The 72,089-nt window shown below is 45.6% G+C and overlaps 1 long non-coding RNA gene across 1 annotated transcript; it reads right to left on the bottom strand.

Moving 5' to 3' along the window:
* Positions 1-32,168: 32,168 nt before the first annotated feature.
* On the bottom strand, positions 32,169-63,451 carry LOC140483492 (uncharacterized). The gene is made up of 3 exons (XR_011961980.1): positions 63,327-63,451; positions 38,192-38,319; positions 32,169-32,771 (listed from the first exon to the last, which is right to left on the bottom strand). It is a non-coding gene; the product is annotated as an uncharacterized lncRNA (long non-coding RNA).
* Positions 63,452-72,089: the final 8,638 nt, after the last annotated feature.

Here is a 72,089-nt window from a genome sequence, read left to right as displayed (position 1 = left end):
TGATAACCTTGAACTGCACTTTCTTGCCTTTTGCCATAATGCTTGATGTCTTTGCTGTTTGAAGATCTACCGATCTCAGCCTCATTACACCTAATGACACTTCCTCAACAGCCTTCTGCTCCAAGAAAGTCCACTGATACGGAACTGTCTGAGAGAATAAATGCTTCTTCGTTCTATTTTAAATGTGAGATCCGCATTCTAATAAAAAGTTAAAAATCGCACAACACCAGGTCATAGTCCAACAAGTTTAATGGAAGCAATAGCGTTTGGAGAGCTGCTCCTTCATCAGGTGGCTGTGGAGTACACAGTGGTAAGGTACAGAATGTATAGCGAACGGTTACAGTGTAATGTCACTGAAATTATACATTGGAAAAATACCTTGATTGCTTGTTAAGTCTTCCATTTGTTAGAATGACTATGTTAGGTTCATTTCTTTCTTATGTAAATCGAAAAACTTTATTTTGACAGTTACATTCTCAGATGGGCTTTACCAATTAGTGTCAGCACAGATAATATGTTGAAGGTGCTAGTCCCTGTGTGCTGCGTCTATGCCATAATGTTTAGACTGACGCTCATCTAAACAAAAACCAACACCCTGCAGGCAAGAATGCCTTAAGACATGGTACATTGGTGAAGCTGAGCAGAGGCTACAACAACGGAATGGGCGCTGCACATCAATCAACAGACAGGTGTCACCTTCCCAGTTGGAGAGCACTTCAGTGATCCAGGACATTCGAACTCGGATCTTCGGGTGACAACCCTCCAAGGCGGTCTTCGGAACAGGCAGCAGCTAAAAGTGCCCCCGCAGACTGGTACCCATGGTCATTGGGTTCATGTCACAGTACAGGTGATCCTATTGCCCTATCTACAAACAGAGACCCTCCTACACGAGTGCGCACGCGTGCGCGCGCGCGCGCACACACACACACACACACACACACACACACGTCTGTGGGGTGAATTTGTACTTGCAGAGTTACATTGAACGTTGCTCAAAAACTGCATGACTCCATGTAAGTCTCTGGTAACTCATTTTTATAAATTAGAATCAGTCTAAATATTATGGAACAGACAGCAGCACAGGGGGGCAGACACCAGTTGTTAAACATCACCTGAGAATGAAACTTTAAAATAAAAAAGCTTTGCACTTTACATATGAAAGAAGTGAAGCTCACATGGTCATTCTCACAGATCGGAGACTTAGCAAACAATCAAGGTATTTTTCAATGCACAATTTCAGTGACGACACTATCCGAGTGAATCTCTCCTGCAACTCTCCCAGTGCGACTCATCCCTGGACAATTCTAGCAATGAGCCGAATGAACATATTTCTATTCTGTAACAGCATCGGGGGTGGCTCTGCAGCATTTATTGCCTTCCGGTTTGGAGTCACGTGGACGCCAGACCAGATAAGGACGTTAGTTTCCTTCCCTCAAGGACGTCAGTGAAACACATGGGTTTTTCATACAACGTATTCTTAATTCTAGGCATTTATTGCATTCACAAACTATCATCGTCGTGGCGTGGTGAGAATCCAACCCTTCTCCCCAGAATATTACCTGGCTTTGATGTGTTAACAATCCAGCGATAATACCACTAGGCTATCGCAGAAAGCCCTCCCGGGGGATCTTTTCCAATAGAGTCTCTTTTCCCCAATTATTCCTTATGCCCTTTTATTGAGCCTCACACTCCAATAATCTCTTGTCCATGTCAGTAAAAGCTGCTAAAAGTGAATTGATGTCACAGCCAAGCTATCCCAACGGATCGAATGATTTGAAGGTGCCAATGAAGAGATTGGGGCAACAGTGAATGCAACGGCACAGACTGGATGGGATCAACGTGAAAGTGTATGTTAGATTGTGCAATGCCTCAGTCAAATGGGACGCGAGACGGAAAAGTGAGTTAGGGAGAGTGCGAGGGAGAGACATCTTCGAGAACTTTTGGGTTAAAATCCTGATACATGAAACGCAGAAATATCAGAGAACAAAATTCGATGGAAAACCGATCATCACCTCGGAGAATATTATCTTGTAAAAACGATTAATTTCTGACCGTGTTTCACCAAAAGTAAAACTTTGAGAGAACTGCCTGCCATGATGTGGATTCTAGCCGAGGTCGCTGCAATCGCAACATAAAATTCGAACTACTAAACGGTTACAGCATTCCACATAGCACGCTTGCAAACTGCAACCTGTATGGTAGCAGAGGAAATGTCAGGAAGAATGTACAATATCAGGACATAGCGACAGGCATGTGGGAAAGCAGAATGAACCGAATCTTTAACTTTAGCGTCCCCAGAGACTGTGGAGATTCCATGAATGAGCGTACAGGAGAATGGGATTAATGAAACTCTCCAAACTCTTGGGAGGTTGCAGAATATTGTTGAAACGTATGCTTCAATATCATTATATTTGAACATCGGCTACTTCATCACTTTCCCCACACAAGGCAGGACCAATTGCTGCATGCAATCACACATAATCCTAGTTCCAGAACCGGAATCAGAGAAACTGTATGAAGCATGCACGAAGGTCCAATTGGAAACTGGGATGGAATGACAGGAGAGAGGCGCATGTATTTCCGAGGTTGGGACAGCTCCTGCTCAAAAGCGGGGCGGAAGGGAATACTTGCCCCCATTTATAATATTGTGACCATAAACAGCACATGTTGCTGAGACAGCCGATTAGCGCATCCAAAGAGTGTGGAGACTTTAACTTTGGGGTGGCAAGGTTCGAAATTTCAATTTCCCATTTGGATCATTGGTTTTGACATTGGCATCTGCTTTTGTTCGCATCAGCTCAGAATCAGCTTCTTGTTCCCAATAAATACTGCAACCAGGAGAAGGTGGTGTTGTGGTTATATAATAAACTACTCATCCCTGGGGACTCACACACGGAACTGGTAATGTTAAAGTTTGATGAATAAAACCTGGAATGGAAGCCTGACCTCAGGAACAGAGAACATGACTTTAATTTCTTGCAATCCCATTCATGCATGTCACTTATGCAGGGGATGCTACCATCTTTACCCAATCCTGCCTACTTGTGTCTCCAGGACCTGAACCAAATAGCTGACCCTTAATCCGAGAATGACGACCGTGTGGGACACTATCCATCTGAAGCACATCCTATCAGACCCACACGCCATACCTATTCCGTCCCTTCATTTCCCATGGCTGATCCCAGTAACCTACACACCTTCAGACTGTGGGAGGAAACTCACACAAGCAAAGAGAGAATGTGCAAACTGAACACAGTCACACGAGACAGGGATCGAATCCATATCTTTTGTGCAGCGAGGCAGCAGCGAATCAGGAAGAACAACAAATGCTGTCCTGACCAGCGACATCCACACCCTGTGGATATATCAGGAAGAATAAAAACACATTCACAACATGGACAACGGTACTTGCGTCTGCGTGGACATGATTTGAACCAATCGTTCATCCTGCGTAGATACAAAGACAACGATATCACAGAGAAACCAGCGCAATGCTGGATTCAATTACCTGCTGAAGTGGAAACTCAACTACTCAGTCAAACTGGGGACAGACTATTCAACAGTCCCGTGTGTGGGAAGGGCTCAATGAGCAGAAGAACCTCCACAGTAACCAACAAGATTACATATCCCAGAAGGAGATCAATTAAACTGTCAATGCTGCTGTTAATCCCAACCAGCTGCCAGTTTCATAGCGTCAAAGTCATAGACTCACACAGCATGAAAACAAGCCTTTCTGTCCTACCAGCTCATACTGAACATAATGCCAAACTAGACGAGTCGCATGTGATGGCTCTTGCAACTGCTGAGGGTTAACAATGCCCTTGTGATATTATTACTGCATTGTTAATATGAATGCCCAGATATAATTCTGTGGACACGGGTTCAAACCCTGGCAAGGCAGATGCTGGAATTTTATTTAAATAAATTCCTGGAGTCTAATGATGATGTTGAATCAGTTGTTATAGATCTGATTCACTAATGCCTGATAGGGAAGGAAACTCAAAGTTTGTGCCTCGGGTGCTCGTTGTTGTGGTTTTGTTCGCCGACCTGGGAATTTGTCTTGCAAACGTTTCGTCCCCTGTCTAGGTGACATCCTCAGTGCTTGGGAGCCTCCTGTGAAGCGCTTCTGTGCTGTTTCCTCCGGCATTTGTAGTGGCCTGTCTCAGCTGCTTCCGGTTGTCAGTTCGAGCTGTCCGCTGTAGTGGCCGGTATATTGGGTCCAGGTCGATGTGTTTGTTGATAGAGTCTGTGGATGAGTGCCATGCCTCTACGAATTCCCTGGCTGTTCTCTGTTTGGCTTGCCCTATAATGGTAGTGTTGTCCCAGTCGAATTCATGTTGCTTGTCGTCTGTGTCTGGTTGGTATGTGACTCCAGATCCATAATATCGTGGTTGATTCTGATCTTCCCTCTGGGCAATAAATTATGTACTAGGCATGAATGAATAGCTTTTGTTAATCCCACTGATACTTTCCAATTCATATATCGATCCAAATATCCTGTAAATATTGCAAATGTACTTTCATTCATCACTGCCTCAGGAAGTGAATTGCACACATAAATCATCCTCTGTTAAAAAAAGCCTCTCATGTCTAATTTTAAATCCGTCTTTTCACTTTAAACATTTGACCTCTCGTATTGAAGTCCCCCCTCCTTGGAGAAAAGACAGTGACAGTTAACTCGAGCCGAACTCTCAATAATTTTTACATTTCTATCACGTCGCCTTTCAACCTCCAGTGCTAGAGAGAAAATATTCTCAGCCTATCCAGCCTTTCGTTATAACACAAACCTTCCCCACTAGCCATTAGCAGGTATACCTGTTCTAAACCTACTCCAGCTGAATAATTTCCTTGCTTTTACTGGGCGGCAAGAACTGGACACAGTATTCCAAAGACGCATCACCCAATGTCCTATTCAACTTCAACATAACGTACCAACCCCTACGCTCAAAGGACTGCGCAACGAAGGCGAGATGACATTTTTTAACCATTCTGTCTATATATGAAGCAAACTAAAATTAATTATGTACTTGCATTCCTGGCCTGTGTGTTCCATAGCACGATGCGACGCCCGATCATTAATTGTATAAGCCCGACTCTTATTTGATGTAGCAAAATGCAATACCTTCCATTTATCCAGATTGAACTTCATGTGACATTTTTCAGCCCAAAGACGCAATGGATTAAGATCCTTCTGGAATCTTAGATCACCTTCTTTACAGTCTCCAATTCTGCTGACCTCTGCAATCTTATGAACCATGGCTTCTATGAGTTCGATTGTTTTCTCGTATAGGTCAATGATTTATACTTATTTGTCGTGGCCATCATTTAGCAGTTTACAAATCAGGTAACAATTAGTCATGTCGTTAACCATGAGGAAGAAAGCCATAGACTGCAGGGAGATTGGAAACAATTGTCAAGAAAATGTGCTGAAAGGAATTCAATCCAGTGAAGTGGGTGATAATGAATTTGAGGACGTACAATGAGAAAAGTGTGAATACAGAGTGGTTTAAAGTAATAAAAGAGAAATTGGAGTAGATATTCACGAATGTTTGAAGGTGATTGGACAAGGGATTGTAGGGGGTAGTGTAATTTTTAAACGGTTAGCTGCCTTTTAGTCTTTTCTACCTCATAGTAAACACAAGCAGACACTCGAAACTGTTGCCGGACCTCCCCAACGTTTATATGAATGAAACAGTTGTAACAGCTTTCCTCGATAGTTGAGAGACCGCCCTTAACCACAGTTGTACAACATCATCCATATAAGGGAAGAACGGGAAGCTCAAACACTGATTGGCCAAGTGAATAACAAAATAATCGCAGGCACCAGAACCCAAATAAGGAAAACAGTGGGGAATCCTAGCACTCGTTGGTCAAGGCAGCAGTAGTAGACCCAGCCCACATATACATGTATATAATGCGTGGAGATTACTATGCTTGTGTGTGTGTACCTTTGGGAACAGCACCCGACTTTGCAAAGTTGAATGAAAAAGTTTTGGACAGACTCCTCCATGTCTTTGTTCCTGGGAAGGGAAATAAAAAGTGCCGTAGATGGGGCTGGATAGCCACTCATCTCGCACAATTGGGGACTCCTCTGGGATGAAATAATTATTGCCGGGGGGGGGGTGCAGTCTCTTCGGCTCACGGATCAAGCCTGATTACAACAAAGACGCGTCTAGTATATATTTATACTTCTCACTGATCAGCTTGGTCCGTCGGCCGTCGGCCAAGAGAGGATGTGACCCGGCTCATTTAAAAATAATTTTGAATCCTGGAAAAGGAACACACGGACGAGTGCTGGGACGACCGGTTAGTGACTATACACGGGGGTACACACATTTAAAAAGGCCAGACAACTCCGTGCACGGATCAAGGTAAGAGATTCTTTTGTTCTTCCTTGTTGGCCGCGTGGTTTTGACGGTCATCTGTGAAAACGCTTTGGGCGTTTAAGACCAGGACTGAAGATAGACCACGGGAAATTGTGGTTTTGACGGTCATCTGTGAAAACGCTTTGGGCGTTTAAGACCAGGACCGAAGATAAACCATGGGAAATCAGACTTCTAAGGAAATGTTAGGGAAGACTGCAAATGGGAAAGAAATACCCCCCCGATACTCCATTAGGTCGGATGTTAAGTCTATGGACGGACAGTAGTAGAACGAAGGACTTAAAGAAAGAGACCATGATAAAATATTGTTGTTTTATATGGACCAAAGAACCTATCCGCGCCCCCTCGGTAGTTTGGCCCGAGTATGGGTCTGATGAAGACTGGGTGTGTCAAATCCTAAATGTATATGTTAACAGAAAACAACCGTTTGACCCAGAGGAGAGCAAATATGCCGCCGCCTGGTTGGCGGGCGACGGCGAGAATCCCACGCGTCTCTATCCTCTGATTCCCCAAACAGACCCGAGGAAGCCCCAGAAGTCTTGGGACATCCTCACCGACGGTTTGTCACCGTCTTCCCCGCCCCCATATATACCACCCGCGCACGACCAGGCGTCCAGCGCGGACCTCCCTCCTGCGACGGATAATTCCGAGTCCCAGCAGGCTACGACCAGTGAGGAAGGGACTGCTGGGGGGTGTACAGGAGGGGGCACAGAACTCACCCCAGGCACTAGGAAATCAGTCCGACTCGAGATGCGGAGAGGTCGAGAAGAGGGATTGAGAGCTGGGAGGAGTGATAATATTGAACAGCTGAACCCCTTACGAGAGGTGCCGTTTGGGAACGAACGGACCGGGTTCGTAGTACAACCTTTAAATTCTGGGGATATCCGGCAACTCCGTAATGAACTACCCCGTCTACTGGACGACCCCGTCAGTGTGGGAATACAACTGGACCAATTTCTGGGGCCCAGTATATACACATGGGCTGAAGTGCAGGCCATGATGAGAATACTATTTAATTACGATGAAATTGTTATGATCCGGAATAGTGCAATGGCCATTTGGGATAGGGAGCATCAGGACGGCCCTCAGCGTGGAGAGCAGAAGTACCCCTTAGAGGACCCCCGGTGGGATCATAACGACGCGGGGGGAAGGGCCAATATGACAGACCTCAGAAGCCTTATAATCAGGGGAATCCAAACCTGCGTGCCCAAACAGCGGAATTTAGCAAAAGCATTTGAAGTTGGACAGAAAAAGGATGAATCCCCGAGTGAGTTTTTAGACCGTTTGCGGGAGTCCATGCGAAAGTATTCAGGTTTAGACCCCGATGGGGAAATAGGCAAGAGCATGCTTAAGGTGCACTTTGTGACTAAGTCATGGCCTGACATTCAGAAGAAATTACAGAAAGTGGAGGATTGGGCTGAAAAGGATGTTGCAGAATTATTACGGGAAGCACAGAAGGTGTACGTTCAGAGGGATGTAATAAGGGAGAAACATAAGACAAAAATGATGGTGGCAGCCGTACGGGAAGCTTGTAAGTCCACCGGAATGGGGGAGGGAGATTCTGGGGTGGAAAGAGGAACGTCGAAGAAAAGTTGGAGAGGGAGAGAAGCGAGACGGGGCAGAAGTGAGAGAGGAGGATCTTATGGAATTGAGCGCCCTCAGAAGGCTGGATGTTACCATTGCGGGAAACTGGGACACTTCAAAAGGGATTGTCCCGAGCTTAAAAGGGAAAGAGAAGGGATGTATGAAATGGAGTGTGAACAAATGGATTAGGGAAGTCAGGGGAGGATCGGAACACGGGCCTACCAAGAACCCCTGGTAAATTTACGGGTGGGCCCATTTAGACAAGATGTTACCTTCTTAGTTGACACAGGCGCTGGCAGGTCCTCAATTCCCCTCCATCCGAGGGGGGTTGGCTTCCAAGCTAAAACATTAAACATTTCAGGAGTTAAGGGTGGGGTTTTTAGTGCGAGAATATTCGAACAACAACCCTTGCGGCTGGAGGAGGAGGAACTCCAGGTTGAACTCCTTCACCTCCCCCATCTTCCCTATGGGTTGTTGGGACGGGATTTGATAGTCCGTTTCGGATTGCGAATAGAAGTGGGAGAAGAGGAAGAATTAGCCGTTACCATGTCATACCTTAGTGAGTCCCGATTGACAGAGATAGACCCTAGGGTTTGGGTCGCCAAAGGGAACCGGGGGGGACTCGCAATTCGACCTGTGGAGGTAAAATTAAAGCCCCAGAGCCCCGACGTCAGAGTGCGCCAATACCCCATCTCTTGGGAAGGGAGGCAGGGCCTGAAGACAGTTATGGAAGACCTAATAAAAGATGGATTGGTAGAGCCCTGTATGTCACGATACAATTCCCCAATCCTGCCGGTCCGGAAGTCGGATGGGAGCTACCGAATGGTCCAAGACCTAAGGGAGGTAAATAAAATTGTCCAAGTACGGCACCCTGTGGTACCGAACCCATACACTATTCTGGGGCGAATTCCCCCGGACCACGGCTGGTTTAGTGTTATAGACTTAAAGGATGCCTTCTGGGCGTGTCCCCTGGACAAGGACAGTAGGGATCTTTTTGCTTTTGAATGGGAGGATCCTGATACTGGCAGAAAACAACAGTACAGGTGGACCGTACTCCCCCAAGGATTCACTGAGTCCCGGACTCTGTTCGGGCAGATTCTGGAACAATTATTGGAGGGACTAACCTTGTCCCCGTCCCTTAAGCTTATACAATATGTGGACGATCTCCTTTTATCCGGACCGGCGGAGGAGGACGTCCTACTTGGGACTAATGCCCTGTTAAATTACCTAGCTGAGCAGGGTTTAAGAGTGAGTCAGAAGAAGCTCCAATATGTTGAGAAAGAGGTTAAGTACCTGGGACACTTGATAAGCCAGGGACAGAAACGAATAAGTCCGGAAAGATTGCGGGCAATTATCGAACTAGGCCTCCCAACGACCAAGAGGGAGTTGCGGAAGTTCTTGGGACTCTTAGGCTATTGTCGGTTATGGATAGACGACTATGCCCCCCTTACTAAAGACTTGTACCTAAAACTCATTGAGGAGGCACCCAACAGAATAAAATGGGAGGAGGAGGAGAAAAAGTTAATTGAAACCCTAAAAGGAAAATTGATGGCCGCACCTGTTTTAAGCTTGCCGGATTTTAGTAAGACATTTCGCCTCTTTGTGAACTCCAGAAAGGGAACCGCTCTTGGAGTATTGACCCAGGACTGGGGGGGTAAAAGGAAGCCCGTGGCTTTCCTGTCAAAAATTCTGGATCCAGTCTCCCGAGGGTGGCCGGAGTGTGTCCAAGCGGTGGCAGCCACGGCAAAGCTGGTAGAGGAAAGCAGGAAGTTGACTTTCGGGGCCCCCTTGACAGTCACTACTCCCCACCAGGTTCGAACTATCCTGAATCAGAAGGCCGGGAGGTGGCTGACTGACTCGAGAATTCTGAAATATGAAGCCATATTGTTAGACCGAGAAGACCTCCGAATAGAAGTCGGGGGCTGCCAGAACCCGGCGGACTTCCTTTGGAAAGGGGAGGGCGAGGAGGAACTGGAACACTGCTGTTCAGACATAATAGAGTACCAGAGTAATGTGAGGGAAGATCTGAGGGATACCCCCTTACATGCAGGAAGGCGGTGGTACATTGATGGGTCCTCTCGAGTGATAGATGGGAAGAGACACAACGGTTATGCAGTCAGTAGTGAGACTGGTTGGGAATTAGTGGAAAGTGGACGGCTACCGAATGCCTGGTCCGCACAAACGTGCGAATTGTACGCCTTGCACCGAGCTCTGAGGAATTTAAAGGGAATAGCCGGGACAATCTACACTGACTCTAAGTATGCCTTTGGGGTAGTACACACCTTTGGGAAGATCTGGAAAGAAAGGGGAATGATAAATAGTAGAGGAAAGGAGTTGGTCCATGAGGAACTAGTAGCCATGATCTTGGAGGATTTGTTGCTGCCACAAGAGATTGCTGTAGTACATGTGAAAGGACACCAGAAAGACGATAAAATAGAGACCCTGGGGAATCAATTGGCAGATGAACAGGCAAAATTGGCTGGGATGGGGAAGGAAGCAATAAACTGCCTGGTAAGGATTCCACAGATATCCGAAATTACCGAAGTGCCCACGTTTACTGACAAAGAAGAAACTCTTCTCGCGTCTCTGGGGGGTACAAAGGATAGGGAAGGCAAGTGGACCTTACCCGATGGCCGCCAGCTACTAAATCGACCGTTGACGCGGGACATTATTGCCCGTTTACACCAAGGGGGTCACTGGGGCGCCCAGGCACTGTGTGGTGCCTTCCTGCGCCGATATGCTCACCCTGGTCTGTACACGGTAGCCAAGCAGGTCACAGGAGATTGTATAACATGTCGAAAGATTAACAAAAGGGGGCTGCGGCAGCATGCAAGACAAGGGGGTAGGAGTCCGGTCTATAGGCCGTTTGAGTATGTTCAGGTAGATTACACTGAGCTCCCCCCCATAGGTCGCCTGAAGTATCTATTAGTAGTGGTAGATCACCTGACAGGATGGGTGGAAGCTTTCCCCACTACCACGGCAACGGGCAACTCAGGTTAGCAAGATTCTACTCGAGCAAATCATCCCACGATTTGGGCTACCCCGCGCTATTGACTCTGACCAGGGGAGCCACTTCACCTCGACCGTCCTCCAGAATGTAGTGCAAGCAATGGGGATTGACTGGGATTTGCACACCCCCTGGCATCCCTCCTCCTCGGGCAAGGTCGAAAGAATGAACCAGACCATCAAAAAGCAGCTAACCAAGCTCACTAGTGAAATCGGCCTGCCTTGGACCAAATGCCTACCCCTTGCCCTGTTGCAAATTCGCACCCAGCCAAGGCGGGATTTGGGCGTCTCCCCTTTCGAAATGTTATTTGGCCTCCCGTTCCATGGGCCGAAGGGGGAACCTCCTGTATTTGAGTCTCGGGATATGTTTGTGCAAAAATATGTGGTGGCTCTGGGGTCTGCTCTATCTCGTTTACGCCAACAGGGACTTTTGGCACAGACGCCGCCCCTCGAGTTTGCGGTGCACACCGTCAAGCCGGGTCAGTGGGTCCTGATTAAAAGCTGGAAGCAACGTACCCTCGAACCAACTTGGGACGGTCCCTTCCTGGTACTTTTGACGACCGAAACGGCTGTCCGTACGGCCGAAAAGGGCTGGACACATTACACTCGAGTCAAGGGACCAGTGCCACAACCGACGGAGGACGAGCGAACCTCTCTGACAAAGGCATCTAAGGAACAGAGACTCTGAGAACGAACTAATCGGACTTTGGCGAGTCTAAAGGAACTGTGCCCTCAGGCTACGGGTGTCGCGACAAAATGCGGTCAATCGTATTGTTAACTTGCTATGCCATTGTCCTTGGGCTGGGTCTTTGTGTGCGTGTTACCCAATTTGGCCTCCGGATGAAACAAATAGAGGACCGTCAGTGGTTCACCATCTCCGTGCTTGCCAACCAATCAACAGAGACATTTAGCTTAGACCTTTGTGAGTTGGTGCCCTGTAGGACTAAAAGTCAACTGAATCAAACTAAGCAGAATCTAGAGAGAGAAAGGGGATTCCAGGGTCAGACGTTAGTATTACAATTGTATGGTAGGGAAGGCCTAAGTAGGCTTCCAGCCCCCGGGGTCCAGGCTATGGTGTCAGTTGTCCGTGATCCCATCACCCCTGGACGAGATTGTGGGCATAATCGGTGCAATCCGCTTTATCTGACCATAAAGAACTTGGGAAAGAACGAGGCGAGACTTAATAGAACAATACTGGGTATTAGAGTTGGGGGCCAGGCAGGATGGGGGGGGAATGCAGCTGTGCTGCACGTATATCACGGTCATTGAAGCTGAGTCTGGGGGCTCATCCACCACTGGTAAGCAGGAAAAGATTAGAATAATTGAGACAACGGATTTGGAAAAGACCTTTGAAATAGAATCGGTATACGGGGAGGCGAATGCCTGGATGGAATGGGTCAAATATACTGTGAGGAGCATGAAAAAGAGTGATTGCTACGCATGCACGAGTGCCCGCCTTAAACCTCAGGTGGTCCCATTCCCGTTGGGATGGGAGAAACACCCACGAGCCATGGACTGCATGATAAGGCTGTATCAGGACCGAGAGGCCTGGAACGACCCCACTTGTCGACCCTTGAGTTTGAAGTTTCCCCCCGTCAGGTCTGAGGGGGCGCCCCGCCCGCCATCATTCTCAGGGGTAACGGGTACGCACCAGGCCTGCGTCTCTCGGACGGGACTACAGTGGGACGACGATGTGGGGACATTTGACAAGTGCAGCGGATCAATCCGGCTGGTCAATGAAACTACCGGGGGCGGGAATTACTCCCACATTCATGTGCCTAGGGCAGATCTCTGGTGGTACTGTGGTGGGAGGGTTCTGCGACCGACCCTGCCCCAAAAATGGACGGGCACTTGTGCGATCGTTCAATTGGCCATCCCATTCACCCTGGCATTCGAAAAACAAGAGCAACCCCGTTCTCGTGGAAGAACTGAGAGAGCTTTGGAGACCTCTTTCGATGATAACATATATTTAGATGCCATAGGGGTCCCCAGGGGTGTTCCTGACGAATACAAGGTGAGGAACCAGATAGCGGCGGGTTTTGAGTCGTCACTGTTCTGGTGGGTGACCATCAATAAGAATGTGGATTGGATTAATTATATTTACTACAATCAGCAGAGGTTCATTAATTATACCCGGGATGCAGTGAAAGGAATAGCAGAACAACTGGACGCCACTAGTAGGATGGCGTGGGAAAATAGGTTGGCCTTAGACATGATGTTGGCAGAGAAGGGGGGTGTTTGTGTCATGATAGGCACTCAGTGCTGCACTTTCATCCCCAAACAACACAGCCCCTGATGGGTCCATCACCCGCGCCCTGGATGGACTCACCACATTGGCGGACGAACTGGCCGAAAACTCGGGCATCGACTCTGGCCTCACGGACTGGTTGGAAGCTTGGTTCGGTAAATGGACGGGGGTGGTCGTTCCCTTTCTTGTCTCATGTATAGTGGTGGCAGGGGTACTCACTGCCCTTGGGTGTTGCGTTATTCCCTGTGTCTGGGGATTAACTCAACGACTGATCGAAACCGCCCTTACTAAGAAGGATGTTCCCTATGGGCAGGTTGAACGAATAAATCTCGAGATGGAACAACGTGAATCCCTCTTGGGCGGGGGTAGTATTAGAGAAGGGCAGTTTGATGAACAAGCTCGGGAGTTATTAAATGCCCTGGAGAAGAAACTTACGGTTGAAAAATTACAGGCCGTAAGAAAAGACACGGGGGATTTGTACGGGGTAGTGTAATTTTTAAACGGTTAGCTGCCTTTTCGTCTTTTCTACCTCATAGTAAACACAAGCATGTAGGGGGTAGACGGTTAGCTGCCTTTTAGTCTTTTCTACCTCATAGTAAACACAAGCAGACACTCGAAACTGTTGCCGGACCTCCCCCACGTTTATATGAATGAAACAGTTGTAACAGCTTTCCTCGATAGTTGAGAGGCCGCCCTTAACCACAGTTGTACAACATCATCCATATAAGGGAAGAACGGGAAGCTCAAACACTGATTGGCCAAGTGAATGATAAAATAATCGCAGGCACCAGAACCCAAATAAGGAAAACAGTGGGGAATCCGAGCACTCGTTGGTCAAGGCAGCAGTAGTAGACCCAGCCCACATATACATGTATATAATGTGTGGAGATTACTATGCTTGTGTGTGTGTACCTTTGGGAACAGCACCCGACTTTGCAAAGTTGAATGAAAAAGTTTTGGACGGACTCCTCCGTGTCTTTGTTCCTGGGAAGGGAAATAAAAAGTGCCGTGGATGGGGCTGGACAGCCACTTATCTCGCACAAATACAATGCAGACTTCTTGCTATGAGGGTGCTATTTCTCCGAAGCATAATAAATTACTTCCCAGATATTCACTTTGATAAAAAAACAAATTTTCATGTGTTTTGCTGCCAGTTATTTATCATAGAATTCCCCACTCCACTCCATCCCTTCAATATTTACCCTTTAATATTTTCTTGTGCACTGTCTTCCTGATCTCTCACACCTCAATCCCTCACATACCCCATACTCTCCATCCTCATTTGTTAATCGCTGATAAACCTGAGCCTCATCTCTATCATTTATTCCAACTTCCATCTCACAATGTGAACTGATATTATTCCTTCCCTCAGCATGGTCATTAGACTGGCCATGCCTGATGTGCTATTCATCTCGACCTTCTACTCAGTTTCTAACCCGCTGCTTTGATACCAAACTCCTGGTTTATTAGTTTAAATCCATTCGACATGCACTAGCAAAGCTCCCCAAAAGGATGTTGTTGCTCCTCCAGTTAAGATGCATTCTGTCTTTTTTGTACAAGTCCCACCTGTCCTGGAAGAATTCCCAATAATCCAAAATTATGAAACCATCAACCCTGAACTAGCTTTTTAACAACATGTTAAACTATAACGCCGTCCTAATCCTTACCTCTTTTCCATATGGCACAGGGAGTAATTCAGAAATTACAGAGGATTGTTCTGTCTCTCTCTCTCTCTCTCTCTCTCACGCACTCACACACACACAATCAGACAGACTCCATATTACTTTGCAGAAGAATACCAATAACTTTATAAATAATCAGAATGATAACTGGAATGAAGGATTTAGTTAAAGAAAGGACGAGAGAAATTGCATTTTTCTGGATGTCAGTTTGAGTCGGCGAGTTCATTTTCCGATGGTTCATCACTATCCTCGTGAACATTATCAGTGAGACTCCGGTGAAATGTTAGTTTTATGTCCCACTTGCTATTTAAGTGTTTAGGTTTCTTTGAGTCAGTGATGTAATTTCCAGTATTGGTGATTTCATACCTGGTCCTTTTCCTTAGAGAGTGTTAGATGGAATCAAAATCGATGTGTTTGTTTATAGAGTTCCGGTTGGATTTCCATGCTTCTCGGAATTCTCGTGCGTGTCTTTCTTTGCCTGGTCCTAGATGGATGTGCAGACCCAGTCAAAATGATATACTTCCTCATCCGTATGTAAGGACCTAGTGAGAGTGGGTCATGTCTTTTTTCTGGCTAGTTGTTGTTCATGCATCGAGGTGGCTCGTTTTCTGCCTGTTTTTCCGACGTAGTGTTTGTTACAGTACTTGCAAGGCTTATTCTTCCTGGAGCAGAACAGACAAAGATGTGAACTTATAACGTTTGAAGAAAGTTGCAGAGTAAAACAGGAAAACTCTGTTTCCGTTAGTTGGCATGACAGCATCAAGGAGTTCTAATTTCAAAATGGTCAGCAAAAGAGCTGGGACTGAGATACATCAATACTTCTTTATTGAGAGAGTTGCTAGGATTTGCATTAGACTGCCTGGGAGAGTTGTAGATGACGATTCAATAAAGAATTAGATATATATTTGTAAATTATAAATTTAATTGGCTACAGAGATAGGGCTGGCAAATGGAAGGTGCTTGGGAAACATTACTGGAGCTGTTGCACACACAGTGGCCAATGGCCTCCTCCTGTTCTTTAAAGGCTTGTACTCTAACATGTGTCTGATGCAAATAAAAGTCAGTATCGGATTATTTCCCGTTTTAAGTGCTCGTAAATATCTGATTATTTGGTTCAGGATAAACATTTAAAATGCAAATATTGCAAGGTCAGTCTCATTATGTAGTCTATTTATTTCTCAGAACATGAATATTTTAAATGTTATGTTCTGATAACGAAAACAAATATCTCATTGCTTTGGCACAAATCTCTTTGAAAAGGTCTGACTTTTCCCTCACGCCAAAATATGTCCTTTTTCTTTTCACTGTCCACATTTCATATTCAGTAGCATTCTTTCTAAAAATCGGAAGTTTTCAAATTATTGTTCGCTAAAATTTGATAATGTAATCATTCACAGTACATGTTGAATTATTGCTATTTCTAAATTGCTGGCTATTAGCTGAAGCTCGTACATTTCACTGAGAAATTTAACTGATTGATTATATATAAATGTATATGAATGCTAATTCTATTTGATTGTCCAATCGTTTACTCTCTCTGAATATGTAATCATTCAGAAGCCGACCATTTTCAAAATGTTGGAGTGGCAATGCATTGTTTTGAATCCTGACATTGAATATATAATTCTGATCACAACAGTTAGGTACCATGTTCTTTATTCGATATAAAATAAAATGTGCATTCTTTATTTTTGCGTTACAAAAAATTGATAGGAGTTTATCCTTTACTCCCATAAATATAGAATCGACCTAATTGTTTTCAGAGATTATAGTTCAGTTGAATAATCATACTTCATATCTCATTTTTGCCCAATTCACGAAACATAGCTAACAGTTGATTATTGTTCGGGTCAGTAAACTCAACACCTTGCAATGAGCTACGCTAAAAATGGCTTCCAAAAGATTTGGAATCATTTACAGTGTTACTGGAATTGACAGTTGCCTGTGATGCTGAGTGACACACTGACCTGCTCCTAAATCTGTGCAAAGAGTTTCTAACCTGGGTCAGGGCAGGTTAGTCAAACACTTCTTCACAACAAATAATTCGGAATCCACCCTCGGAAAGGTGGGAGCTCGCTAACAGACTATTACTGGTCTCAGTGTAGCTACAAATAATGTCCAAATTAGATATCAATGGCTGACCAGCAACCAAGTTTTAAAAAACCATCTTCAGTCAGAGCCTGGCCCAGTGGGCAGATGTGTCGCCATGCAGTGTCAGAATCACACCGCACAACTTCCTGATGGGGCTGACACCTGGCCTACCTCCCAGACTCCATACATCTGCACCCTGGACCGGATGCTGGGAAAAGACGTTAAACATTTGACAGTCTGATGCACTATCATGAGTCTCACAAAGAAACCTCTGAAACCATACCCAATAAATGTCACCTTCATTATCACCAGTATTAAAATGAAATTTTACATCTCTGTGGATGGCCAGATATGAATACATGGTTCACGAAACAGAATATATCTGAAGAAAACAGCAGCAAATGGCAGGCCAAGAAGCACGTTAATAACTGAACTTGGCGGATTCTGTTTGGTGTGTGGTGACATACACATATTGTACTGACACTCAGATGACTGTAACAATGCACAACGTAAATGTAAGTTTTGACCTAACACCTCGTCAAAGCTTCCTGATCTCAAACACATCACTCCCTCACACACTCAAGAATTGATGAGAACCTACAAGCTTTTTGAAACAGGAATCATCGTACAGGCCCTTCAGCCCTTGACGTCCTGCCGACATTTTATCCTGTTCTAAGATCAGACTAACCTACATACCTTTCATTATACGATCATTCATGTGCCTATCCACACACCCACACTCTCTGTGTAAAGAACCTACCTCGGACATCTCCCATAAATATTCCTCCAATTACCTTAAAACCGTGTTCCTTCATCATAGCCATTTCCGTCCTGGGTGAAAGTTTCTGGCTATCCACTCTATCTCTGCCTCTATTCATCTTGTCCACCTCTATCAAGTCAAGTTCCATTCTTTTTCGTTCCAATGAAAAAATACCTAGTTCCCTGATTTTTCTTTACAAGACCTGCCCTCCAGTCCAAGCAGCGTCCTGATAAATTTCCTCAGTACACCCACCAATGCTTCCACATCTTTCATATAATGAGGCGACCAGTACAGAACACAGCATTCTAAGTGTGATCTCACCAGGGTTCCATAGAGCTGCAGCATAACCTCACGACTTAATCTCAACCCACATGCTAATGAAAACATCATCCGGCTTCTTAAGAACCTTATCCACTTGGGTGACAACTTTGTGGGAGCTATGACATGGATCATCAGATCCCACTGTTACTCCACAACGTATGAATACTACAAACTGAATCGCTTTACAATTTTCCAGGTTGAACTCCAACTGTTTCTTATCAGCCCAGTTCAGCATCCTGTCAATGTCCTGTGCAAACTACAATAGCCCTCCACACTACCCACAATTACACCATGCTTTGTTAAATTGAGAAAAATTACTAATCCACCTACCCTCTTCTGCATCGAAGTCATTTATAAATATCACAAACACCAGAGGTCCCAGAACCGATCCCAATGGAACACCAATGAACACCGAGCTCCAGACTAAATACTTGCCATTTACCATCCCCCTCTGTCTTTTATGGGCCAGTCAATTCTGCATCCAGAAAGACCGGTTTCCCTGTATCCGATGCGTCCTTACATTCTGAGTGAACCTACCATGGGGAAATTTACCAAACGCCTGGTTAAAAACCATGTACTCCACATCCACTACTCTTGCTTCTTCAATGTGTTTGATCCAATCCTCAAAGAATTCAGTAAGGTTTGTGAGGCATGACCTGCCCCTCACAAAGCCATGCTGACTATTTCTAACCAAACTATGATTTGCAAGTAATCATAAATTCTGTCTCTCAGAATTCTCTCCAAAACTTGGCCCAATGCTGATGTAAACTTACTGGTCTGTAATTCTCAGGATTATCCCTATCCCATTTCCTGAACAAGGGAGTAACACTTGCCTCCCTCCAATCATCTGGCACTACTCCACTGGAGAGTGAGGACGCAAAGATCATCTCCAAATGTACAGTAATCTCTTTGCTCTCTTCCTGTAGTAAGCCAGGGTGGATCCCGTCTCCCCTAGGAGATTTATCTATCCCTATGTTTGTATTTCAATCAGTCTGTCCTTCACCTCACCATGTCTACTCACTGTCCAACTATCTGATTGACTGCTTTCCATTTCAGGGCTCTATACAGTGCTGCTTTCCTGAACACATATGGTTCCCTATAACCTGTTAATCATGGAATGGAAAACATGGGAAGGCACCAATGCCTTCCCGATGAAAGGCTGATGCCCAAAGCTTTGACTTTCCTGCTCCTCAAATGTCGCCTGACTGGCTGTGCTTTTCCAGCGCCACACATTTCGACTCTGATCTCCAGCATCTGCAGTCCTCACTTTCTCCATTACAAAGGGCTGTCCCCTCTGCACACTGAGCAGGCAATTAATCAGCAGAAACCCGTTGTATTTAGAGCTGACTGGTCAGTTCTGGAAAATTGCATTTGATGAATACATTTACTGAAAATGAAATTACAACAAATATTCATTCAGTCCCAGACTTACAGTTTTGGTTCATGAATTAGGCAGCTTGATAACGAGCAGTCAATGACTGAAGAACGCTGTGGTACAGCGTATTCCAGGTAATATATTCCAGGCTTGATGTGCTTTCCCTTAATGTTGGGTATATTATCGGACAGACAGATGTGATAAGGGAACGAGCTGACACGTGGAATTGTGACATTTTTGCCATTACAGAGATGTGTTTGAAGGAGGTCAGGGCTGACAACTCAATATTGTGCGGTACAAGAACTATAGGCAGCACAGGAGAGGGGTAAAGGAGGAGGTGGTGATGCATTATTAGTTATGGAGTCAGTTGCTGCAGTAAGAAGGGAATTAAATCGGAAAGAGAAGCTTAAAGCAGGTACACATTGAGCAGGTCAATGGAGGCAACTACCATATGTGTAGGGCTAAACTTAAAACGGCAGTAGAAGCGTAAATATGAGGCGTGATAAAACATTAGCGGGTAGTATGAGCGGGTTGAGAGAGATAGGGAGTAGTATATGATTTGGGAGGGTCTTAGAGATATAGGGAGGGGTGTCGGGTTTGAAGTGGATTAGTGAGATCGGGAGGCGTGCAGGGTTTGAGAGAATTATGGAGTAGTATAGGGTTTGGAGGAGGTTCGAGAGAGAGAGAAGGGTTACAGATTGGAGGGGGTTAGACGGACAGTGAAATGTATAGGTTTGGAATGGGTTAGAGAGATAGGGAGGTAATACAGGGTTTCAGAGAGATAAGGAGCAGCATAGGGCTTGGAGCAGGTTAGAGAGATAGGGAAGGGTGTAGGGATTGGAGGGGATTAGACAGATAGGGACAGGGTTTGGTGAGGTTGAGATAAGTAGGGAGAGATATAGGGTTTGGAGAGGTCAGAAAGATAGTGAGGGGAGCAGGGTTTAGAATGGGTTAAGGAGATAGAGTGTGGTGCTGGGTTTAGAGTAGGTTAAAGAGATAGGGAAAGGAGTAGTGTTTGGAGGAGTTTAGAGAGCTAGGGAGGGGTGCAGTATTTGGAGAGGGTTAAGGAGATAGGGAGGGGTGTCGGTTTTGCAGGAAGTTAGAGATATATAAAAGGGGTACAGTGCATGGAGGGTGTTATAGAGATAGTGAAGGCGGTAGGGGCTGGAGGATGTTACATAGATGGGATGGGTGGAAGGTTTGGAGGAGAGTAAAGAGATAGAGAGGAGTGTAGGGTTTGGGGAAGGAGAGAGAGATAGCGAAGGGGGTAGTTTCGGAGGAAGTTTGAAGTTCATTGTGTCAGATCAAACACTGACACCGAAACCTCCTGCTGACTCCCCTCCCTCAGCCTCACGGTGTCAGATCAAACACTGACACGGAAACCTCCTGCTGACACCCCTCCTCAGCTGGTGGATCAGTGTCCCTCTACATTGAACAACACTTGGAGGAAGCACTGAGAGAGTGACAGAGCTGGAGAATGTCAACTGGGTGGGCCATTTGAAACCCACCACCAAGAGGAGCTCAGCAGCAGCATTACTGATCGAGGTGGTCAGGTCCAAAAGGACATAACTGCTTCACTGCATCTGCACCAGGTTGGGGGGAACGACTGATAGGGAGAAACATCCTTGACCTCACCATCACCAACCTACTGGCTGCAGACACATTGTTCGATAACCGTATTGGGAATGGTGAACTACCACACACAGTATTTCTGGAGACAAAGTTCCACTTTTACATCGTGAAGACCCCCTGTGTATACGTGACATCATCACTGTGCTAAACAGGGCAGATTTCCAATAGATTTTGGAATTTTGGCCTGTGTGAGGCGGTTCCAGTCATTACCAATAGCATCAGAATTGTACTCCTGTATAATTTTCACTATCACTGCCTGGCATATACTCCACTTTATCCTGGCCGTCAAGCCAGGGATACACCCTTGATAAATTGAGAAAACAGGAAGGCCTGACTATAGTAGCATCAAATACACCTCAGAATGAGATGAAGTTACTAAATTGGGCCACTTACTCACCACATGGTATAAATAGCAAATGAGACACAGATGTAACCAGTGAATAAGACCTAATCTCTATCTGGGTGAGTGGTGGTGGACAATCGCACAATTCATTGGAGGAGAAGAATCCACCAATACCACCTTCCTGAATGATGGAAGGGCTTAGCACAATAATAGAAATCTAAGGCTGAAACATTCACAGCAATGTTCAGACAGAAATATCGATGGGATGATCTATTTTAGTCTCCTCCAGATGGCAGTCTTCAGCTAATCCGACTCACTTTGTGTGGTATCTACAAACAGCTGGAGGGATTGGAAAATGCAAAGGCTGTGGGCCATGATAACATTCCATTCAGGCTGTTCCTGCTGGGATACAGCACTGGGACCTACCTGACAATGTTGGAATCTATCCGGGTGTGTTCTGTACACACACAGACAAAACATTAGACAATCAGTGACTACCCCATTGCTCTAATCCCTGTCACGAATAAAGGGATGGCAGATGTCATCTACAGTGGGGTCAAGCAGCACTTCCTCAGTACTAAAATGCTCGGTTAGTACTAAAGCTCAGTTTGGGCTCATTGAAGCCTTGGTTTAATGATATACAACAAGAGAACACACAGCTGAATTCGAGAGGTGAGGTGACAGTGACTGAACTTTTAACATGATCATAACTACATTTGACCAAATGTCGTATCCAGGATTAACGGCAAACCTGGAGCAAATAGGAATCGTCTGCATTGGCATAAGTTATACCTCGTACAAAGGAAGGTGGCTGGGGTTGGTGGGGAGCAGCCATCTAAGTTTCCCCGCAGTTCCCCAGGGGCGAGGTTTCTGGGTAAGCCTGTAGATGACAAATGTAAAGGTAGGGCACCAGACTCCTACAGGATGATAGAGACAACTGGCGGTAGTTGAACTGGACAGTTATCATACCTCAAGTAAGGGAGAGATTGAGTAGGACAGTCCTTTAGTCACCCCAGGAATTGAACCCACACTGTTGGCATTAATCTGCATTACAAACCAGCCATCCAACTGATTAAGCTAACCAAATCCTAACACAGCCTTCTGTGGTAGATATTGAAATATTATTCCATTCAGCTATGTTGTTGGACACCTCTGGAGCAGGTGGAACAAGAAGCAAGCTTCCTAGCTCAGAGAGAGGGACAGCATCAGTGAGCTGTAAGAGTGCTCTCTGCCCTAGGCCCTCTAATTTTCAGCTGCTTCATAAATGACTGTAAAATCACAAGTGAGGATGTTTGCCAATGATTGGACAGTATTCAACACCATTCATGATTTACTCAGATACTGAAGCAGTCCTTGTCCAAATGTAACAGAACCTGTAAATATGCAGGTTTGTGCTTAACAGTGACAATCCCATTTCCATTACACATGTGCCAGACAACGATTACTGATATCAATGGAAAATTGAGACACACCCTCTAACGTTCATTTCCACCACCATCACTGAACACACACCAAACAATATCGCGGGGATTATTGTTAACCTGAACTGGACTGACCATATGATTTCATTACCCATTCCTGTGAAAGGGTTATGCTAAAACATTGCCTTCTCCTGTACTTCAGATGCTGCCTGACTTGTTTTACTTTTCCAGCGCCACTTTTTGACGCATATAAATTCTTTAGCTACAAGAATATGTCATGGGCTCGAAATTCCTCAGGAATAACTCACCTCAAAATTTCCGAAAGCCTGCCCCCTATTGCTCAGACACATGTTGAATGTGTGTGTGATTAAATACTTCCATTTGCCTCTGTGAGTGCAGCTTCACCCCTCTTCCACTGACGCTCAGCAGCAGCAATCCCTGCCATCTACACGGTGCCCTGCAGAAATTTACCAAGGCTCCTTACAACGTACCTCTGAAACCCGACCATCGAGAAGGTCAAGGGAAGCAGATACACGGGACCTCCACCGTGTTCGCTTCTGTCCCAAGCCATCTACCATCCTGATTGGGAAGTATATTGCCGTTCCTTCAGTGTCACTGTTTCAAGTTCCCTATCGATCAATAAATGCCGTCCCAATCACATTTCATGAATAAATTAACATAACAGTATTGTCGAGACCTGTTCAATGCAGGACATGGTTTTGAATTTTGTGAGCTCAGGCTGCTTGGTCCAGGCAGTACATTGCTTTTTGTGAACAGCTGAAGGGATATTAATACAATATTAATACAAAGGATAATAATTGTGTATTTTCAAAGTCCTTGTACTTAATAACAATACGGTCTTGGGTGTGGCAATGAGACTCATCATTTCAATGCTACTTACTGTGAGTTTTCATCATATTGTTATTATAACAGTGTACTGAATAAATGGGTGAATTTTGTGCTTATAGAACAATCTAAAAGTTGGTATTATGAAAGGATATCGGAACTTCAGTAAAGAGACTTTACTTAATGGCTGTTAATGGTTAAAACAATGCTGCAAACATTTACACAGAGATTTCCAGCTTAAGTCACACACAAGGACATTGGGCTGGGATCACGCTGGCCATCAATGGAACTGTACAATTCTGTTTGGATACTGACATTGTGGGGCTAACATACACTGGATATGGTTTATGAGGGATTCAATGTAAGATGCCATGTGCTGCAGGAGCCCATCACCTTTATAACACCTTCATTCAGGATCAGGTCCAAGGTGCAGAATTATCGAGATTGGGTGGCACACAGAAAAGATATACTTGCAAGACATGACTGTTTACAGGTCGTTGTTATAAATATTGAACTGCATCTGGACCAGCACCATGTGCGAGTCCATTGAACAGTCTGCCCCACACACATCTCCCTGTTGTTCAGGTATGTCTCTAACCAGTCTATTGTGAGGGATTGTGTGAGTAACTGCCCAGCTCCAGTTTGGGAGCTCTCTGGACAGATTTTGGAGATGGCCAGTGTTTTGGAGGTCGTGGTGAGGCCCAATAACACTGTGTCTGAATTCAGGCTTTTCCTCAAAGTCATTTTCAACAGCTTTGCTGCCTGCAAGATGGTGTGTTCACTGATCTGAACATGAATCGGCTGTTTACTACAGTCACTGAATCGTGTAATAGTTAGGCATGCGCTCTGGTAATTCAATTATCATTCACTTCAACAGTTCTCAACTGAAAAATAATGATGTTTGGTTTATTTTAAAATATGCAAGAAATAAAGTGATATTAGCTCTTCATTAAAGAAAATGTGAAAGTGACCTGTTATATATTTCCCATGAACCAATCAAGCAACTGCCAGATATTGTCTGTAAAGCAGGATTCTGTGAACAGGACTATGTCCCAGGCAACATCACCACCCTCGCTGGTAGGTTCTGTCCCACTGACAGGACACAGCCAGGCAGAGGGGGACAGCTCCTTGGTATATCGTCAATATAGGGTGGCATGGTGGCTCAGTGGTTAGCACTGCTGCCTTATAGCACCAGGGTCCCAGCTTTGATTCCAGCCTCAGGCAACTGCCTGTGTGGAGTTTGCACATTCTCCCTGTGTCTGCGTGGGTTTCCTCCCACAGTCCAAAGATGTGCAGCTCTGGTGAATTGGTCATGGTAAACTGCCCAAAGTGTTCATGCATTAGTCAGAGAGGCGTGTGTTGCTCTTCGGAGGGTCAGTGTGGACTGGTTGGGCCGAAGGGCCAGTTCCCATACTGTATGGAATCCAATCTAATGATAGTGCTCAGCATTGATGCTGGATCCTGTGGCTGCTAGACTGCTCTGTGGCAGGTTATGGTGGAATCAATAAAAGGAAAACATATCATTGACCACATCATCACCGATCTGCCTGCTGCAGATACGCCTCTCCATTTCAAATATCAGTCAGAATGGTCACTCCACAATGGGGAGCAAGGGCTACCTTCACATTTTGCAGACCCTCCTCACCATGATACTGAATGGGACAGACTGTAAACAGATTGAATAATTAATGATGATGCAGCCATGAGGTGCAGAGGGCCATCGGCAGCAGCAGAATCATACTCTGTACAGCTCATTCACTCTTCAACCTCACAGCCAGACAGACCTCCCTCTGTACAGTAACCATCACGGCCTAACATACTTCCCACTGTACAGTAACCATCACGGCCCATCATATGTCCCACTCTACGGGAACCATCAAGAGTGGCATGGTGGCTCACAGCGCCAAGGTCCTGGGTTCAATTCCGGCCTCGGGCGACTGTCTGTGTGGAGTTTGCGCATTCCCCCCCCGTGTCTGCATGGGTTTCCTCCCGCAGGCCAGGTGAATTGGCCATGCTAACTTTTTAAGTGTTTTAGTCAGAGGGAATTGGGTGTGTGTGGGTTACTCTTCACAGGGTTGATGTGGACTGGTTAGGCCAAAGGGCCTGTTTCCACACTGTAGGGAATCTAATCTACTCTGCAAGGTTCAAGTCAGGGATGTGATGGAATAATCAATTGTCTGAATGAGTGCAGCTCCAACAGTACTCTAGTATGGACTTACTAGCAACAAGCAACGCAGTTGCGTGGGGAGGGTAATGTCTCACAAACTTAATTGAATGTTTTGAGGAAGTGACAAAATTGATTTGTGAGGGTGTGGGGCTGAATGTTGGTCAATTAGACCTTAGCAAGTCCTTTGATATGTTTCCTTATGGCAGGCTCATGCAGAAGATGAAGTGAAATGGCATCAGCGGTCAGTTAGTAAGATGGATAGAGAACTGCTTGGTCATAGAAGACAGAGTAGTGGTGGAACAGTGTTTTTGTGACTGGAGATCTGTAAATAGATTGGCGGAGTTGCAGATTGTGTGGATGATTGCCAGATAATACAGCAGGATATAGGTCAGCTGCAGACTTGGACAGAGAAAACACTGATGTAACTTTATCTGGACAGTTGCGACGTGATACATTTTAGAAGGTCGAATGCAGGAGAGAAGTATAAAGTGGATGGAAAAACTACTGATTGCATCAATTTCCAAAGGATCTTGGTGTACAGCTCCACAGTTCCCTGAAAGTGGTAACACGGGTGGAGAGGGTGATCAAGAAGACTGATGGCAAACTTGCAGACAGGCATCGGAGCATGCAGTATGAAAATTAGCAGGTCATACTGCAGCTGTAGAGAAACTTAGTTCGAGTTACATTTAGAATTATGTGCTCAGTACTAGTTGCCACACGATGCTGAAGTGTTGGTGAGGGTATGGAAAAGTTTTACCAGCATATTGTCTGGTTTGGAGGGTATTACCCAGAAGGAAAAATTGAACACACATGGTTTATTTGTACCTGGGCATCATTGGCTATGGGGCTCCCTGATAGATATTTACAAAATTATCAGAGGCATAGATAGAAGGACAGGTAGAGGCTTCCCTCCACCACCCCCCAACACCACCCCCCCCAACACACCCCCCACCCAGAGTACAAATATCAATTACCGTAGGTTTTAGGTAAAAGGGAGAAAGTTCAGGCGATATGATAGGTAATTTTTTTTTTTTGCTGTTCCAGACAGAATGTGAAAGTGCCTGGAATGCACTGATAGAGGAGAAGAAGCCAATATAGCAAGGTTTAAGAGGGATCTTGGCACAAATATGGGTAAAAAGGGAATAGAATGACATAGAAGGTATTGGAGCAAAACCTTTTGTTTTAACTTTAGAAGGTCATCCTGTGTCAATGCGGGCTTGCTGGGCTGAAGTGCCTGTTCCTGTGCTGGACTGTTCTTTAAGACAAGATTTGAGCACGGGAGTGGCGAAATGCTCATTGAATGATTACTGATTATCAACAGCCACATTATTGTGGATCCCTCCCCTCATCATCTTGCAGCTTCAGATCGTTTCCCAATGTGGGAAAACTGAATATTGAGAATTTGACATGAATGTCAGAGCTGGTACCTGGTTTTTTTTAGATTAGATTAGTTACAGTGTGGAAACAGGCCCTTCAGGCCAACAAGTCCGCACCGCCCCGCCGAAGCATAACCCACCCATACACCTACATCTACATCTACCCCTTACCTAACACTATGGACAATTTTAGCATAGCCAATTCACCTAACCTGCACATTTTTGGACTGTGGGAGGAAACCGGAGCACCCGGAGGAAACCCACGCAGACACGGGGAGAACGTGCAAACTCCACACAGTCAGTCGCCTGAGGCGGGAATTGAACCCGGGTCGCTGGCACTATGAGGCAGCAGTGCCACCGTGCTGCCCACAAAGCCACCTTGACCCTCGCTCCTGCAGACTTCTGTCTTGGACACCAACGTCTCCGGGGACACTGCACTGACAGAAGCTGCATGTCCTCCACACCCACCAATGCTATCATCTGACACATGCCAACTTCACCATGCCATGCCAGCACATCTCCAACCCACTGACAGTACACTTCTGTACTTCAATGCTGCAGCTCAGGCTGCACTGACAACTCTCATTGCAATGCTGCTACAAGGGCACTGTGCTCAGAGACACACACCCAGCTCATGGGCTGTCCCTTTGGGCTGCTCACTTCGTGTTTGTACGCACGCAATCCTGCTGCAGGGACACTGTGCTCAGGGACACCCACTCCGCTCATGGGCTGCCCAATCCATGTTTGTACACATTCACTTTGAACTGACGTGAATGCTCACCGAATTATTGCCTTGCCATACACTGCCTTTAGCAGCCTTTCTCCTCAGCTACATCTACCAGGTTCACCCATCTGCTGTGTTGTCTTGATGTTTAGCAGAGACACAAACCCAGGAAGCTTGATATCATTGTCCACAGTAAGTCATGGTGCCCAGCAAAGTGAGTCAGGGGGAGTCTCAGATCTCAGATTCCAGTCTGGGAGCTTGGACGTGGTCAGTCACGGTGCCCAGCACAGTGGGTCAGGAGGAGTCTCAGATCTCAGATCCCAGTGCAGGAGCTTGGACGTGGTCAGTCACGGTGCCCAGCACAGTGAGTCAGGGGGAGTCTCAGATCCCAGTGCAGGAGCTTGGACACGGTCAGTCACGGTGCCCAGCACAGTGAGTCAGGGGGAGTCTCAGATCCCAGTCCGGGAGCTTGGACACGGTCATTCACGGTGCCCAGCACAGTGAGTCAGGGGGAGTCTCAGATCCCAGTGCAGGAGCTTGGACACGGTCAGTCACGGTGCCTAGGACAGTGAGTCAGGGGGAGTCTCAGATCCCAGTGCAGGATCTTGGACAAGGTCAGTCAGCCTCTCGTGGTTGTTAGGGTCAGGATCCTTCCCCTATGAGGGGGTGAGGAGATGAATGTTAGGCTGCCCCATATCCCTCATCGCTCTTTGTGCCCTAGTGTGTGATGGTTCCTTCTGGAATGTAAGAATTACCAAGTAGGATTAGGGAAATGTAAGTGGTTGGTACAGCTGTTAGTGCTAGCACAGCTGGGGGGAAGGTGTCGAGGTGTTCTGAGTGAGGGAGGGGGCAGCACAGACACCAGGCAGAGTTGGGCAGAGGGGCAGAGAAGAGATTACAGAGAGACTGAGAGAAGGTGCTGCATTCACTGACGGTGGAAGAAAATGAGCCTTGGTGGGAGGTGGGTGCAGTAACAGAGAGAGAGTGAGGGTGAAGTCACAAATTTCAGATGGTGGCACTTATCCTGGTGGAGTGGAGAAGGTCACTGACCTCCTTCCTATACTGCTAGGTATTCACCCAGAAGTCTGGTACCTCACTGACCTAGGGGTCAGCCTCGGACAAAGCTGGAAGGGTCTGGTGTCATAGCTTCCCCTGCCAGCCCTTTAGGAAGATAATGTCCCTCTCCTGTACCATGCCATTCACCAGAAACTCAGGGGCTTGGCCACAAAGTCGGGCCCCAGTTTTACCCCTTTGCCATGTCCAGGACAGTTTCAGATTCACAATCCAAGAGTAAAATGACTTTTTAAAGATGGCTCTGGGAAACAGGGAGGCCGGTGCATTCTGGGATATCCAGGCAGAGGGCAGTTGTTGTGACAAAGGGTAAAAATCATCGCGTTAGTGTCAGATGAGAGGAAGACCACGCGAGCAGGGAGAGTCATTAATGAGGCAGATTGGGGCTGGTATCATGAGAAAATGCAATTCATCTTGCGGAGAGAAACCCTCCATAAAACCTGATTAAAATGAGACTTGACCAAATCATAAGATGGGTTGGGCCTTTGTCTGTCTGGATCAAAATAGGGATGAAATATTGGGAGCAACAAACTTGGAGCGGACAAATATACAGGAGACTCAAATCCTTAGAAAGAGGCAACACAATGTTCCAGACTGTTAAAAGGAGCCGGGGAAAATCCCCAGCCTTATAGTTACCTACATTATCCAATCCTCACTGGATGCAGGGATGGTGCCGGAGGCCTGGAGAATGGCTAACACGGCAGCTTTGTTTAATGTAGAGCAAGGGACTGACTGAATAGGTCGCGGCTGGAATTCTGAGACAGTGGATAAACGATCACTGAGGAAGTCCCAGGGACTCCAGGACAGTCGGTCTGGATTTGTTCAAGGAATATCATGTGTAATTAATCTGACTGTGTCGGTTTGAGGCACTAACCCATAACTGCATGTGACTTCCTTGGATTTGACGAGAGATCCCATGGCAGACTGTTTAAAAACAGAAACTACAGGATCCAGGGGAATGGAGCAAATAACCCAGAGAAGTGCAAGGCAAAGCATTTGGGGACATCAACAAGAGAGAGGAATACACAATAAATGAGAGTATGGTCAGTGTGAGCAGGTAAATGAAGTAGGCTGGACACATCAATAATCTCATTAATGGAGCAAATGGCATCATTTCCTCTGTCAGCCAAAGGGCAGAATTTCAGAGCAGGAAGCTTATGCAGGAATTGTATAAATAATGAGTCACAGCTTGGGAAATGTGTGCATTTCTGGTCACCCCATCACATGGGAGGATGGAATTGTACTGGAAAGGGAATAGAGGAGATCCGTTACCCTGTGACAGTGGAAGTGCAGTTATGGGGAAAGATTGGAATGGAGGATCCTGAGAGGAGATTTGATTGGGGTGCACATAATGTCAGGAGTCTGGATAGAAAGGGAGAGAATACCTTGTTCCTGTTGGAGAGCTCAGTTACCTGTGGCGAATAATTAATGTATGTGGTTGAAATAGTAGAGACGTGATGAGGAAAGTTGTGATTTCACCCAGAGTATGGTCGGGATCTGGGAGTCACACATGGAAGCGGAGTAAAGGCAGAAATTCTCAAACCATTTTAAAAAGGTGTTGGGATCTGCACCTGAAGTCCTACACTGTCTGGGGAGACAGAACTTGGGCTTTAAAAAATAACGTTACATCTTGTCCAACGCAGACAGTGGACAGAGGTATTTCCTCTATACTGTGCTATTTTCTGAAGTTTGCAAAGGTGACCAATATCTGATAGGATTAATACGCAGGGATGAGGGGTTAGAGCAGAGAGGAGCAGTGTGTAAATTGATGAGCATCACAATAATACTGATCCCATCCTTTATACACATTGCTACTTCACTGTGTTGGCCTGTTTATCCTTCCTGTAGAAATGGGGAAAAGATTTGATTATCCAGGTCTGTCGTGGTCACACTACAGCCCCATCTCCATCTGACCTGGTTCACACTATTTAAAGCTACCATTTCACTGGCCTTGTTGAAAAGTTCCCAGCTTCATTCTTGCCCTATTGAAGGCTGCTGTCAGTCAACTAATGTTTCTCACTCTCAATTATTGCATTTCATTCGCTACCAATATCCTGAACTTTACAATAAAATGATTGCTGCGCCCCAAAACCACTCCCTACTGACACTGGATCCACTTGCCCCACCTCTTTCCCAAGGACCAGATCCAATAGTACATGCTCTCTTGGGTTGGATACATACTCCTGCAGTGAGCTCTCCTCCATGTAATCCAGGAACACTTGACCCCCGTGACCCTTCACCACCAGTATCCCTGTCTGTATCTGGAAACATTAATTTTCTCAGTATAACTAATCTGTAGTATTGTTATCGCTCTCAAATGACCCTGTGTATTTATTGTCTCCATCATTTCTTTGGTCCTGGCAGACAGACTGTACCTCACAGTTTAATTGCATACTTTTTGTTCTGTAGCTCCAGCCAAATTCTGTCCTTGGACGGATGCTCTTTCTCTTGGACGCCTTAACTAATGCTAATCTAAACCAATACTTCTACCTTCGTTCTTTCACTTCCCTTCAATCATTTTGGAATCCTTTATATTCAGCAATATTTAACACACAGTCCTGCCATTCCTTGAGCCAGCTCTTGGTGATCAGTACATCAGATTTCCACACACTAATCTACATCTGGAACTCCCTACATTCCGAATATTCATGTCCATGCAGAGTACCTCAGATTAAGGCTTCCTTTCTTACTCCATCTTCCACTGATAAACTTGTTGTTGTAAATTAGTACCAACTGAGGCTCCCATTATTTTGAGAATCCTGGTAGTCTCCTCTACTATTCCTTTTTGGATCCTAAGCACACATCAAGTTATTTTCAATCCCTCCCACACAGACCACAATGAATTCAGTCCCAGCTCTGTCACGTTAGCCCATCCAGCTTGTCCAGTTGCTGCCTTCCACAGAACCAGTCCCAATGTCCCAGGAAGCTGAAGCCCTTCCTGCTGCACCATCGTTCCAGTCACACTCTCATCTACCTAAACCAGAAACACAACAACGAGCACCCGAGCTACAAATCTTCTCCCAAACTTTGAATTTATTATTGGCTCACAATTTCACTTCTCCTTCTTATTTCTGTGCTCAATCCTTATTTCAGAAGTTTAAAAAAATGTTAACTTACAGCAATTAACTGACAGTTGCTAATACCGGTGTATTTATCAGCCAATGAACTTGCAGATTTTTCTGTGATGGCTCTTGCACTTCTTTCAAACTCAGTGCAGGCAGGTCCCAGCAGCAGAAAGTTATCTCTGTGACTCCCAGGTATGTGTAATCCTCCAGCTCCCACTCCACCCTGCTCCCTCACAGGGTCACCATCTCTGTGACTCCCAGGTATGTGTAATCTTCCATCTCCCACTCCACTCTTCTCCCTCACAGGGTCAGCGTCTCTGTGACTCCCAGGCACGATTAGGCCTTGATCCTCAGTGTTGATTTATATCCTCCCACTTTGCTGCCTCTCTAACTCCCAGGTGTGAGTTAGCCTCATGCTCCTGCTCCAAGTTGTTCTATCACATGGTCACTCCCTCTGTGATTCGGTGCTGATTTCGAGGCTCCTGCTCTGCTGTTTCTCCAACTCCAAGTCCCAGTTGGCCTCGATCCTCATTACGGATGTATATTCTCCCGGTTTGAGCTGCTCTCTCTCAGGTTCCATCCATTTGTGACTCCCAGGTAATGGTAGGCCTCAAGCCTCAGCTGAGGTTTATAACACCCCATTCCGAACTGCTCTCTTATAGGATTGCTGTTGTGCCTGGAAGACAGTGGAAAAGAGGAGGATTAGACAGAGCAGAGGGTGTTACAGTACTGAGCGAGCTGTATGGGATGGAACATGTTATCTGGGGAGCTAGGCAGACCTGTAGCAACTAAAGAAGTTTGCTGAAAGATACAGTGAGAGTTTCAGACATTGAAGAAGGCAAAGGAAATAGAGAGATGGTGGCTTGTTCATGACGGTGCTTTGTAGAGCCGAAAAGGCTTTTTTTGAGCTGCTGACAGAAATGTGTAGACTTCAACAAATGCAAAATGACAGCCAGCAAGTGGTGTAAGGTACTGGAGACTGTTGAATGTTACAGAGTTAGAAGACTTGCAGCAACTGGGCGGAATATAATCTTTTGGAGCAATTGTGATGTTCAAGGACCCTCAGGACGGTGGCACGGTGGCACAATGGTTAGCACTGCTGCCTCACAGCACCAAAGACCCGGGTTCAATTTCCACCTCCAGTGACTGACTGTGTGGAGTTTGCACATTCTCCCCGTCTCTGCGTGGGTTTCCTCCGGGTGCTCCGGTTTCCTCCCACAGTCCAAAGATGTGCAGGTCAGGTGAATTGGCTGTGCTAAATTGCCCGTAGTGTTAGGTAAGGGGTAAATGTAGGGATATGGTGTGGGTTGCGCTTCGGTGGCGCGGTGTGGACTTGTTGGGCCTAAAGGCCTGTTTCCACACTGTAAGTAATCTAAAAAGGACATGAGGAGGTGCAGAGAATGGGAGCATTCCAAATATGGGATTATAGGAGCTGGAAGTTCTTAGATGGATAAGGAGGATGAAAAGTGCCAATTTAGCACACACAACCATTGTAATTATAGAGATTTAGGAAGGGAACCTGTGCTGTCATTGAATACAGTTATGTGGAGAGTTACAGAAGCTTAAGGGTTTACAAATTTAAAAGGGGATAGAGTTGAGGTGATCAGAAGTTTAAACAAGAATAAAGAAATTTTAGAGATGTCAGGCACAGATGGGAATGGATGAGGTGAGATATTGTGAGGAACTACAAGAGTTATAAGTGGGATGGATGTCAGATATAAAAGGGAGAGCTGCATTGTCTGTGTGCAATTACAGACGTGTGGAATGTTGTAGCGCCTGCTGGAGGGGACACAGATAATAACAGTTCCAACTGCTGATGCAGTGACTCAGGAAGGCAGCTCCCCACCACCTTCTCAGGGACAACTCCAAATCAACAACAAATGCTGGCTCAGCCAACAAATCTCATCTTCATGAATGAATGAATAAAATATCTACAAGTAGCACTGAGATCCATCAGGAAGTATCTTTCAACAGCACTTCACAAACCTGGAACCACTATTCCCTGGAAGGACAGGAGCTCCGGGTGCACGGGAACACCAACATTTCCAAGGTGCCCTCCAGGCCACGCTCCATCCTCCCAGCACTGTGTCTGTCCCTACACCCAAAGGACTGCAATGGGTCAGGAAGGCAGCTCCCCACCACCTTCTCCAGGGAATTACAGATGGGAAGGTAATGGGGAAACTCTGCTGTTTACACCCAGACAGAAAATTAAATCCAGCAGTGTGTGTGAAATGACATTTCCGTTTCAGAACAACATGCTGAACATGGATAGAGGATTTGTCTGATTGGCACAAGGCAGAGAGTGTGAATAAAGGGGTCTTTTTCACGATGGGAACTGGTGATGGGGGAGCTCCACGGGGTCAGTGTTGGGACTACATTCAACACGTTATTCATTAAGAGTCTGGACAGAGGATGTGAAGGGGTACGAGAAATGGGTTTCCAAGAAAGATCTCAGGGATGAAATTTGTGTCATATGAGGAGCAGGTGAAGTCTCTGGGTCTGCACTTGATGAAGTTTCAGAGGCGACGGCAGAATCTCATTCAAACTTACAGAATATTGAGGGGCCTGGATGGAGTGGACGTGGGCAAGATGTTTCCACGAGCAGGAGAGACCAGAGGCCAAGGACACAGCTTCAGAGTGAAGGGACCACCCTTTAGAACAGAGATGTGGAGGAATTTATTCAGCCAGAGGGTGATGGATCTGTGGAACTCACTGCCTCATAGGGCTGTGGATGCTAAGTGATTCAGTGTATCTTACTCAGAGATAAGCAGGTTCTGGATGAATAAAGAGATCAAGGGTTACAGGGAGTGAGAGAATAGGGTTGAGAAACAATTCATACGCAATTGAATAGTGGAATAGACCTCATGGATTGAATGGTCTAATTCTACCCCTATACATGATGGTCTTATGGATTGCGCTTATTACATAGGTTTCTAAGTGTGCAGTTAGTATTTCTGGCATATCGTTTAACATACATCCCAGCACTTTCGTGATTATTACTGTCAGCTCTTGGTTTCAGATCAACTGCAGAAAGGTTCACCAGGCTGGTCTTCAAAATGGAGGGATATTGATGAGAAGAGGTGGAGAAGGTTGAACTTGCAGTCGTTAAAATTTAGAAGAATGACGCAAATTTATTGATAAACCAAAGATTCTTGTGTTCTTACAGATTCGATACTGAGACATTGTTTCACTGTGCAAGGGTCTGTAACCGGAGATGAAGGGGAATACAGTTACCAGACAAGCTAAGAGAGAAAAGCTGGGCTGTAGAGACTGGAGGATATTACGGAGTTCAGTGGTTTGAGATCACTGTTGGTGGTTAGAGATCAGGTGGTTGTCGGGCTGAAAGATGTCAAGTGGAGTTACAGGATTATCAGTTCTGAAGGATTTACAGAGATCGGGAGGAATATAGGGACTAGAGATTACACAGTAGTAGTTGGAGCTACAAAAAAGTTTTAGAGAAAGGGAGGGTTATAGGCACTGGAGAATAGACAGATGGGGTGGTATTTGGAGCTACAGGAGTTTATAGAGAAAAGGAAGGACTGGAGGGACTGGAGATTACACGGATTGGGGTGGTATTTGGAGCTGCAGGAGTTTATAGAGACTGGGAGGATTGTTGGTGCTGGGAATTACACTGACATGGACAAGAGTGGAGGGGAGGGTTGAAGGGGCTGGATCAGTTCAAACAGCCAGGGAGAAGTGTAGGGATTGGAGGAGCCAGAGATACTGAGGGTTGTAGAACTGCAGGAGTTCAGACAGTTACTGAGGACTGTGAAAGCAGGTCTGCAGCATTCCCATCAGTTACACAGAGATGTGGAATGCTGTTCTGGAGGGGGTTACAAAAATCGAGAGGGTTGCAGATACTGGAAGATATTACAAAGAGAGTGAGCTGTAGTATTTGAGGAGGTTACAGCGACAGGGTGCATTGAGGAGTTGATGGCTGCTACAGGTGTTAAACATGCTGCAAGGGATCAATAACCTTACATTGATCAGGGGGATTGGAAACTCTGGAGATAAAGAATGAGAATTACAGTAACTGAAGAATATCACAGAGATGGGGAGTAACATATGAGTTAGCGGAGTTATAACATGAGATGGGCTGTATTCAATGGAGTCAGGGAAGATACAGGGAGATCTGAAGGGACTTGAGGTGATCAAAAGGACAGTGAGGCTTCTCACTGTCGGATTGGGTCAGTTTACGCAGGCATGGGGTATTTTATGGAATTGTGCTACTTACAGAGATTAAAAGAGTTGTATAGGATTGAGGAAAGAACAGAGATATGGAAGGCTGCAGTTAATGAAGACTTTTGTTGATGTCAGATGCTGAAGTTCTGGAAAGTATACGGACTGGTAAGCTGTACAATCTGTCAGAGTTTACAGAGACAGGAACAGCAATAGATCCTGGAGACACAAACACAGATAGGGAGTATTGCAGACACTGGAGGAGCTTTCTGCTTTAGGGATGGTTGTAGGGGAGTGTAACGTTTACACAGATAGGGGTGTAAGAGCTGGAGAAGGTTATGGAGATGATTAGATTGATGGGGAGACCGGAGGAGCTTACATTGACAGGGCGGGTGATAGTGATGGGAGGATGTTACATAGATAGTAAGTCTTGTAGAAACTGATCAGGAGAGTCACAAGCATTGGAGCTGGTTCCACAGATCGGGGGTTTTACAGTGTCCTGGGAGGATTACGCAGATAGGGAGGTTTGTAGGATGTTCACATTTTCAGAGTGTTTCAGGAATGGAAAAGGTTGCACAGTAAAGGAGGGATGTTGGAGTGTGGGAGTTCACAGAGACCCGGAGGTTTGAAGGGGTTAGGGCTGATTATGGATAGATGGATACATTTAGGGACAGTAATATGGAATGCAGAGGGAGAGTTTGGATTAGATTCCCTGCAGCATGAGAACAGGTACTTCGGCCCAACAAGCCCACACCAACTCTCCAAAGAGTAATCCACCCAGACCCACTTCTCTCCGACAATGCACCTAACACTATGAACAATTTAGCATGGCCAATTCACCTGACCTGCACATCTTTGGACTGTGGGAGGAAACTGGAACATCTGGAGGAAACCCACGCAGACACAGGGAAAAGGTGCAAACTCCACACAGACAGACAGTCACCTAACGCTGGAATCAAACCTGGGTCCCTGGCAGTGTGAGGCACCATCGCTCACCACTGAGCCACCATGCTGCCCAAATTGCAGAATTACACAAAGAGAGAGTGTTTGAGGTGCTGGGAGGACTGTAGAGAGTGGACGAGCAAACAGTGATGTGGAGTGCTGCTGTGGCTTGAACAGGGTCTGGAGGTGTTCATATCGGTAAGGAGGTCGGTAGGGTTGGGAGAAGGTTACTGTGGTCGTGTGGTACTATAGGCCAGGAGGCAGGAGTGTGATCGGACCTGCAGAAGGTTACAGTGATATCATGTTTTCTTGGCGCTTGAGGAAAGTACACAGATGGGTATTTTGCTCCAGGCTGGAGGATTTTACAGAGACGGCGTTACTGTAAGTATTGTGCAAAACTACAGAAATGGGAATTATTGTACTGAGTGCAGGATGAGATCATTGAGATTGGGCATGTTATTGACATTGGAGCAATTTACATACAGGGAGAGTCGTCAGCAATGGAGGAGGTTTCAAATATACAGCGGGAATTTGGGAGGGGTGGAGGTGACAGAAATAGGAAAATTTCTGGGAATTACAAGCATTACAATTACATTGGCACAAACAAGTTAGACCGAAAGGCATGTTTCCTTGCTGTATGACTCTATCACATGACAAGAGAGAGTATGAGAGGGAGAATATAGTACAGAAAGATCCCAGGTTTCAATACCATCTCCTTGAGGGAGGCCTGCTTTCCCCTCTGTTGTACTGATCCTCACTAAGACAGCACAGGCCTGAATTGATAACTGTCAACTTACTGTATTGACATAGGAAGGCTCAGTACAGCAGAGATGTAAATTAACAAGACGGTGGGGTTTGAGCCTGAGACCATCATGCTCTGTGTTTACCCTTCAACACTGTATCTGTGTCATGTCTTCTGGACTAAAGTTCAATCCCTTAAATACACTCTGCTCTGTTCACTGTGAGTGATCTTACCTCACTGAAGGATTTACTGAAGGCTCCAGATCTCACTCTCCATCTCTCGGGCTGACCAACTGTCTTCAGTGTGGTGATGGACGAGACAGGAATTGGGAATTCTGTTGAGTCAAGAGCATCCTGAGTATCTACAGGAGATAGAGAAACAGACAGAATGGGAAATTAGACTGATGCTGTGAGGGTTACACATGGAGAATGGCACCACGTCCCACAGAGATCTGGAAAATCCCTGTCTCCATCCCTGGTCTGAGATGCCTCATCTCCCTGGAGTGGAGAATTCTGTTGGCTTAGGATCTGGAGTAGCTGCAAAAGGTGTAGTCACCGGCATCAATTAAACCCTCACAGTGACAGATACCACATGGAGAGAGACTGTGTGATATCACCAGAGAGCAGGGGGGTATCAGGATCAAACCATGGTCAGGAAGAAGGTGCACTGGGATCAGTACTCAGGGATAAGGGAGCTATCAGTTGACCAGGCAATGACCTCGTGTTACTCTCACTAGACAGTTCATCCAGAATTTAATGCCAGAGTCAGGGATACACATCTAACCGCTTAATAATACCCTTTCAGTAAGCAATTCTGTTTTCGGCTGCCAGTCTGGCCTACACATGAATCCAGACCCAGGGCAATGGGACTGACATTCAAATGCCCACTGTCATAATCTGGCAAGCCACTCAGCTCTCAGGCTGCTCAGGGTGGGCATGCGATGTTGGCCAGCCAGAGACAGCAATATCCCATGAGTGATTTAAAATCAACACTGCTGGGAGCAGTTTCCTGGCCAATCATTTCGGTGAGTTTATGGACAGGGCTTTAAACTGACAGAGAGGATACAGGGAAAGGGTTCAGGTGAAAGGAGCTTTCCAAATACAAAAAGAAAATGTGAAGCCTCAGAACAGCATGGGAATGTGGCTGAAGACAAGCAGAAAGGAACAGGAAGGGGCAGAGTTTAACTAAAACTGTACATCAATGAAGTGGTTTGTGACAGGACATCGTGGGGAAGAGGTAATTATAATGTTGTTTTGATTTGGAATGGACAAAGTATCTACAATAACGTAATAGCCTTGTGACACAGAGATAATTGAGACTTAGTCACCAGACAGACGTGATTACAGGGTGAACAAAAGGTAGAACATAAGTATTCAACAGTAAACAACCTTACAGGATCTCAGGCAGAATGCAAAAGCGAGATGGGAATCCTGACACTAATGGATAACAAAGGCATTACAGAGAAAGCATTTGGCCTCAGATTATGCAGCTGAATCAGCCTGATTCAGGGTGCTATGTGTCAAAAACACAAGCAGGAGAACAGTTTTTATGCTGGTAAAAACAGTGACTGCAGATGCTGGAAACCAAATTCTGGATTAGTGGTGCTGGAAGAGCACAGCAATTCAGGCAGCATCCAACGAGCAGAGAAATCGACGTTTCGGGCAAAAGCCCTTCATCAGGAATAAAGGCAGTGAGCCTGACGCGTGGAGAGAAAAGCTAGAGGAGGGTGGGGGTGGGGAGAGAGTAGCATAGAGCACAATGGGGAGTTGGGGAGGAGATGAAGGTGATAGGTCAGGGAGGAGAGGGTGGAGTGGATAGGTGGAAAAGGAGCTAGGCAGGACGGACAAGTCCGGACAAGTCAAGGGGACAGTGCTGAGCTAGAAGTTTGAAACTAGGATGAGGTGGGGGAACGGAAAATGAGGAAGCTGTTGAAGTCCACATTGATGCCCTGGGGTTGAAGTGTTCTGAGGTGGAAGATGAGGCGTTTTACCTCCAGGCGTCTGGTGGTGAGGGAGCGGCGGTGAAGGAGGCCCAGGATCTCCATGTCCTCGGCAGAGTGGGAGGGGGAGTTGAAATGTTGGGCCACGGGGTCGTTTGGTTGATTGATGCTGCCTCGGAGTCTCAGTGGGACCTAAGGGGCAACCTTTTCACGCAGAGTGTGGTGTCTCGGAGATGCTGCACTGCAGTATTTCATTGCTCATCCCTGCATTAAACAGGAATTCATTAGAAATTGTATCAAAGGAGGTGTGATAATTTTTGAAGACTTAAGTCTTTGTATAATCAGGGACAGACACATTGGCAAGACTGATATTATCCGAAATCCTCCTTGATTGTTTTTGTCAGTGTTTCTTTGAATAACACATTGTGCAAATAGCTAGGGATGTAACTATCTCAGATCGACCATTGGGTGATGAAGCTGAGTGAGTGAGTAATATCACACCGAGATCCTCCAAGAAATTATACCGGAATTCAAAGAGATTATGACATTTTAAAGTGACCATAAATCACACCCGAGCATCAGTAACAAAGTCCATTATATGATATTGAGAGAGAACTGACCAAGGTAAACAGGGGAAACAGACTGAAATGTCAGGCTGTAAATGAACAGTGGAAAACATTTGGAGCCAGACAGACCGAGAGACGTACAGCACATAAACGGACACTTCGGTCCAACTCGTCCACGCCGACCAGATATCCTTTCCTAATCTCGTCCCATCTGCCAGCACTTGGCCCATATCCCAATAAACCCTTTTTGTTCATATACCAATTCAGATGCCTTTTGAATGCTGGAATTGTACCAGACTCCACCACTTCCTCTGGCAGTACATTCCATACATAACCACACTCTGCGTGAAAAGGTTTCCCCTTAGGTCCTTTTTAAATCTTTCATCTCTCACCCTAAACCTACGCCCTCCATTTCTGGTCTCCACTTCCCCAGGGAAAAGACCTTGTCTATTTATCCTATCCATGCCCTTCATGATTTTATAAACCTCAGGAATGTGACCCCTTAGCCTCTGACGCTCCAGAGAAAACAGTCTCAGTCGTTTCTGCCTCTCCCGATATCTCAAATCCTCCAACCCTGGCAACATCCTTGTAAAACTTTTCTAAACACTTTCAAGTTTCACAACATCCTTCTAATAGGAAAAAGACCAGAACTGCATGCAATATCCCAAAAGTGCCCTAACCAGTGAGCTGTACAGCTGCAACATGACCTCCAAACTCCTATAATCAATGCTCTAACCAATAAAGGAAAGCATACCAAACACCTTCTTCACTATCCACTTACCTAGGTAACACTTACGGGGGCATGGGCATGGACATGGATTGGACGGTGAGTGTGGTGGGCGGGGGGGCGGAGTTGAACGGATTTGGGGACGGGCTGAGGGTGATGTAGGATGTGTCTGGGAGGTGGGAGCAGGTGGCGGGTGGATGGTGGGATCAGATGGTTTTGGGGGCAGGATTTGCTGTTGGGTCGGTGACGTTGAGAGTCGGGTGGGGGCGGTGTTGGATGGGTTTGGAGGCGTGCGGGGTGTGTTTTTAGGGTTTGGCAGGGTGTGGGGGCTCACTCATGGCTTGCTGCTGCCTAGTCACCTGAACAGGGAGCAGACTGGACTGAAAACTCCGAGCCCCAGAGGAAAGGTATTGAATCGATTAACTGAATAATCAATTAACCAAACGAAATAGTGCCCGCCCATCTCGTTCAGATAATCGAGGTTCCTCTGTAAACCATCTGGAATATACCCTAGTGTTGTGTGAGTTTTACCTTCACCCAATCAACCCCTGCTCGATCCTGCTGAATGGCCCCAATATTGGCCCAGTTCCAGTTTAAGACCTAAATCTGTCAACCTGCCTGATCTTTTCCCACAACTATGTTAAAACAAAGACAGTTGTGGTGACTGGACGCAATGTGCTCTCCGACTGGTACTTCAGTCACTTGCCTGACCTGGTTTTCTGAGGAGGGGTCCAGTGTTGCACCCGCCTGAGTACCATAGAGCCCTCTACGTCTTGATTGAGGAAACTTTCTTGAACACATTTACAAATTCCACCCAGTGCGGGCCTTTTACACTCTGGGTGACCCAGTCAATCCAGGGGCAGTTAAAATCTCCATCCAATACTACTCTATTATTTGTATAGGTACCTGCAAACTCACGACACATTTGCTCCTCTCGGACCCGCTGGCTATTTGAGGGTCTAGAACACGATCCCAGCAGACTGACCATCCCCTCTTTGTTTCTAACTATTCAATTTATGGCCTCATTTGATGACTGCTTATCAGAATTGTCTTGATGAACAGTTGTTATTTCCTTGCGAATCAAAAGGACAACTCCCCCTCCTCACTTACTTGTCCTTCAGTCACGCCTGTAGTTTCTGTATCCTGGAACACTGAGCTGCCAGTCCTGCCCTTCTCTCAGCCATGTTTCGGATATGGCTACAATATCCCAGTCCCCAGAGCTAATCTATGCTCTGAGCTCGTCTGCCTTACCAGTCAGGCCTCGTGTGTTGAAATAAATGCCCTTTAAACCAGATATCTTTCCGTCCCTCGACTGTGCCCCTGGATATCCTGAATAGGTAACTTGCTCTTGATGGCTGATGTATTTCCCCTGACTTTTCGATGGTCCCTCTCTCACTCAGAGTCTCAACTCCCTGCCAAACTAGTTTAAATCCACCTGGGTAACACTAGCTAATCTCCTCCCTGGGATACTTGTGCCCCTTTGCTTCAAGTGCAAACTATCCCCTTTGTACCGGTCCCCTCTACCCCAGAAGAGATCCCAATGACCCAAGAACTGAAAACCTTGCCCAATTTACCAGCTCCTCAGCCACACATCCATCCATCCTACCTTTCTATTTCTATCCTCACTGGCACTTGGCACTGGGAGTAATCTGGAGATCATTAAGGTCAATATCCTGCTTTTTTAACTTCCCACCTGACTCCCTGTACTCATTTCACAGGACCCCATCCATCTGTCTACCTCTGTCATGTGGACCAATGTTCACAATGACCTCTGGATGTTCACCCTCCCCTTTCATAATGTTCAATAACGACTCAGAGACATCCTTGACCCTGGTACCTGGGAGGCAGCACACCATTCTGGGGTCTCTTCTGGAGTCACACAGTCTCCTGTCTGTCCCCCTCACAACTGTGCCTCCTATCAGTATCACGATCATTACAGAGGATCTGGCAAACATAGACTGGGAGGAACTCCCTGCAGTTGGGTCAATGTTAGGAAAGTGGAGTATTTTAAAGTGATGCAGTGAGAACGCAGGACCCGTGTGCTCCTTGAAGAGTGAATAGTAAAGGCAGCAAGTCCAGGGAATACTAATCAAGTGATGTCGTGAGTTTGATAAAGGAAATACAGTGCAATAAAATCAGGTGAAGCCCTTCACAAGTATAAAGAGTGCAAGCAGATTGTGGAAAATGAGGGACAAGCAATGGTCATGAAATATATTTGGCAGATACGATTGCGGAAAAGCCACAAGTATTTTATCAGCATCGTGAGAGTAAGAGGATTCCCAACGAAAGAGGGAGGCCTGTGAGAAAGCAAAGGGACAATCTGTGCATGGAGCCAGAGGAAGCAGGTGAGGTCTTCAATGAATACTTCCCATCTGTGTTCACACAGGTGAAAGACACTGTCGCCGGGGATTTCAGTTGGGATGCTGAGGTTCCAGAATATGTTAAGATCAATAAGGAGGAGGTATTAAATGTTTTCACAGGCATAAAGGTGGAGAAATCCCCAGTGCCCAGGGAAATGTATCCCAGGCTGCTATGTCATTCAGAAAAGGACATCTGTCTACCATCACGTTTTCTGCACGACTTGGCCACAGCAAAGTATTTGCCTCCCAATTACCATCTTCAAAGGCCAAGCAAGTTACTCAGTTCAAGGGCAGCTAGGACTGGGCAAGAAAGGCTGGTCAGCCAGAGACACCCACATCCCATACCTGATTTAATAAATAACCCATTTGGATGGTCCCACTGGAACCGTGCTGGGAGCAGTGTCCTGGCCAATCATGTCAGTAGGTTTATGGAAAGGGCTTTAAACTGACAGAGAGGATGCTGGGACATGGTTCAGGTGAAAGGAGCTTTCCAAATCCTAAGAGAAAAGGCGAAACAATGGAACAGCATGGGAATGTGGCTGAAGGCAATCAGAAAGGAACAGGATGGGACAGAGTTTAACTAAAATTGTACATCAGCGAATAGATTTGTGACAGAAAATTGTGGGAAAGAGTAAGTTATTTTTTTTTAAATGGACAACGTCACTGTAATAAGGTAGATGGATTTGTGACACAGAGATAAAAGATTTAGACACCAGGGAGACATGGATATACGGTGAACAAAAATTTTCAATGATTCCCAATCTTGCGGAAACTCAGGAAAAATTGGGTAACACTAAAAATAATGGATACCAAAGGCATTACAGAGAAAGCATTTGGCTGCAGATCATGAAGTAGAGTCAGTCTGAATGTAAATTACTACTTGCCAAGGACACAAGCAGCAGAACAGTTTTAGCCACTGAACAGTATACCATTGGTCATCATTGCATTACACAGGGACTCGTTGGAATTTTTTAAAAAAGGCATTGTGATAATTTTTGAAAACTTCAATATTCGTATAATCTGGGACAACACACGGTCAACATTGATATTGGAATAGGACTTCGGTTATATTTTCTTTCAGTGTTTCTTTGAAAAACGAATTGTGCAACTGTTCAGGGACATAACCATCGCAGAGCGACCGTGTAATGAAACTTAGTGAATGAGTCATGTCACCTGCAGAGATCCTTCAGGAAATTGTGGTAAAGTGCAGTTTAAAGAAATATAAAGTTTTAAAGGGATTCACAGAGGACAAGTTACAACTAGAAACAAAAAAGCCAATTACATGTGTGTGAGAGGAGAATTGACCAAGGTAAACAGGCTAAACAGACTGAGACATGTGTCTGTAAATCGACAGCAGAAAACATTTGAAGGAACAGTGTAAAACACTCAACAGAAGGACATTCCATTGAAACAGTATAAACCTCAGCAAGAAATCCCCACTGGTCCCGCACACAGGACAAAAGGGATCATACTAGATTATGAGGCTGAGAGGATCACCAAAAAGTACGTAAAATCCTGAAGTGAGAGAGTGTTTTAGGAGTAAATTTTAAATAGATTGCAAAGGGTATACTAGCAGGAGGAGGGCAGTGGGAAGGGGAACCATGGTCAGGGTTTATTGACACGATAGGAACAGGGAGAGGTGAAGGTGCTGGAGGTGGTGAGAGTGTTACAGGGAGTGGTCAGGGCCTGAACGGTGTTACAAAGCCAGGACAGATTGCTGTAGCTGGAGGGGTTTGCAGAGGTAGGGAGGGACATATGGATTTTTATTTATTCATTCCTGGGATGTGGTTGTCACTAACTGGACTAACATTCTTTGACCCAACTGCTAATTACCCAGAGGGTAGCTCAGAGTCAGCCATATTGCTGTGGGTCTGGTGTCACGTGCAGGCCAGACCAGGTTAGAATGTCAGATGGTCTTCTCTAAAGGACGTAAGTGAACCAGAGGAGTTCTTCCGACTGATCAACAATGTTTTAATGATGGTCCCACCAATGTCTTATACAGATACAACATGACATCCCAACTCTTACTCTTAATGCTCTCCCCAATGAAGGTAACCGTCCCAAATGCCTGCTTCACCAGCCTGTCTACCTGGGACACCACATTCAAAGAACTGTCTACCTGCATCCCTGGGTCACTGACAGACAACACTACCCAGGGCCCGAACATTAACTATACAGGTCCCACCCTGGTTTGTTTCACCAAAATAGAACACCTCACCTTTATCTAATTGAATTCCATCTGCTTTTCTTCAGCCCACTATCCCAGCAGTACTGTTCATCCTGTTGTATCATAGATAACCTTCTCCACTGTCCACTTTCCCACCAATTTCAGTGTCACTGAAAACAATTACTTACCAGGAAACCAATATTTCCATCCAAACCATTTATCCAAATGACAAACAACAGGGGAGCCACTCCACCGCTGGTCACATGCCTCCTGTCAGAAAAACAACATGTCTCCCATCACCCTCTGTCTACAACCATCAAGCAAATTTTTGTATCCAGTTCACTAGCTCCTCCTGAATGCCATATCCTTTTACACTGATCTGAGCTTATTACCCAGTATACCAGACAGAACACACAACACAGAACAGTTCAGCCCAAGACCCTTCGGCCATGCTGCTCTGCTAACATTTTATCCGACTGTAAAATCAAACTAGCCTACATACCCTTGATATTACTCTATCCATGTATCTGTCCAAGAGTCTATTAGATGTCCCGAATGTGTCTAATTTTACTACCACCATTGGCAGTCCATCCGACCACCTGCCATCTCTATCCTTTTATCCATCCTCCAATGACCTTAAAATTATGCCGCCATGTAACAGCCATTTATGCCATAGGAGAAAAAGTCTCTGACTATTCACTCTCTCTGTGCCTCTCATCATCTTGTTCACCTCTACCAAGTCACCCCACCCCCTTCTTCACTCCAATGAGAAAAGCCTTAGCTCCCTCAAATTTTCTTCATAAGAACTGCCCTCCATTCCAGGCAGCATCCCAGTAAATCTCCTGTGTACGCTCTCTAAAACTTGCACATCCTTCCTGTAAAGATGGGATGAGAACTGAACACAATATTCCAAGTGTGGTCTCACCAGGTCGCTACAAAGATGCAGGAAAACCTCACGACTCTTGAAATCGATCCCCTTGCTAAGAAAAGCCCACATAACATATGCCTTTTTAATCAACCCTATCAATGTACGTGGCAACTTTGAGGGACCTATGGACATGGACGCCATGATCTCTCTGTTCCTCCACAATGCCAAGTATTTTGCCTTTCACCCTGTATTCTATATTCTGGTTCAACCTTCCAGAATGAATCACTTCACACTTTTCCGGATTGGACTCCATCTGCCACTTCCAGCCCAGCTCTGTGTCCTGTCAATGTCCCATTGCAACCGACAACAGCTCTCCACATTCCCCACCACTCCACCAACCTTCATGTTATTGATAAACTTACTAACCCACTCTCCAACATCCACATCCAACTCATTTATAAAAATCACAGAGAGCAGAGTCCCAGAGCTGATTGTTACAGAACCCCACTGGTCACTGAGCTCCAGGCTCAATATTGTCCATCAGCTGCTACCCTCTGTCTTCTCTGGGCCATCCAATCCTGTATCCAGACAGACAAATTTCCCTGATCCCAATTTTCCTTCTTTTCTGAATGAGCTATCAAAATATTCTGTCATATCCTCAAAGAATTCAATAAGGTTTGTGAGGCATGACCTGCCCCTCACAAACCCATGCTGTCTCTAATTTAACTATGGCTTTCCAAGTAGTCATAAATCCTTTCTTTAGAGTCCTCACCAATAATCTGCACACCACATACATTAGACCAAATCTGTAATTTCCAGAATTCTACCACTGTAATATGGTCCAGACGCTACAAATCTTCTCTCCTCTGCCATGTTCCCCAGAAGGGCACTGGAGGGTGGTGGGGATTACAGCAGGGAGGGATATCAGGACAGGAGGATTTTGCAGACATTAGGAGGGTTTCAATGCCAAAAGGAGGCTTCAGTAATTGTGAGGTTTCATGGTGATGAAGGCATTTGAGGACGGAGGGAGGATTGTAGGGAAATGAGAGGTTTCACAGTTTAGGTGCTTTGTTCGGACTGCAAGTGGTTCCTGAGTCGGGGAGGTTTAAGCACTAGTGGATATTACATAAACATGTGGTTTTGGTTGCGATGCAGGAAGCTTGAGAGTATGGGGTCTGAAGGAGGTTACACAAATGGGAAGAGTTGTCAGGAGTGCAGGTGTTTACAGAGACAGCAATGGTCTGATCTGGAGCAGAGGACCCAGATTGGGAGGGATGTGGGGACTGGAGGTGGTTTCACAGGGAGGGAGGACCATAGACCCACAGGAGGTTACAGAAATGTGGAGCACTGTAGGACTGACAGGTTCATGGAGTTGGGAATATTGGGAGGGATAGAGAAGTTTACAGGGATAAGGATGTTTGTAGGACTTGGCTGGATTACACAGACAGGGACTGTTTGAGGGAGCTGAGCAGATTACAGAGATAAAGAGGTTTGTATCGACTGGAAGAACAAACAGAGATATGGAGGGTCATCGTGACTGAATGATCAACTCGGTTTAGTCATCACGGATTTGGCAGAGGAAGATACTGTCTGAGGAATTCAGTTCAGTTTTTTTGAAATGGTGCTTTAGTATATTGATGAAGGCAGTGCAGATGATGTGGTTTACATGGACTTGAATAAGTCCTTAAACAAGATCCAACACGGAAGGCTGGTCCAAAAGGACTGGGTTCTAAGGCAAGTTGGCAAATTGGATGCAAAATTGGTGGATCGAATATTTTCACCACCGGGTGTACCACAGGGAACTGTGCAGGAACCATTGAACATTAATAACTCGGATGTGAAAGCAAAAGGTATCATTAGTCGGTTTGCAGATGACATGAAAGGTGAGGGTGTTGTTCACAGTGAGGAGGATGGTCTCTGTCTGCTGTCCGATGTCGATCGGATGATAATCTAAGCAGAGTTTAGTTCTGATTGAAGTGAGGTAATACTCTGTGGGAGGTACGATAAGAGAAGTACAGACATAATAAACGGTAGGTCCTTGCGGAGAACTGAGGAATACAGGGACCTTGGTGGACAAGTCCATAGATCCCTGAAGGTGTCAGCACAGGGAGACAGGGTGGGAAAGGCACCTCAACTGGGAGTGGGAGAGGGACCCATATCCTGGTGGGGTGAATTGCGAGAGATGCTTGAGAGGATATAACCTGGTCTGGCAGGGTGTTGGACCTTAAATAAACGTAAGGCCAGAAAGAAGATTGAGGCTGGTATACGAGTTAAAGACAGCAATTTCAGCAGACAAGGCAGGCAAGAACATAGCAGGGAATGGGGGAAAACTGATGAGTAAACTGCATTTATTTCAATGCAAGGGGCCAGACAGCTAAGGAAGATGAACTCAGGGCATGGATTGGAACATGGGACTGGGATATTATAGTTATTACAGAAACACAGCTGAGGGAGGGGCAGGACTGGCAGTTCATTGTTTCAAGGTAGAGATGCTACAGGAAGGGGAGGCAAGAGAGGACGTGTGGTAGTGGGTTCTGATTGCATGATTCATCACAGCAGTACTTAGGGAGGATATTCCTGTGGGATCACCCAGTGAAACTGTGTTCGGGGAACAGAGAAATAAGAATGGGTCATCACTTTGATAAGATCGGACTGCTGACCCCGAAAATCTGTGGCAGACTGAGGAACAAATATGTCGGGACATCTTAAATAACAAGCATAATAATAGGGCTGTTATGGTTGGGGTTTTGCAACTTTCCAAACCGAGACTGGGACTGCCAGTGTTCAGTGTTTGCAAGGGAGGAATTTGGTAATTGTGTTCCAGAAAACTCCCAATCAATATGTAAATGGACTGAAAAGAGAAAGGGGCAAAACCTGACCTCCACTTGGGAATTAAGGTAGGGAAAGGGACTGAGATGTGAGTGGGAAAGCATTTTGCCAAAGTGACCACAGTTCTTGTAGTTTGAAAATAGCTTTGGATAAGGACAGGCCTGGTCCACAAGTGCAAGTTATAAAATGGAGCCTGACCAAACTTGATCGATTTCGCCAGGAACTTACAAAATGTGATTTGGGAACGGAATTATTTACAGGGAAAGTGAAGTTTGGCAAGTGAGAATATTTTGAAAGTGAGATAAATTAAGTGATCAGCGCCAGCATTTTCCTGTTTGTGTGCAGGTCAATGCTGACAGCATTCAGAAACACTGGCTGTCTATTGAGGGTCTGGTCAAGGAAAAGGGGGGACATGTCAGGTATAGCCAGCTGGATCAAGGGAATCCCTGAGGATATACAGTGACTTTAGGAATACACTTTGAGTAGAAAACAGGAATGGAGAAAGGCTAAATGAAATAGCCTCAGCAGAGAAGGAAAGGGGAATCCAAAAGTGATTGTATCAGTATATTAAGAGTGCACAAGTAATTCAGGACAAAATAGTGTCCTTTCGTGATCAATGAGGCCATCGATGTGTGGAACTGCAGGATATTTGCTAAGATCCTAAACAATTTTTTCACTTCAGAAATTACTGTGGACAAAGACTGGGGAACTCGGGGACAAGAGTAAAACATTAGACCACAAATGGAGTTCTCTGCAATTCCAGTCTCTCTGCTACAGGAAGGATGTTGTGAAACTTGAAAGGGCTCAGAAAAAATTAACAAGATATTGCCCGGGTTGTCACTGGAGAATCGGAGACTGAGGGATGATCTTACAGAGGTCCTGATATGAACATGAGCGGCATGGATAGGGTAAGCATTCAAGGCCTTTTCCCAGAAGGTGGGGAGTCCAAAAATAGAGGGCATAGGTTTAAGGTTAGAGGTGAATGGTTTACAGAGGGACTGAAGGGACAGCTTCTTCACACACATGGTGATGGGTGTATGGAATGAACTGAGAGAGAAAATAATGGAGACTGATACAATTACAACATTTAAAAGGTATCTGGATGGGCATCTGAATAGTAAGGGTGTAGACGTATGTGGGCCAAATGCTGGAAAAGGGAATGGATTTATTTAGATCTTCTGGTAAGCCTGGACGAGTTGGGGACCAAAGGGGTCTGTTTCTATGCTGTAGATCTCTATGACTTGAAAAGAGTGCATGTTATAGAAGAGGTGGTGCTGGAGGTTTTAAAACACAAAGGTATGGCAATTTCCAGAACCTGATTAAGTGTATCACAGGACACTGTGGGATGCTGGGGTAGAAATTGTCGAGCCCCCTAGCAAAGGTATGTGTACTACTGACAGCCACGTGTGATGGGCTGGCAGGCTGGAGGGTGGCATCATGGACAGTGAAGGATGTTTTCTGAGATTACAAAGGGATCTTGATGAAGGGAGTGAATGGGCTGAAAAACTAGAGATGGAATTCAATCTGAATAAATACGAAGGAATGCATTTTGTAAAACAAACAAGGGTAGAGCTTATACAATTAATGTTAGGGCCTCGGTTCATGTTTTAGAGCAGAGGGACCTTTGGGTTCAAGTACATAATCCTTGAAGTTTGCATCACAGGATGGATAAAACAGTGCTTGGCATGCCTGACTATTGCTCAGTCCATTGAGTGGAGGATTTGGGACGTCATGTTGAGATTGTACAGACATTTCCGAGGCCTGTTCTGCAATACTCTGTCCAGTTCTGGTCGCCCAGTTAACAGGGAGGATAATAATAAGCTGCAGGGGGTTCAGAAGAGATTTACCAGGAGATTGCTGGGTATGGAAGGCTTGAGTTCGGAAAAATGGCTGGATAGGCTGTGTCTTTTTTCACTGGAGCCTGGAGGTTGAGACATGATGCTATAAAGGTTTATGAAATAAAATGAGGTATATAGATCAATTTAATGGTAGTTGCCTTTTCCTCAGGATGGGGGAGTCTCAAGAGGAGGGGGCACATTTTTAAGGTTAGAGGAGAGAGATGTTGAAAAAAAGATATGGGGCAATTTGCTACACAGAGGGTGGTTTGAGTGTGGAATGAACATCCTGAGAAAGGGGTTGATGTGGGTACAATGACAACATTTAAAAGATATTTGAATAAACAGGTGAATAGGGAAGTGTTGGAGTGATACGGGCCAGCAACAGGCAGCTGGGAAGAGTTTAGTTTTAGATTATGGTGGGTATCAACTGAAGGGTCAGTTTCCATGTTGTATGACTCTATGACAAGAATATGGTTTGATTCCATTATTGAAGAAAGGATCAGGGCTGGGTCCACTGATGTGCATCATCTACATAAACGATTTGGTTGAAAATATAGGAGTGATTGTGTGAAAGTTTGTTGATGATCAAATGAATGGTGTAGTGGGCAGTAAATACGGTTATCAAAGGGGATACTGACCAACTGGGCCAGTGGACCAAGGAAGGAAAGATGGAGTTTAATTCAGGATTTTGTTAAGACAAACCAGGGAGGACGAACACAGTTAATGGAAGGGCTCTGGCCAGGGTTTTTGAACAGAGAGAGAGAGACCAGGGAGTGCAAGTTACATTGTTCCTCGGAAATGGCATCACAGGTGGACAGGGTGGGGAAAGCGACATTTGACACATTTGCCGACATTGGCCAGCACTTTGTTACATACATTGGAGATATTTGTAACATTGTCCTAAATATTTCCCTTGGGCAGAGGAGGCCACGGGGTGACCCTAAGAATGTTGAATAACCAAGGGTAGGTGAGTCCAAAACTAGAGAGTATAAACGGGAGGTGAGAGTGCAAGGATTTAAAGAGGGAGCTGAGGGGGAACATTATCCACAGAGGATGGTGCAGAGACGGAACAGACTGCCTCAGGCACATGGGAGAAACAAGAACAATTGTACAGCATGGAAAAGACATCTGGGCAGGTACATGGAGAGGCGAAGGTTTGAAGAGATAAGGGCCAAAGGCAGGCAAATGAGACTCATTCAGTTTAGGTAACATGGGCAGCATTGAGGAGTTGGACCACAGGTTCTGTTTCCGTGCTGTATTACTCTGTATCCAGCTAAAGAGGATTAGTGTAACAAAATAAGGCATGTTGTAGACACTGAAGCAAGTTACAGTGATGGGTATGGTAGTCTGGAATGCAGTACATTTCAAATATGTGGAGGGACTATCGGGAAGAGAGGAGGATCCAGGGACAGGGACTATTGCAGGAGTTAAAAATGACTGAAGACACTTGTGCCCAAGCCATGCCACAGATACAGTGTTGCAGAGTAGTGAGTCTTAGTACAGTGTTGGAGGGAGAACACAGAACAGAAAGATCCCAGGCAGCATTCCCAACCTCTTGTCGGAGGCCTACTCTCCCCTCAGTTGTACTGATGCTCACTCAGACAGCACAGGACTGGATTGATAACTATGAACTCCGGATGCTGTCTCAGTGCAACATAAGTTAAAGTAGACGTGGTGATTGAGCATGGGGTGTGTCTATACTGTGCTCCCCATCCAGCACTGTATCTATATCATGTCTTGTTAGCGATGTTTGGAGCCCTCTCATTGCTCTCTGCTCTGTGCACTGGGAGTGATCTTACCTCACGGCAGGAGTTATTGAAGGCTCCAGATCTCCCTTCCCTTTGAAGATGGTTGGTCAGCCAGAGAGACAATGAGGTGATGGATGAGACACACAGCAGTTGGGAAGTCTATTGAGTCAGCAACTTCCTGACTACCTACAGGAGACATAGCGGTAGACAGAATGGGAAATTAGACTGATGCAGTGAGGGTTACACAAGGAGAATGGAAATGAGCCCCACAGATATCTGGAAAATCCCAAACTCCATCCTTGGCCTGTGCTGTTGCGTCTCTCTGGAGTGGAGAATTCTGTTAGCTCAGGATGTAGAGTAGCTGCAAGAGCGGGAGGCACTGACAGAGGCAGCAATTAGACCCAGACAGTGAGGGATACCACATGGAGAGAGACTGAGTGATATCACCAGAGTGCTGGAAGACTTCAGGATCACACAATCATGTTGGAAGAATGGGTTTGGCTTCACGTATCAGTGCTCAGGGATGAGCAACCAGTGAGCAGGTGAAGTGATGGCCTAGTAACATTATTGTTAGGGCATTTATCCAAAACCTCAGCTAATGTTCAGTGGAGGCAGGTTTGAATCCCATCATAAGATATGGTGGAATTTAAAAATCAATAATTTTAAAAATAGCAATGAACAATCGATAAACAAATATGAAACCATTGCTGATGTACAAAAATCACAATCCCTGAGATTAGATTCCCTACAGTGTGGAAACAGGCCTTTCGACCCAACTAGTCCACACCATCCCTCCAAAGAGTCACCCACTCAGACCCATCACCCTCGACCTAATACACCTAACACTGTGGGCAATGTAGCATGGCCAATTCGCCTGACCTGCGCGTCTTTGGACTGTGGGAGGAAACCCGAGCATCCGGGGGCAATTCACGCAGACACAGGGAGAATGTGCAAACTCCACACAGTCGCCCATTGCTGGAATCGAACCTGGGACCCTGGTGTTGTGAGGCAGGAGTGCTAATCACTGAGCCACCGAGCCGCCCACTTGCCCTTTCGACAACGAGACCTGATCATCCTCACGTGGTCTGCACGACATCCCCACAGCAAAGTGTTTGCCTCTCAATTGCCCACCAAAATGGCCGAGCAAGCTACTCAGCTCATGGGCAGATAGGGCTGGGCAATAAAGGCTGGTCTGCCAGAGACACCCACATCCCATACCTGATTTATGAAAAAATCCAATAGAATGGTCCCACTGGAACCATGCTGGGACCAGTGTCCTGGCCAATCATGTCAGTAGGTTTATGGACAGGGCTTTAAACTGACAGAGAGGATGTAGGGACAGGGTTCAGGTGAAAGGAGCTTTCCAAATCCAGAGAGAAAAGGTGAAGTATGGGAGCAACATGAGAATGTGTCTGAAGGCAATCAGAAAGGAACACGATGGGACAGAGTTTAACTAAAACTGTACATCAGTGAATAGATTTGTGACAGGAAATTGTGGGAAAGAGTAAATTATGATTTTTTTTGAATGGACGAAGTCTTATCAATGAGGTAGATGGATGTCTGACACTGAGATAAAAAAGATTTAGACACCAGAGAGACGTGTTTACAGGGTGAACAAAAGTTGGACATAACTATTCAATGGATCACAACCTTGCAGAAACTCAGGCAAAATGGGTAACAAAAACAATAATAGGTAAAAAAGGCATCACAGAAAAAGCATTTGGCCTCAGATCATGAAGTAGAGTCAGTCTGAATGTAAATCCTGGCTACTACTTGCCAAGGTCACAAGCAGCAGAACAGTTTTAGCCACCGAACAGCATTCCGTTGCTCATCACTGCTTTAACCAGAAACTCATTGGAATTTTTTAACAAACACATTGTGATAATTTTGGGAAACTTCAATATTCACATAATCTGGGACAGTCACACTGACAACAATGACATTGGAAGAGTTCAGAGATTTTTTTTTCCAGTGTTTCTTTGAATAACAAATTGTGCAACTGCCTAGGGAGGTAACTATCTCAGAGCGACCGTTGTGTGATGAAACTTAGTGAATGAGTAATGTCACCTGGAGAGATCCTCATGGAAATTGTGAAGAAGTGCAGTTTAAAGAAATAGAAAGTTTTAAAGTGAATCACAGAAAGGACAAGCTACAACTAGAAACAAAAATAGCCAATGACATGAGTTTGAGAGGAGAACTGACTAAGGTAAACAGGCTAAACAGACTGAAATATGTGCCTCCAAATGAACAGTGGAAAACATTTGAAGGAGCAATTTAAAACATCAACAAAAGGACATTCCATTGAAACGGACAAATCCTCAGCAAGAAATCCCCATCGGTCCCTCACTCAAGTAAAAAGGATCATATTAGATTATCGGGCTTGGAGGATCACCAAAAAGTACTTAAAATCCTGAAGTGGGAGAATGTTTTAGGAGTAAGTTTAAAAGGGATTGCAAAGGATCTGCTCGCAGGAGGAGGTCAGATGGAAGAGGGAATAATTGTCAAGGCTTTATGTCACAAAAGGAACTGGGAGAGCTGAAGGTGCTGGAGGTGGTGAGAGTGTTACAGAGAGGGGTCAGGGTCTGAACGGTGTTACAAAGCCAGGACGGATTGCTGCAGCTGGAGGGGTTTGCAGAGGTAGGAAGGGACATATGTATTTTTTATTTATTCATTCATGGGATGAGGGTGTCACTGATTGGACCAACATTCTTTGCCCCACTGCTAATTTCCCAGAGTATAGCACAGAGTCAGCCATATTGCTGTGGGTCTGGTCTGATGTGCAGGTCAGACCAGGTTAGAATGTCAGATGGTCTTCTCTAAAGGACGTAAGTGAACCAGATGAGTACTTCCTACTGGTCAACAATGCTTTTATGGTGGCCTCATTAATGTCCTGTACAGCCACAACGTGACATCCCAACTTCTACTTTCAATGCTCTGCCCAAAGAAGATAACCATCCCAAACGCCTGCTTCAACAGCCTATCTACCTGTGACACCACTTACAAAGAACTGTCTACCTGCATCCCTGGGTCTCTGACTGACAACACTACCCAGGGCCCGAACATTAACTGTACAAGTTCCGCCCTGGTTTGTTTCACCAAAATGGAACACCTCACATTTATCTAATTAAACTCCATCTGCTATTCTTCAGCCCACTATCCCAGCAGTACTGTTCATCCTGTTGTATCATAGATAACTTTCTTCACTGTCCACTTTCCCACCAATTCCAGTGTCACTCAAAAAACTTACTTAACACAAAACCAATGTTCCCATCCAAACTATTTATCCAAATGACAAACAACAGTGGGCCCACTTCACCGCTGGTCACATGTCTCCAGTCAGAAAAACAACATGTCTCCCATCACCCTCTGTCTCCTACCATCCAGCCCAATTTTGTATCCAGTTGACTAGCTCCTCCTGAATGCCATATCCTTTTGCATTGATCTGAGCTTATTACCCAGTTTATCATACAGAACGTAGAACACAGAACAGTACAGCACAAGACCCATCGGCCATGGTGCCATGCCCAACTTTTACACGACTGTAAGATCAAACTAATTTAGATAACCTTCATTTTGCCTATCCAGGAGTCTGTTAAAGTGTCCCGTTCCAATCACCCACCACTCTCTGTGTAAAGAACCTACATCTGAAATCTCCCCTTACCCATCCTCCAATCACCTTACAATTATGCCCCCTTGTACCATGTATGCCATGGGATAAAGAGGTCTCTCACTGCTCACTCTATCTTTGCCTCACACCATCTTGTTCACCTCTACCAAGTCACACTCTTCTTCACTCCAATGAGAAAAGCCTTAGCTCCCTCAACCTTTCTTCATCAGACATGCTCTCCAGTCCAGGCAGAATCCTGGTAAATCTCCTCTTTACCCTCTCTAAAGCTTCCACATCCTTCCTGTAATGAAGGGATCAAAACTGAACACAATATTCTAATTGGGATCGAAACAGGGCTGTATAGAGCTGCAGCATAACCTCATGGCTTTAAAACTGAATCCCCCCAGCTAATGAAAGCCAATACAACATATTCTTTCTTAACAACACTATCAGCTTGGTGGCAAATTTGATGGATCTCTGGTCATGAAATCCAAGATCCATCTGTTCCTCCACACTATTCAGTATTCTGCCTTTACCCCTGTATTCTGCATTCAAGTCTCACCTTCCAGAATGCATCACTTCACACTTTTCCCGATTTGACTTCATCTGCCACTTCTCAGCCCAGCTCTACATCCTGTCAATGTCTCATTGCAACCTCAAGCAGACATCCACACTATTCACCACTCCACCAACCTTCGTGTCATTATCAAATCATTATCAATCTTTCTTACCCACTCTTCCACTCACACATCCAAGTCGTACATGAAATCACAAAGAGCAGAGAGTTTTTGACCTCTCCCTGCAGAAAACCACTGGTCACTGAGTTCCAGGCTGAATGCTTTCCATCTGTCATCACCCTCTGTCTTCGATGGGCCAGGAATTCTGTATCCAGACAGGCAGGTTTCCCTGTATCCCATGCTCTCTACTTTCTCAATGAGCCTTAAATGTGTTTTGTCACATTCTCAAAGGATTCAATAAGATTCTGTGAGGCATGACCTGTCCCTTACAAAATCATGATGACTTCCTCTAATCAAACTATGGTTTTCCAAGGAATCATAAATCCTGTATCTCAGAGTCATCTCCAATAATCTGCACATCACAGACAGAAGACTGACAGGTCTGTGATTCCCAGGATTACCTCTATTCCCTTTCATGAACAACGCATGGCTGATTCACCTAACCTGCACATCTTTGGGCTGTGGGTGGAAACCGGCGCACCTGTCGGAAACTCACGCAGACATGGGGAGAATGTGCAAACTCCACACAGACAGTTGCATGGGGCTGGAATTGAAATCGCATCCCGAGTGCTGTGAGGCAGCAGTGCTAACCATTGAGCCAACGTGCTGCCCCATATAACTCTCTAGAGCTTCTGATCCTTGGTTCCTCAAACTTAAGTTAGCTTCCTTCTTCCTCTTGATGTTCGACATCCCTTGGAACCTTGTCAAATGCTTTGCTGAAGTTCATGTAGACAACGCTGACTGCTCTGCCTTCATCTATTGCTTGGTCAACTCATCAAAGAGTCAATCCGGTTTGTGAAACACGGTTTCCCACTCAGAAAGCCATGCTGACTATCTCTAATCAGCCCTTGCCTTTCCAAATATATGTAGCTCCTTTCTCTCAGAATCTCCTCCAACAACTTACCCAGCATTGGCTCACTGGGTTATGATTTCCTAGCTTTTCCCTGCAGACCTTAAGTGATGGTACAGCATTAGCCACCCTCCAGTCTTCCGGTAACTCATTGTGTCTGTTGATAATATAAATATCTCTGTTGGGGTCACTGCAATCTCTTCCCTAACTTCCCATGAATATTCAAGGATAGACCTAATGAGCTACTGAGGATTGATCTACCTTTATTTGTTTTAAGATTCCAGCACTTTTTCTTCTCTGTTGAGGATCTTTTTCTAGACATCACTATTTATTTCCCCAAGTTCCCGAGCTTCCCTGTCTTTCTCCACAGTAAATGCTAACAACACTATTTTGTCTAATATATCACGCACCTCCTGACAGTTAAGGTGCCCTATTCTCTACCAAGTTACTCTTTAGCCTTTAGTGAAACTTGTGTAAAGGTTTCTGAAAATTCAAATAAACCATATCCTCGGTACAGCCGCTCCTACACCCGTATCTATTCTGCCATTTATATTCACACCAATAAAAATAAAATCCAACAGGTTAAAAAACACATTCTCTTTTTATTAAAAGTGTTTCTAAGGGTCCAGTTATTGTTCACTGAGATATACTTTCAAACATATTTCAGCTCACGACATACTGTCAGGTTAACACGATTTGGTTTCAGACTGGCAGCAGAAAGGGTTATGGGAGTTCATGTTTATCAATCTGACAAAGGTAGCTTACAGGTTCAACAGGTAATAGATGTTTTGGAAATAAGGAGGGTCGTGGGGACTGAAGGACATTATGGAGATAGGGAGTGATGTCGGGCCTGAAAGGGGCCAAAGAGATCTGCAGGGCTGTTGGGTCTGAAGGAGGTTGCACAGATCAGGAGGATCATGGGGATTGAAGGAGGTTACTCTGAACGGGAGGGTCGTTGGGTCAGAATGAGATTATGGAGATAGGGAGGGTCGTGGGGCCTTTTGGAGTTTATGGAGTTAGGGAGGTTTGTGGGGAATGATTCAGGTTACATAGATAGGAAGAGTTGTGGGGACTGAAGGAGGTTATATAGATAGTAAGTTTATAGAGAAGCACAGGAAAGAAGACCAGGTATCGGCCATTTGACCAGAGTGGGTCCCACCATTCAATATGATCACGACTGATCATTTAACCCAGTACAGTATTCCTGCTTTCACACCTTACTCTGATATTATAGTGACTACTGGCATTTAGTGATACAGCGGGCTGCAGTAACTGGGATGGGGGTGGGTGGGGGGGGGGGTGTCTTACAGAGATAGGGAGGGTTGTGGAAGCTGGGACAGGTGACATATACAGGGCGGGTTTTAGGAATGGGAGGACTTTACAGGGATTTGGAGGAATGCAGGGATGGGACGTGATAACAATCACAGGGAGGATTTGGGAGTTTGATCTGAGACGGGTACAGCTGAGAACAGAAGTGAGTCAAACATTCAGGACAGGTAGGGACAAGGTAGGACTAATAAATCAAGCTGCATTTATTTCAATGCAAGGGGCCTAACAGGGAAGGCAGATTAACTCAGGGCATGGTTAGGCACATGGGACTGGGATCTCATAGCAATTACAAAAACATGGCTCAGGGATGGGCAGAACTGGCAGCTTAATGTTCCACGTTACAAATGCTACAGGAAGGATAGAAAGGGAGGCAAGAGAGGAGGGGAGTGGCATTTTTGATAAGGGATAGCATTACAGCAGTGTTGAGGAAGGATATTCCCAGAAATACAACCAGGGAAGTTATTTGGGTGGAACTGAGAAATAAGAAAGGGATGATCAGTTTATTAGGATTGGATTACAGACCCCCCAAAAGTCAAAAGGAAATTGTCAAACAAAATTGTAAGGAGATCTCAGCTATCTGTAAGAATAATAGGGTAGGTACGGTTGGGGTATTTCACTTTCCAAACATCGACTGGGACTGCCATAGTGTTAAAGGTTTAGATGAAGAGGAATTTCTTAAGTGTGTACAAAACAATTTTCTGATTCAGTTTGTGGATGCACCGACTAGAGAAGGTGCAAAAGTTGACCTACTCTTGGGAAATAAGGCAGGGCAGGTGACTGAGGTGTCAGTGGGGGAGCACTTTGGGGACAGCGACCATAATTCTATTTGTTTTAAAATCATGATGGAAAAGGATAGACCAGATCTAAAAGTTGATGTTCTAAATTGGAGAAAGGCCAATTTTGACGGTATTAGGCAAGGTCTTTTGAAAGCTGATTGGAGGCAGATGTTCGCAGCGAAAGGGACAGCTGAAAAATGAGAAGCCTTCAGAAATGAGATAATGAGAATCCAGAGAACGTATATTCCTGTCAGGATGAAAGGGAAGGCTGGTAAATATTGGGAATTCTGGATGACTAAAGAAATTGATTGTTTGGTTCAGAAAAAGCAGGAAGCATATGTCAGGTATAGACAGGATAGATCGAGTGAATCCTTAGAAGAGTATAAAGGAAGTAGGAATATACTTAAGAGGGAAATCAGGAGGGCAAAACGTGGACATGAGATAGGTCTGACAAATAGAATTAAGAAGAATGCAAAGGGATTTTACAAATATATTAAGGATAAAAGGGTAACTAGGGAGAGAATAGGGCCCCACAAAGATCAGTAAGGCGGCCTTTGTGTGGAGCCGCAGAAAATGGGGGATATACTAAATGAATATTTTGCATCAGTATTTACTGTGGAAATGCATATGGAAGATATAGACTGTAGGGAAATCGATGGTGACATCTTGCAAAACATCCAGATATACAGAGAAGGAAGTGCTGGATGTCTTGAAATGGTAAAAGGTGAATAAACCCCCAGGAACTGATCAGGTGTAGCCGAGAACTCTGTAGGAAGCTAGAGAACTGATTACTGGGCCTCTTGCTGAGATATTTGTATCATCAATAATCACAGGTGAGGTGCCAGAAGACTGGAGGTTGGCAAACGTGATGCCACTGTTTAAGAAGGGTGGTAAGGTCAAGCCAGGGAACTATAGACCAGTGAGCCTGAACTCAGTGGTGGGCAAGTTGTTGGAGGGAATCCTGAGGGACAAAATGCACATGTATTTGGAAAGGCAAGGACTGATTAGGGATAGTCGACATGGCTTTGTGCGTGGGAAATCATGTCTCATAAACTTGATTGAGTTTTTTGAAGAAGTAACAAAGAATATTGAGGAGAGCAGATGATAGATGTGATCTATATGGACTTCAGTGAGGCATTCGACAAGGTTCCCCATGGGAGGCTGATTAGCAAGGTTAGAACTCATGGAATACAGGGAAAAGTAGCCATTTGGATACAGAACTGGCTCAAAGGTAGAAGACAGAGCGTGGTGGTGGAGGGTTGTTTTTCAGACTGGAGGCCTGTGACCAGTGGAGTGCCACAAGAATCAGTGCTGGGCCCTCTACTTTTTTCATTTACATTAATGATTTGGATGCGAGCATAAGAGGTACAGTTAGTAAGTTTACAGATGACACCAAAATTGGAGGTGTAGTGGACAGTGAAGAGGGTGACAACAAGATCTGGACCAGATGGGCCAATGTGCTAACTGGCAGATGGAGTTTATTTGAGATAAATGCGATGTGCGGCATTTTGGGAAAGCAAGTCTTAGCAGGACTTTACCACGTAATGGTAAGGTCCTAGGGAGTATTGCTGACCAAAGAGACCTTGGAGTGCAAGTCCATAGCTCCTTGAAAGTAGAGTCGCAGGTAGATAGGATAGTGAAGGCGGCATTTGGTATGCTTTCCTTTATTGGTAGGAGTATTAAGTACAGGAGATGGGAGGTCATGTTGTGGCTGTACAGTACATTGGTTTGGCCACTGTTGGAATATTGTATGCAATTCTGGTCTCCTTCCTATCGGAAAGATGTTGTAAAACTTGAAAGGGTTCAGAAAAGATTTACAAGGATGTTGCCAGGGTTGGAGGTTTTGAGCTACAGGGAGAGGCTGAACAGACTGGGGTGGTTTTCCCTGGAGCGTCGGAGGCTGAGGGGTGACCTTACAAAGGTTTACAAAATTATGAGGGGCATGGATAGGATAGGATAAATAGACAAAGTCTTTTGTCTTGTGTCAGGGAGTCCAGAACTAGAGGGCATAGGTTTAGGGTGAGAGGGGAAAGATATAAAAGAGACCTAAGGAGCAACTTTTTCACGCAGAGGGTGGTACGTGTATGGAACGAGCTGCCAGAGGATGTGGTGGAGGATGGTACAATTGCAACATTTAAGAGGCATTTGGATGGGTGTATGAATGGGAAGGGTTTGGAGGAATATGGGCCGGGTGCTGGCAGGTGGGACGAGATTGGGTTGGGATATCTGGTCGGCATGGACGGGTTGGACCGTAGGGTCTGTTTCTGTGCTGTACATTTCTACGACTCTATCACTCATAGAGGTTATAAAAATAAACTGTGTGGTCGCGTCTGGAAGAGACGAAAGCTCTCAAGGTTTGTAGTTACCGAAGGAAATTACATCAATCGGGACCAGCAGAGTTTACAGAGACTGAGTGCATTTTAGAGACAGGAAGAGTTCATAGTCATCATTAGAAATGCAGAAACTAATTTATGAGAGAAGCAGGGTCACTCTGCTTTGTGCCCAGAGACAAGGAGGAGTCTAACAGCTGGAGGAGGTTACTAAGGTACAGAACTTTTTTGTTGTTGTGACGGGAAGGTCACAGAGATCATGAAGGTAGTAGGAGTTCAAAAAAGTCACAAAGACAGGGAGGTGTTTCAGGTCTGGAAAGGACTACACTGACCAGGATGGCTGAAGGAACTGAAGAGTTGTTTTTCTTCAGTTAAGGAGAGATGTGACAGAACCCGGGATTAAAGGCAAAGGCAGAAACTTGGAGAGTTTTACTGATATGAGGAGCTTACAGGGATAAGCAGGATTGTAGGGGCTGATAGAGATAGGGGAAGTGGTATCGATGAAACAGAAAATGGAGAAACTGACAGACATAGGGAGGGTTCTGTGGAACAGATGAATTTATAGACAAGATGGTGATAATGAAGCCTGAGAATTTTCTCATGTTCCTTGCCCAGCATTGTTCCAACATCATCCCCTCAGTATCTGAATTAAAGTCCACTAACTCCACCCTGTGCTGTTTACTGTGAGTGATCTTACCGGCTGCAGGATTTACTGAAGGCTCCAGATCTCACTCTCCATCTCTCTCTGGCTGAACAACTGTCTTCAATGTGGTGATGGACGAGACAGGAATTGGGAATTCTGCTGAGTCAGGGACATCAGGAATACCTACAGGAGACAGAGAAGTGGACAGAATGGGAAATTAGACTAATGCAATGAAGGTTACACATGGAGAATGGCACTGAGTCCCACAGAGATCTGGAAATTCCCAGTCTCCATGCATGGCCTGTGCAGTTGCTTCCCTCTGGAGTGGAGAATGCTGTTGGCTCAGGATCTGGAGTAGCTGCAAGAGTGAGAGACACTGACAGAGGCAGCAATTAGACCCACACAGTGAGGGATACCATATGGAGAGAGACAGTGATATCAGCAGAGTGCAGGAATGTATCAGGATCATACAATGGTATCATCAGAAGTGGTCCTGACCAGTGAGCACTACTACCAGTACTCAGGGAGGACTGAGCTATTTTATTGGGATAGGCTCCTCTGTTACGAGATTATGCAGTGTGCTATAAATGGACACAGATGAGGAGGGGGACAGGGTCTGAGGTGAATGGAAATTCCCAAGTCCAAAGAGAAAGGTTGAAATATTGGAACACCGTGGAGATGTGAATGAAGACCAAAAGAAACAGTCAGGGACTGAGTTTATTTAAAATACGATATTGTCAAACAGATTTGTGACAGGAAATTATTGGCTAAAATAAAGTAAATGCCAGTTCCGCCCCTCACAATTCCTTATACACCACAAGTGGCATCACTTCCGCCCCTCACATCACCACTGATGTCACACACTCAGTGACTTCCACGCCCACCCACTGCCGTGTTTGCCACCACTTCCACCCCCACCAACGCCACTCATCTGCATTCTGCTCACAGCACCCCCAAGTCCCACCGTCACAATCCCTGCCTCCAGAACACTGAGGGGAACACCACCCCTACTCATGACTCCATCCCCATTCCCCCGAACACCACACCCACTCCAGTTACAGGCTCTGTCACCTCCCCCAGCTCCACACCTACGCTTGGTCCAAGCTCGCAGTCCTGCCGAGTTTTCACTATCCCCCTACCTCCCTCTCACTGAGGACGAATGATCAGTCCTCAGCAAAGGCCTCACCTCTATCCCCCTCCGTCCACACATGAATGAATTTAATACACTCCGTGACATCGAACGCTTCTTCCACCACCTCCGCCTCAGAGCTTACTTTTACAATGAAGACTCCCGCCTATTTTCTGAGGGCCCCTTTGCTGCCCTCCAATACACTCTATTCACCTGGACACCCCGCGCTGGCCTATTACCTGCCTTCGATTTCTTCATTTCCAACTTCCACCGAGACATTAACCGCCTCAACCTATCAACCCCCTCCCCCACTCCAACCTCTCACCCTCACAATGTGCAGCCCTCCACTTCCTCTGCTCCAATACCGACCTCACCATCAAACCAGCAGGGGGTGCTGTGCTAGTCTGGTGCACTGACCTCCATACTGCTGAAGCCATGATGTCAACTTGAAGACACCTCCTCTGAACACCCCCTCTACCATGACCCACCTCTAATCACCAAACCGTCATCTCCCAGAGCATAAAGAACCTCATCACCTCAGGAGGAGATCTCCCAGCCACAGCTTCCAAACTCATTGTCCGGGATCCCCCACTGCCCGGTTCTACCTCCTTCCCAAGATCCACAAGCCAGGCCACCCTGGCCGACCCATTCTCTCAGCATTCTCCTACCCCACCGAACTCATGTCTGCCTACCTCAACATTGTCCTATCCCACAATCCAAGAACTACCCACATTCGTTCGAGACACCACTCACAACCTCCACTCCTCCAAGACTTCCGTTTCCCCAGCCCCCAATGCCTCATCTTCACAATGGATATCCAATCCCTCTACATCTCCATCCACCATAACCAGGACCTCCAAGCCACAACAGTACCCTTCCACCGACACTCTCATTCGTTTAGCTGAACTTGTCCTCACCCTTAACAATTTTTCCTTCAAATCCTCCCACTTCCTCCAGACCAAAGGGGTAGCCATGGGCACCGTAAGTGTCCCAGCTATGCCTGTCTCTTTGTTGGCTATGTAGAACAGACCATCTTCTGTAGTTACACCAGGACCACTCCCCCCGTCTTCCTCTGCAACATTGATGACTGCATTGGCACCACCTCGTGCTCCCTTGAGGAGTTTGAACAATTCATCAACTTCACAAACACTTTCCACCCTGACCTTAAATTTACCTGGACCATCTCTGATATTTCCCTCCCCTTCCTGGACCTCTCCATCCCCATTAATGACAATTGACTTAATACTGACATTTTTTACAAACCTACTGACTCCCACAGCTACCGAGATTACTTATCTTCCCACCCTACCGCCTACAAAATTCCTAACCACTATTCCCAAATCCTCTGCCGTACCTGCTCCCAGGAGGGCGAGTTCCACCACAGAACACACCAGATGGCCTCCTTCTTTAGAGATCGGAATTTCCCTTCCCACATGGTAAAAGATGCCCTCCAAAGCATCTCGTCCACATCCCGCAATTCTGCCTTCAAACCCCACCCCTCCAACCGAAACAAGGACAGAACGCCCCTGGTGCTCACCTTCCACCCTACCAACCTTTGCATAAACCAAATTATCCGCCGCCATTTCCACCACCTCCAAAAAGACCCCACTACCAGGGATATATTTCCCTCCCCACCCCTCTCCACTTTCCGCAAAGACCTTTCCCTGCATGACTGCCTGGTCAGTTCCATGCCCCCCAACAACCCACCCTCCCTTCCTGGCACCTTCCCCTGCCATGCAGGAATTGCAAAACCTGCGCCCACACCTCTCCCCTCACGACCATCCAAGGCCCCAAAGGAGCCTTCCACATCCAAAGTTTTACCTGCACATCCACCAATATCATTTATTGTATCCGTTGCTCCAGATGCGGTCTCCTCTACATTGGGGAAACTGGACACGTCCTAGCAGAGCACTTTAGGGAACATCTCTGGTACACCCACACCAATCAACCCCACCGCCCTGTGACCCAACATTTCAACTCCCCCTTCCACTCTGCCAAGGACATGCAGGTCCTGGGCTTCCTCCACCGCCACTTCCTCACCACCCGACGCCTGGAGGAAGAACGCCTCACCTTCCGTCTCGGAACACTTCAACCCCAGGGCATCAATGTGGACTTCACCAGTTTCCTCATTTCCCCTTCCCCCATCTCACCCCACCTCCAGCCTTCCAGCTCAGCACCGCCCTCATGACCTGTCCTAATGGCCTCTCTCCCTTCCCACCTATCCATTCCACCCTCGGCTCTGACCTATCACCCCCATCCCAACCCCCATTCACCTATTGTACTCTTTGCTACCTTCCCCCATCCTCCACTCTGACCTCTCACCCCCATCCCAACCCCATTCACCTATTGTACTCTATGCTACTTTCTGCCCATCCCCACCCCTCTCTCATTTATCTCCCCACTCTGCAGGCTCATGGCCTCTGTTCCTGATGAAGGGCTTTTGTCTGAAACACCGATTTTCCTGCTCCTCAGATGCTGCCTGACCTGCCGTGCTTTTCCAGCACCACTCTAATCTAGACTCTGGTTTCCAGCATCTGCAGTCCTTGTTTTTACATTATTGAAGGAGGAGACTACCGAGATAAGGCATGTTGGAGACACTGAACCAAGTTACAGTGATAGGGATGGTAGTCTGGAATGCAGTACATTTAAAATATGTGGAGGGACGATCGGAAAGGGGAGAGGTTACAGCGATAGGATCTGTTATAGGAATTAAAAATTATTGAAGACACTGGACCACAAGACATGCCATAGATACACTGTTGCAGAGTAGTGAGTTTTAATATAACAGAACTTACATTGGGGTGGTGATTGAGCCTGGGGTGTGTGTGTGTACACTGCTCCCCTCCAGCACTGTATCTGTCATGTTGTGTTAACAGATGTTTGGAGCCCTCTCATTGTTCTTTGCTCTGTGCACTGTGGGTGACCTTACCTCACTACAGAATTTATTGAAGGCTCCAGATCTCCTTTCCCTTTGTCTCTCTCTGGCAGACCAACTGTGTTCAATGAGGTGATGGACGACCCACCCAGCAGCTGGGAAGGCTATTGAGTCAGGACTTTCCTGAATACCCACAGGAGACAGAGAAATAGACAGAATGGGAAATTAAACAGATGCAGTGAGGGTTACACATGGAGAATGGCACTGAGTCCCACAGAGATATGGAAAATGGAGCGATATTAAGTAATAGTCCCAGATTGCTGGAAGATGTCAGGATCACACAATTGTGTTGGAAGAATGGGTTTAGCTTCATGATGCCCTGGTATCAGTGCTCAGGGATGAGCACCCAGTGAGCAGGTGAAGTAATGACCTAGTGGTATTATTGCGAGAGAATGTATCCAAAACCTCAGCTAATGTTCAGGAGAGGCAGGATTGAATCCCGCCATCTGAAAAGGAGACATTTGAAATCAATAATTTTAAAAAGAATAATTAACAATCCACAAATAAGTATGAAACCATTACTGATGTACAACAAATCCAAACACTTGTCCTTTCGAGAAGGACATCTGCCCATCCTCACGTGGTCTGCACGACATCCCCACAGCAAAGTGTTTGCTTCTCAATTACCCTCTGAAATGGCCGAGCAAGTTACTCAGTTCAAGGGCTTCTGGGAGTGGGCAAGAAAGGCTGGTCAGCCAGAGATTCACACATCCCATACCTGGTTTAAAAAAAAAATCTATTAGGATGGTCCCACTGGAACCGCGCTGGGACCAGTGTCCTGACCAATCATGTCGGTAGGTTTATGGACAGGGCATTAAACTGACAGAGAGGATGCAGAGACAGGGTTCAGGTGAAAGGAGCTTTCCAAATCCAAAGGGAAAAGGTGAAGCAATGGAACAGCATGGGAATGTGTCTGAAGACAAGCAGAAAGGAACAGGTTGGGACAGAGTTTAACTAAAACTGTACATCAGTGAATAGATTTGTGACATATAATTGTGGAAGAGAGTATATTGTGGTTTTTTTGAATAGACAACGTTGCTGCAATAAGGTCGATGGATTTGTGACTCAGAGATAAAAGAGATTTCGACACCAGGGAGACATGGATATAGGGTGAATAAAATATTCAGTGGTTCGTAATCTTGTGCAAACTCAGGCAAAATGGGCAACGCTTAAAATAATGGATAACAAAGGGATTACAGAGAAAGCATTTGGCCTCAGATCATGAAGTAGAGTCAGTCTGAATGTACATTCTGGCTACTACTTGGCAAGGACACAAGCAGCAGAACAGATTTAGTCACCGAACAGCATTCCATTGCTCATCACTGTATTACACAGGAACTCATTGGAATTTTTTAACAAAGGCATTGTGATAATTTTGGAAAACGTCAATATTTGTGTAATCTGGGACATTCACACGGACAACATTGATATTGGAAGGAGTTCGGTTATTTTTTTTCCCAGTGTTTCTTTGAAAAACACATTGTGCAACTGGCTAGGGACATAACTATCACAGAGCGACCGTGTAATGAAACTTAGTGAATGAGTAATGTCACCTGGAGAGATCCTTCGGGAAATTGTGATACAGTGCAGTTTAAATAAATATAAAGTTTTAAAGTGAATCACAGAAAGGACAAGCTACTTTAGAAACAAAAATAGCCAATGACATGAGTTTGAGAGAACTGACCAAGGTAAACAGGCTAAACAGACTGAAATATGTGCCTGTCAATGAACAGTGGAAAACATTTGAAGGGACAATGCAAAATACTCAACAAAAGGACATTCGATTGAAACAGTAAAAACCTCACCAAGAAATTCCCACTGATCGCTCACTTGGGACAAAAGGAATCATACTAGATTATGAGAAGATCACCAAAAAGTACTTAAAATCCTGAAGTGTGTGTGTGTGTTAGGAGTAAATGTTAATGGATTGCAATGAGTCTGCTCGAAAGAAGAGGTCTGTGGGAAGGGGAGCCACGATCAGGGTTCATTGACACGATAGGAACAGGGAGAGGTGAAGGTGATGGAGTTGGTGAGAGTGTTACAGAGAGTGGTCAGGGTGTTACAAAGCCAGGACGGATTGCTGCAGCTGGAGGGATTTGCAGAGGTACGGAGGGACATAGGTATTTTTATATATTCATTCATGGAATGTGGGTGTCGCTGCCTGGAACAACGTTCTTTGACCCCACTGCTAATTACTGAGAGGGCAGCTCAGAGTCAGCCATATTGCTGTGGGTCTGGAGTCACATGTCGGCCAGACCAGGTAAGAATATTTAATGTCCTTCCCTAAAGGAGGTTAGTGAACTAGATGAGTTCTTCCTACTGATCAACAATGTTTTTATGGTGGCCCCATCAATGTCTTTTACAGATACAACATGACATCCCAACTCTTACTCTTAATGCTCTCTCCAATGAAGGTAACCATCCCAAATGCCTGCTTCACCAGCCTGTCTACCTGTGGCACCACTTACTGTGTACCTGGGTCACTGGATCTCTGACTGAAAACACTACTCAGGGCCCGAACATTAACTGTACAGGTCCCACCCTGGTTTGTTTCACCAAAATGGAACACCTCACCTTTATCTAATTAAACTCCATCTGCTATTCTTCAGCACACTATCCCAGCAGTACTGTTCATCTTGTTGTATCATAGATAACCTTCTTCACTGTCCACTTTCCCACCAATTTCAGTGTCACTGAAAACAATTACTTACCAGGAAACCAATATTCCCATCCAAACCATTTATCCAAATGACAAACAACAGTGGACCCACTCCACCGCTGGTCACATGTCTCCAGTCAGAAAAACAACATGTCTCCCACCACCCTCTGTCTCCTACCATCAAGCTAATTTTGTATGTAGTTCACTAGCTCCTCCTGAATGCCATATCCTTTTTACACTGATCTGAGCTTATTACCCAGTTTACCAGACAGAACACAGAACACAGAACAGTTCAGCCCAAGACCCTTCAGCCATGATTTCATGCCAACCTTTTATCCAACTGTAAGATCAAACTAACCTACATACCCTTCATTTTACTATTATCCATGTTTCTGTCCAAGAATCTATTAAATGTCCCAGATGTGTCTAATTTTACTACCACCATTGGCAATCCATCCAACCACCTACCATTCTCTATCCTCTTATCCATCCTCCATTCATCTTAAAATTATGCCACCCTGTAATAACCATTTATGCCACAGGAGGAAAATGCTCTGACTATTCACTCACTCTGTGCCTCTCATCATCTTGTTCACCTCCACAAAGTCACCCCGCCTCCTTCTCCAATGAAAAAAGCCTTAGCTCCCTCAACCTTTCTCCGTAAGAACTGCCCTCCATTACAGGCAGCATCCTGGTATATCTCCTATGTACACTCTCTAAAACTTGCACATCCTTCCTGTAAACAGGGTACCAGAACTGAACACAATATTCCAAGTGTGGACTCACCAAGACGCTATAAAGATGCAGTAAAACCTCACGGCTCTTACAGTCAATCCGCTTCTCAGGGGAGCCAACACAACATATGCATTTTTAACAACCCGACCAACGTGCGTGGTGATTTTGAGAGATCTATGGACACGGACCCCGTGATCTCTGTTCTCCACACTGCCACGTATTCTGCCTTTCACCCTGTATTCTGTATTCAAATTCAACCTTCCAGAATGAATCACTTCACACTTTTCCAGATTGAACTCCATCTGCCACTTCCAGCCCAGCTCTGCGTCCTGTCAATGTCCCATCGCAACCTACAACAGCTCTCCACATTCCCCACCACTCCACCAACCTTCACGTTATTGGCAAACCTACTAACCCACTCTCCAACATCCACATCCAAGTCATTTATAAAAATCACAGAGAGCAGAGTTCCAGAGCTGATTGTTAAAAAAACCCACAGGTCACTGAGCTCCAGGCTCAATACTGTCCATTTGCTGCCACCCTCTGTCGTCTCTAGGCCATCCGATACTGTATCCAGACAGACAGATTTCCCTATATCCCAATTTTCCTTCTTTTCTGAATGGGCCGTCAACATATTCTGTCATATCCTCAAAGAATTCAGTCAGGTTTGTGAGGCATGACCTGCCCAACACAAACCCATACTGACTGTAGCTAATTTAACTGTGGTTTTCCAAGTAGTCATAAATCCTGTCTTTAGAGTCCTCGCCAATAATCTGCAGACCACTGACATAAGACTAAATCTGTAATTCCCAGAATTCTACCTCCATAACATGGTCCAGACGCTACAAACCTTCTCTCCTCTGCCATGTTCCCCAAAATGACACTGGAGGGTGGAGGGAGTTACAGAGATAGGGAGGGATATCAGGACAGGAGGATTTTGCAGACATTAGGAGGGTTGCAGTGCCAAAAGGAGGTTTCAGAAATTGTGAGGTTTCATGGTGATGAAGGCATTTGAAGAGGGAGGATTGTAGGGAAATGAGAGGTTTCATAGTTTAGGTGCTTTGTTAAGACTGCAATAGGTTACTGAGTTGGGGAGGGTGTAAGCACTGGAGGATTTAACCAAAAAATGTGGTTTTGGTTGCAATGCAGGAAGAGGATTCAGGAAGCTGGAGAGTATGGGGTCTGAAGGAGGTTACACAAATGGGAAGAGTTGTCAGGAGGGGAGGTGTTTACAGAGACAGCAATGGTCTGATCTGGAGCAGAGGACCCAGATTGGGAGGGATGTGGGGACTGGAGGTGGTTTCACAGGGAGGGAGGACCATAGACCCACAGGAGGTTACAGAAATGTGGAGAGCTGTA

The sequence above is a fragment of the Chiloscyllium punctatum genome, chromosome 12 (genome assembly GCF_047496795.1).
Source record: "Chiloscyllium punctatum isolate Juve2018m chromosome 12, sChiPun1.3, whole genome shotgun sequence".
In the NCBI taxonomy this organism is placed as follows: Eukaryota; Metazoa; Chordata; class Chondrichthyes; order Orectolobiformes; family Hemiscylliidae; genus Chiloscyllium; species Chiloscyllium punctatum.
The sequence above is the reverse complement of the archived record's forward strand: the minus strand, read 5'-3'. Positions and strand labels throughout refer to the sequence as shown.